The 60948-nt window shown below is 41.7% G+C and overlaps 2 protein-coding genes and 1 pseudogene across 5 annotated transcripts; all 3 read right to left on the bottom strand.

Moving 5' to 3' along the window:
• Window positions 1-2596: 2596 nt before the first annotated feature.
• Window positions 2597-30736, bottom strand: LOC145532429 (tyrosine-protein phosphatase non-receptor type substrate 1-like). 2 transcript variants are annotated; one of them, XM_081557318.1, is made up of 6 exons: window positions 30603-30736; window positions 19205-19561; window positions 11011-11331; window positions 9967-10293; window positions 5540-5648; window positions 2597-4931 (listed from the first exon to the last, which is right to left on the bottom strand). In XM_081557318.1, the coding sequence occupies exons 1-5, from the start codon at window positions 30730-30732 to the stop codon at window positions 5548-5550; spliced, it is 1236 nt and encodes a 411-aa protein (XP_081413444.1). In that variant the 5' UTR covers window positions 30733-30736; the 3' UTR covers window positions 2597-4931; window positions 5540-5547. The 2 variants fall into 2 exon arrangements, with proteins under 2 accessions (XP_081413444.1, XP_081413446.1); XM_081557320.1 differs by lacking the exon at window positions 30603-30736 and adding an exon at window positions 29539-29820.
• Window positions 16840-17766, bottom strand: LOC145532432 (small integral membrane protein 20 pseudogene; annotated as a pseudogene). The gene has a single exon (XR_014073232.1). The product of XR_014073232.1 is annotated as a small integral membrane protein 20 pseudogene (transcript).
• Window positions 30737-50581: 19845 nt separating the features above from the next.
• Window positions 50582-57001, bottom strand: LOC145532428 (uncharacterized). Of its 2 annotated transcripts, XM_081557316.1 has the most exons (4): window positions 56915-56991; window positions 55743-56057; window positions 51142-51450; window positions 50582-50717 (listed from the first exon to the last, which is right to left on the bottom strand). In XM_081557316.1, exons 1-4 carry the CDS (start codon window positions 56988-56990, stop codon window positions 50656-50658), a joined length of 762 nt encoding a protein of 253 aa, XP_081413442.1. In that variant the 5' UTR covers window position 56991; the 3' UTR covers window positions 50582-50655. The 2 variants fall into 2 exon arrangements, with proteins under 2 accessions (XP_081413442.1, XP_081413443.1); XM_081557317.1 differs by lacking the exon at window positions 50582-50717 and having other exon boundaries at window positions 50993-51450; window positions 56915-57001.
• Between the last annotated feature and the right edge of the window lie 3947 nt (window positions 57002-60948).

The raw sequence follows: 60948 nt of genomic DNA, 5'->3' as shown, positions 1-60948 counted from the left end.
TCTCAGGTTGGTTTACCTGGAACTCTTTATCTGAAGTTCTTGGAAGAAATGTCATATCATTGCTCATGTTCCTTGTCTTGCCCAAGATGTTCTGAGGTTCTGGTGTAGATCAAGGTGAGATTTCATTCCACATTCTTTCAGCCACATATATCGGCACCAAAGTATAAAAATTATAAATGTGGTTGCCACCTGGGTTAGAAGAAGGGAACATGCACAGAAAGGAAGATGGCACCTCTCTTCTACATTAGGATAGAAGGATGGCCTGGAGCATAACAGGCACTTAAATAAACATACTTGCAATGAGGACAAATACATTTCTAATAAACAAGAAATGTCATAGAATCTGTGTCAGACTCTTCTTTATGTTTTGGGATCAGAGACAAGGCCCTAGGCTAAGGACAACATGATCTTAACAAAGAGTATTCAGAGAGTTGCCTGGAGAAAAAGCCACCTCCCATTTTCCACGAGTTCTTTTATGGTGCAAAAGTCAACTTATCCCAATTCACCAAAATAAATGTTAATAGTTGTTTTTCTCCGTGAAATTGATATTTTTCCTAATGGGTGAAAACTGATTCTTGAGACTGTGAAAATTCTTAACTATCAAAGTGTTTCATGTTAATCAGTGCTCAGCCCTAGCCAACAAAATGTTATTCCTTAGTAGTTAATTGTTCTTAGTATGTGTGCTTGGGTGGTACATAAGCAGCATTGTCATGAAGTTCATGGAAGATACACAGAGTGCTTGCAAGATGAGTTCTATGAAACTATGGAGGACTTCCTCTTGATGGATTTTTCAGTTTCACTGTATATGTTTTTGAAACTATGGAGGACTTCCTCTTGAAGAATTTTTCAGTTTCAGTGCATATGTTTTCTATTGCTTAATGACATGTTACTGCAAACATAGTAGCTTAAAAAATACAAGTCTATTATTTCATACTTGTGTGAATCAGGAGTTCAGGCACAGTATAGCTATCATTCACAGAAAGAAGATGTCATGAGACAGATGGAGCATGCCATCTACAATCCAAGGGATATTTGAGGTATCAGGAGAGAGCCCTGGAAAATATTCTCCTTGAAGTTCATAGCAGCTTTATTCATACTTGAAAAAACTTGAAAATCACCTAGATGCGTTGGTAAAGAAATTGGTGAATCCAGATAATCAAATATTATTCTTGACCAAAATGAAATCAACTCTCAATCCTTCAACAGATGTGGAGGAATCTTAAATTGTTTTTAATAACTGAAAGCAAAAATCTACATGCTGAATGTTCCAAATATATGATATTCTGGGAAAGGGCTCCACCCTCAAGACTTAATTCCTTCACAAAGACCCACCTCCAAATACCATCACATCAGGGATTAAACTTGAAGAAATGAATTTTGGAGGGACACAAACATTTGGGCCATAACAGACTTCCTTAAATTTTTCATAAAGTCCTTGGCTTTTCAATGATCCTGTGTAGGATACCACACACATTTACTTGTCATGTTTCTCCTTAGGCTCCTCTCAGCTGTGATATGTTTCCTGATTTTCCTCGTTTTTGATGATTTTGAGAGATCTGATAAATACTTCTCAAATTTATTGTAGGATGTCCCTCTACTACAACTTTTCTGATGCCTTTCTCATAATTAAACTATGGTTACAGGTTTTGGGGGAAGAAAGTCCCAGAGGAAAAGTGCCATTTTCATCAGATCGACGTGATTTATGCCTATTGATATTGATTTTGATTGGTGAAGAACATTTAATGACCTGGATAATTTGTATTTGTCACATTTCCCCACCGTAAAGTTACCCATTTTCTTCCTTCCATTCTGTCTTCTTTGGAAATGAGTCACCACATGCAGTCCCTACCTCAGGAGAGGTAAACTGGGTTTCTCTTTTTTAGAGTGAAGTATCTACATAAATTATTTAGGATTTTTCTGCACAGAAGATTTTTAAAAATTCTGCTCCATTCATTAATATATTCAATGATTTATTTACATCAATATGGACTCACAGATATTTATTTGATATTTGAAGTTGTAATCCACACTTGTTTTGGCTGCTATAACAAAATATCACAGACTGAGTGACAGAAAACAGAAATTTATTGCTCACAGTTCTGGAGGCTCAAATTCTACTATCATAGTGGCAGCATGATCAAAATCCCTCTTTTGGATTGCAGATTTCTCACTGCATCCTCACATGACAGAAGGAACTAGGAAGACCTTGTGGGTCTCTTTTCGAAGGTACTAATCCCATTCATGACAGAGGATCCCTTGTGAACTAGTTGTGCTCCAAATGCAACAACTGGAAGCATGGTACATTGGGCATTAACATTTTAAAGATGAATTTTGAGGTGACAAAAACATTACATCCAATACTTAATATATTTGTTGCTCAAATTGTTGCAGCTTTGTCCATTGGGGCCTCCTTTGGTTGTTTCCTGAGCCCCTTTGACAAACTCTAGTAAATGTCAGTTTTTGCGTTTTATTTTGGTTTTCTTTTGGCTTTTCAATTCCTTATATTCTGAAGGATACTGAATTTTTGATAGGACTTCTAAACACAAAGATGAGAGTTTAGCCTTTGATGAAAGGACTTTACAACACAAGAGCCAGGTGACTGAATTAGATAACTTTTATTTTGAAATTCAACATTTAGTAAAAACTAATTCATTCATTTATTAAACATTAATGGCCTGGTATATGGCAGTCAATGTTCTGGCAACTGAGGATTCAGTCTAGTCTCATAGAACTGACATCTTGTTTGAGGACGAGACAACACATACATCAGAGTTCATGTTGCATGGTGCATTAGTTTCAGTTTAGTTGAATAACATCAACCCCCAACACATGGTTCAGATTTCAGTTATCACAGGAAATTTACTGTGAACAATTGCATGAAGTACAACTTTACTGCTAACTCTACATCAGTCCACAGATCACTGTGTACTAACAGATGCTCATCATGATCAATAGGCAATCCTGTTAATTCTTCAAATGTCTGCAAGATTGGTCACTGTGACTCTGTTACTCTGTTTCAGCACAGACAGAAAAACAAGTAGTTGTATTGTCGCCTTTCTCCCAGTGATGAACTTACATGTCATTTACAAAGTGAATAATTGTAAAAGGAAATTGGCAACAAATAAAAGTGCAATGGAGAGACAAAAAGTGATGATGCCAAAAGTTATATTCAAATTGAATGCAAATGGATTACAGAAAAATAGTTGACCATGGGAGTAGTAACTTAATACTGTAAGAAAGATTCCAGATACGCAGTCAGAAGAACTTAGTGGAGGCCAACTTACCACATAAATGAGGAAACTGGTGGTGAGGAAAGGCTGAAAACGTCCCAGAGGATGTGACATCAGCAAATATTTCAAATTAAGAGAAGTTTTGTAAAGATGTCACAACTTTGAGAGTACAAACATAAACTGTCGGAAATTGATCCAAACTTACCAAGGAGCATAATTCACCAAGTTATAAAAAAGATGCTCTTAGATTGTAAATTATACAAGAAGAAGAAAGCAGGCACTGTTCAAACACTTTAGATAAGTTTTTTAAAGAAATTAATTGATTTAACACTCAATGTTTCTACTTCGTCAAACTATATATTGTTAGTAGCTGACAGAGAGTTTCTAATGCTTTAAAAACAAAATTTAAAAGTCACAAAACAATCATTATTCATCCCAACATTACTGAGATCAGATTCCATGATTCCATTTACATGGTAATTTGTATAGTCCTTCTCTACCATTCAAAGTGAGAGCTGCCTATGCTTTATATGTCAGTGCTCAGGAAACAAACTAACCAGGTTAAGAGCTCATGGAATGCCATGGTGAGAGCGGAACTGATACTTTACACAGTGTGGTATATGGAAGGTGCCTTGGTAAAGTGACATTTGAGCAGAGACTGCAAGGAAGGAAAAGAGTGAGCCAAGCAGACATGTTGGAGGAAGAAGCTGAGGAGAGATAGGATTTGACTGACATTCCGAGAATCACTGTGCCTGAAACAGGAAAGCCAGTTACAGACCATAGCAGTGGTGCAGGAAGGGATGATGGTGTCTGGGACCAGGGAGTGGTGATGGGCGTGAGAGTGTGCAGGTTATGGAAAGAGTACAGTGGTGAGCTGTGAGAGGCTTGGAATGGCTCAAGAGAGGCAACATTCACATTTTCAGGAATTTTTAAAGCTAGTTGTTAAATGGTTGTGAACTTGAAATTGACCACATTGAAAGCATTTTACACTAAGAATTTGACATGTACTACCAATTAGGCTTATTTTTTCTTTTTAACAGTCAGTTGTTAAAGATTTACCATCACACTACTGGACATAATCACTTTAAAGACAGGACTGAATATGTGATATAAAAGAAAGAGAAATCAAGGATGACTCCAGGCTTCTGGACATAGTGTATTTACCATGAGCAACAGGGTTGGGAAGGATGCAAAATGATAGAAAGACTAGTCTTCCCATCACAGAGAGAGGAGGGAACACTACTCTTTGGGTTTGAAAAATAGGATATTGAGACAATGAGGAAGGAGAATAATTTTTCTTAAAACCAAGATAAGGCATCATTTATACTCAAAGGGTAAGGAGTCCAGTGAACAGAAGACAGAATAACTTCTCTACAGAGGACATTAGCGTGAGCCAAGTCCAAGGTGACAAATGAGATATAACCTGATTTGTGTTGATCTTATTTATTTCTCACACTCCAGGGATATGTCATGAGTCAGTCCCCAGAACTACTTCCCTTGATCCCCGCTCAGGACCAAGTATGAAGACACAGCTCTGGGGGCTTCAGAAACATGTGAGCAGGCAGGTCTCCGTGGAAGGGAGGCATTTGGAGCAAAGTTGTGGGAGCTTCTAGCTGGGTCCTTCTCCAAGGCTGGGCCCTTCAGGGAGGGAAGGAGGCAGCAGAGACAGAGGGTGGCACCAAGCAGGCGGGAAGGATGGAGCTGTGGGAAAAGGTCATAGTTATGTGCTCATCACTCAAGAAACATTTCATGAACCCCTCCGATGTACCCAGGTGTTCTCCTCCTAGGATGCCTGTTCTTAGAGGATGGGCACCTCCTGAGATAGGACTTTGCCCACTCAGCCTCCTTCCCTCCTCCCCAGATTCTACACCCCTGATGCCCCATCCTAAGCCTTTCTACTCTGTTACACAGAGGATCAGAGCAAGACACCCCTCAGAAGAGCTGATCCAAACTTCTCAACATTGTCCTAAAATGTGGATTTCTTTTGCCCCAAGAAGTCCCAGCTTTTAAGAGAACCACCTGCTCAGGTGTTCCTCATTCAGCACCCTCTGCCCGCTTCCTCTACAGAACCCCTAAGACTCTTTGGACACCCTTTGAAAACCCCTGATCCAGCCCATCTCCTCCAGGACCTCACACACCTCCTGAGAACTGGGTAACGCTGACAGGGAAGCAGGGTCTCCTGAGCGGATTGAGGGAGCTACTTCACCTTCTCTTAAATCCACATGGGCCCTGACCTTGTGTGGTCTATGAGTAGCCTCCTTAAGCTCTAGGATAGAACTTGTCCTGCCCTCCATCCCACCCCAACTTACATTTATGCTCAAAACTTCTTGCGGATTAAGATGATGGAGACACCAACCAATAGCAGCACCTTGGGGCCTAGGAGGAAAACTACCAGGAGAGGTGGCGACTGTTCTGGGCCTGGAAATCAGGCAATAAGAGGACTGATTAGAAGGATCACAGAGGAACCATTCCCAGGGCCTCCACTCACTGCATCTGAGGCCACCTGGGCCCACCAACACTCTGTGGCTTTGACCTGCCTCCTGGCCTCAAGCTTGAGGCAGACATTAGGGTACAGGAATCCCTCATCTCACACTCTCTTTTCTCAGGCTGCAAGGGTCCTATTACTTGAAGACAAAATTCCAGAAGTGAAAATAACTGTGAGACAAGAGAAAATTCAGCAAGTCTTAGTGCACAATCTCTCACTAGGCTGCAATCCCATCCTCAGTCAGCCATTAGGAAAATTTCAGGAAAAATAGTCAAGTCTGATAAGGTCAGTAATCTAGATATTTGAAAATAACATCACCAATATTAAATTTGCCTAAACTTTGAAAATATTTTTAAAAAGTGTCTTGCAGAACAGTGCATAGATCACGGGAAGCAGTTTCAACCTATTCTTGATTTAATATGGTTGGCACACATTCCCCCAAATCTGTGCTTAGATTACCATATGTGTCAAAAGAGGTGATCAGTAGTGATTAAGTTAAAGATCTTGAGATGGCACATTATCTTGGATTTTCTGAGTGGAGCCCATGTGATCACAGAGATTCTTACAAGTAAAAGATGGAGGCAGGAGAGTCAGAGAAGGAGGTGCGATGTCAGAAGCAGAGGTCAGCCTGATGTGCGGCCCTTTGCTAAGGAGTGTGGGCACCTCTGGGAGCTGGAAAGGGCAAGGAAATGGATTCTCCTCTAGAGCCTTTGGAGGGAACACAGTCCAGCCACCATCGTAGACATCTGACCTCTACAACTATATTAAGCATATTTGTGTGTGTGTGTATATATGTATATATATATATTTGTATTAATATACTTGTATTAAATCACTAAACATGGTAACTACTTACAGTGACTATAGGAACCTAATTCAAGGAGAGATGTGAATAAACGGATGGCACAATTTAAAATGCTTAACTTCTGCATGTGCATGCATGCATGCTCAGTTGCTTCCGTCATGTCCAACTCTTTGTGCCCCCATGGACACGTGTGACCCCTGCCAGCCTCCTCTGACCATGAGATTTTCCAGGCAAGAATACTGGAGTGGATTGCCATGCCCTACTCCAGCAGATCTTCCTGACCCAGGGATCTAACTGTGACACCTATGACTCCTGCGTTGCAGGCAGATTCTTTACCCACTGAGATACCTGGGAAGCCCCAGCTTCTGGGTGAAAAGAAGGAAAAAGTACTGTTTGGCTACTGAGTGGTGAAGGGAAAATGGGAAAATGGAAAAAAGTAGTGGAAGGGATTTCAGGATTTTTGTTCCTGAAAGACGAAAGAGAACCAAAGAAGAGAGGACTCACAACCTTTCTCCCTCTATGAAAACCAACTAACCAAAAACTCCTTTAAATGTTAGATTGTGCTGTACTGAGAGAAGAGGGGCTAGAAATATTGTAAGACATCTCAATAACGTAAGAACAAACAATAAGATATGCATCCTCACACCAGACCCACTGGACCCAGGAGTGCAATGCCTGGAGCCCTCAGATGCTTAGGGTAGGCTTTGGGTCTGGGTGGAAGGGTCACATCGGCATTTTACACATCTCTTCAGCCTGCCAACCTAAATGTTTAAAATAAAATGCTTCCAGCCTTATTAGACTAGCAACCCTGATGGAAGAGCCCAGAAGTACTAACCCTGGTTGAGTCCAAGCAGGAGACAGAAGATTAGAAAGCATTTCCAAGCCACTATAGACAAGATTGCATGAACTCTTCTCTCCTACACTCCCTGTTAAGTACAACTTGAACCCTAGAAATAACACAGAGGATAAGCATAGGAGAACTCTAGGTGGAAGAAGAGGTGAACAGGCTGGAGACCTGAGGACTGGAGGAAGAACACAGCAGTCAGCCACCCAGGTCCACTCTCCTAATTCCCTAGCACAAAAAGAGACCCAGATGTGGCACTAGAAAAAAAAAAAGTCTAAACCAATAATCTAAATTTCTGCTTCAAGAAATTAGAAAATGAGGAGCAAGATAACCTAAAACAAATTGGAGAGACAAAAGAATACAGAAATAAGAAAAATAAATGAAATAAAAAACAGAAGAGAAAAATCAATGAAACTTAAAACAAAAACAATAGAGAAAATAACTGAAACAAAGACTGTGTTCTTTCAAAACACCATTAAAATGAAATGCTTCTAGTACAATTGACAAATAAAAAAGAATGACATATTTCCAATAACAGGAATGGGAACAGAAGACATTAGTATAGACTCTGCAGACATCAGTGGATAATAAGAGAATTTTATAAACAACTGTACAGAGAGCAATTTTAAAACTCAGAGACAATGGAACAAATAACTCAAAAAGCACACCCTACCACAGCTCACACAATGTGAAATGAATGTTCTGAATAGTCTTAAACAATTGAAATTTTATTTCAAATTAAAAAAAAAAAGATTCTCATGACCCACATGGTGTCATGGGGAAATTTTGCCAAAAACTTACAGATGAATTAAAAACAATTTTGGCCATTAAAAAAAATACATTTGAATCGGTTCTACTGAGATGGATGAAACTGGAGCCCATTATACAGAGTGAAGTAAGCCAGAAAGAAAAACAACAATACAGTATACTAATGCATATATATGGAATTTGAAAGATGGTAACGATAACCCTATATGCGAGACAGAATAAGAGACACAGATGCATGGAACAATTTTATGGACTCTGAGGGAGAAGGTGAGGGTGGGACGTTCTGGGAGAATAGCATTGAAACATGTATATTATCATATGTGAAACAGAACACCATTCCATGTTCGATGCATGAGACAAGGGCTCAGGGCCGGGGCAATGGGATGATCCAGAAGGATGGGATGGGGAGGGAGGTGGGTGGGGGGTCCAGGAGGGGGAACACATGTAAACCCATGGCAGATTCATGTTAATGTATGGCAAAAACTATTGCAATGTTGTGAAGTGATTGGCCCCCAACTAAAATAAATAAATTTATAAAAATAAATAAATAAATAAATAAAAAATAAAATAAAAACAATTTTGGTGAACAAAAAATAATAATAAAAGATATTTTGAAAATTTTGAATTTATATTCCACTTTAAATGATATTGGGAATTAGTACTGATTATATTAAGTGTGCACTGGTATTAGTTTTTATAGAAAATCAATGTCCCTAACCAAAAGACCACACAATTGCAGACACCATTGACACACGTAAGTTGTGGACACAATTATGCAACTTCTCTATATCACTTGTTTAAAGGAAGTTGTTTGTTCTCCCTTTCCTCTCTTAATTCTTCCAGAAGGCAGGGACATGGACATTCAGTGACCCAGCATTAATCCAGTAGATGAGGACAATACCATAGGGCATGTTTGAAGAAATGTGGGCCTTTGAAGGGTCTTTTGGAGAAAGATTCCTGGAAACCTGCCTTGACCCTCTCTTGATGTTACATGACAGTCTACAAGATGTTTTATTTTTATAAAGGGGGGGGTACAGCCATTGGAACAAGTCTGAGCTGTGGGAGAACAAGTCTGTAATTAGCATGTATCTCTTGTGCAGGCTTGGGATTCCTGTCTCAGGAACTCATTCACCTTGATTACTTTAGCCCAACGACCTGGACTAAAGACAACAAATCTTCGACAACACAACACCCACACCCACCCCCACTGCTCCCTGAGTCCCTTCTGTAAACTCAAAGCCCTCTGGGTGGCTGAAGCAGGAAAGGAGATGAACTGACAGTTGCATTTAGTTAATGTGCGGTGAGCAATTGTGATCATTTCTGGTCCACTGTCACAAATCAAAGGACAAAGGAGCCCATGCGGTGACCACTCATGGTCACCTGGGTGCCTGGTGCAACTCTAACTTCATGTCCTCAGGGCTCCCCTTCCACAATTTCACAGAGTAGTAAGTGCAGACATCTACTGGTGTGATGTTCCTGATATGGATGGAAAAGTCTAGGCTGAAGAGAGACCAGGCAGAGGTTAGAAAGAACAGGCAGGTGGCAAGTGGGCAGACATGGAATGGTGAACACAGAAACAGTTATTTGAAGAAAGAAAGAGGCAGGACACTGTGAACAGGATGATATTCCTCTTTCCTCACTTTCTTAATGTCATGGATATTTATGTCAAAGGATCTATAAAGAATATACCCTACTCTTACCAGTGGCCGGGAGGGAATTCACTTTAAAGTTCTATTTTATATCTATTGACTTCTAGATTGTTCCATAGAAAGCATGAAGGACTACCTTCATTATAGAAAACAAAGAATTGGGTCAGTTGGAGTGGAGTCCTCACCAGGGAGTTTGTGGGTGCCCAGGTCCTTCTGATGAGCAGAGACCTCCAGGGTATGGTTTTTGGTGACCACCAGGTGCCTATCATGCTTCACCCGGCAGGTGAGCACAGCCTCCCTGTGGGCAGAGGAGTTCACCAGAAGCCAGCTCGTCCTGTTAAACGTTCCATCCTTGTTTTCTATGAGGGTCAAGGCCACTTCTGTTCGGAATTTGATTCCGTTCTCCAACCAGGTCAGCTGCAGGTCTCTGGGGTAGAACTTGTTCACCTGGCAGATAATGACATTCACCTGGTTCCCCATGGGGTGCTGTGTAAGCTCCAAGGTGGGTAAAACTGAAAGAGCACAGGAAAGAAGCTCTGACAGTATGGGACAGGTCACAGCACTCAGGTCAGAGCCAGGCAGGCAGCAAGGGCTCAAACACTGAGGGTCTCTCTGCATAGGAGTGAAATCACTAAGCACAGTGCAGGGTACACAAACACTGAGAGTTCCTATTAGGGTTATAATGTTTGCAATCAGCAAGATCAGCCCCTATTCAAACACTGAGAGTTCAAACACTGAGAGTTCCTATTAGGGTTATAATGTTTGCAATCAGCAAGATCAGCCCCTATTGTACAGTAGGAACATAATAACTGCAGCAAAATAAATGAAATCCCTAGGCACATGAGGGCCTGGTTTACAGTGTTGCCTGGTCACTCAGTCGTGTCCAACTCCTTGTGACCCAATGGACTGCAGTCCTCGAGACTTCTCAGTCTATGGGACTCTCCAGGCAAGAACACTGGAGCAGGTTGCCATTTCCTTCTCCATGGTTTATAGCAGGTGCTCAGTAATTGGAAAAGCCATTGATAAAGTAAAGAAAACTATTTAGCATTGTGTTTGGCACAGATATCCATAGTAGTGAGTGCCTAGCTCAACTAGGAGCCTGGTGTTGGGCAGGACTGTCAGGAAGTAGATTCCAGGCAATTCAAGGCATGGAGCAAAAAGCAGGCAGGAGGAGCTAGCTGGGGCCTTGGGGGCAGGGGTGGGCTTGAGCTGACATCATGGGCATCTACCTTGGATAATCTCAGACAAGTTGGCAGTCCCACGGAGAGGAGGGCCCCCCTTCAGGGTGACGTGGGTCACCTCGCAGATGACCTGGGAGTGAACGTCCCCTGGGGCCAGCAGCACTTTAGTTGTGCTGTTGATGCTGTAGGAACCGTTGTCTTCCTCTGGGTACACGTTGATCTGGGAGGCTGAGAGCTCATTGCCATTTTTGAACCATTTCAGGGAGATGTTTCTGGGGGAGAAGCCGTGGGATGTGCAGGTGAAGCTCACTGTCTGCTCAGGTGTAGCCCTCACTGTAGGGCCGGATACCAGGGGCGGAGAGGGCTTGGCTACAAAAGGAACATTTATAAATGAAGAACATGATTGTGATTATCATCACTAATAAAAAAACTTGTGACAATGTTAAGAAATTGCAAATATAATTATTTTTAAAGTCTTCAAATAGTTCTGGGAGAGCAGTGTTACCATCGTCATCTTAAGGGGAGACATACAGGTTCCCAGGGGTGACTTTGAATCAGGGTCAGGGCTGACTGCAGTTCCAGACCTGAGTTCAGAGACCACCTTCTTTCCTCTGCCAGGTGATTTCCCACCAAAAGTACTTTTTGGGCTCACTCTTTTATTAACTATTCCTAACTGGGCTCACCTGGAAAACTTAACTAACTTCAGAAAATGCATTTACAGAAGGAAATGCAGGGAAGCAGGAGCATAGCAGGACCACACAGAAGCTAAAACAGGGTGGCCAGTGGATGAGAGGTGTGGTTGTGGCACCTTCTAGCTCCTCATCTATGAAAGAAGGCAGCTGGCATTATCCTGCCCAGTCTTCAGTGAGAGTTAAATCAGGTGCTGGAAGTGTTTTTGCTGGGTGTAAAACAAGATGCTTCACAAAACTAAACAAATAAATATCTCTCTTTAACCTGGACTCTATTTATATTCAGAACTGTCTTTCAGGTAGTTATTCTTCCCACAAAAATGCCAGTAGGACTAATATATCAATCCCTGAATTTCAAAGGAAGGGTGCAAACGGGTATCTCTCTGAGTCGGGTTTTTCTCTTGGGTTAGTTTTGGGTTGAAAAGAAAGATCACTGAGTGCTGAGAAACCACAGGTGCTTAGCTTCTTAATTGTTATTAAATCCATAGAGACACAGACATAGGCCTACAAAAAACCCAGATTCACACAAATCAGCAAATCAAATGTGAGGGTCCCTGTAGAGGGGTCCTGTAGGGTGTCTCTCAATTGTTCATTATTACTCAATACCTCCTATAAGTCTGTAGACAGCAAATATTACAGATATTTGCATTTCTAAATATTTAACTTGCTTTCTAAAACTCATCAAACATTTGAGGATAGCTATATGTACCTCATACTAGCTACCTTAGTATGTCAAATTGTATAAACACCAGCATCCTGGACATCCCTAAAGGGACGAGTTACTGTGATCAGTTACTACTTGTCTGGAGTTTCCTCAGAGCCTAAAGATGGCCTGATCTCTTGATCACCCTCAGCTCTCTAATCCCAACCCCCAGCTCTGAGAGGAAGGCCTGAGTGTGGCCCCATATATAAGTCGAGATTCAGGGAGGGTGAAGCTGTCCAAGGACACCCAGCAAGTAAGGTCAGAGCTCACCTCACTGCACACAGGACTGATTGATTTTAGTGTCGCAGTTCTTTACCCTTGAGCCTCACTGTTTCTGGACAAAGTGGATACAAGCACTGCCTGGTAAGATGAGGATGTATATATAAAACACAGAGCTTGGCATACAGTAGGTGTTTAATCAATAACACCATGATCTTATCATAAAAGAAAAGTGACAGTGTTAGTTGCTCAGCCGTGTCCGATTCTTTGCAACCCCACGGACTGTAGCGTTCCAGGCTCCTCTGTCTATGGGATTCTCCAGACAAGAACACTGGAGTGATTTGCCAATTCCTTCTCCAGGGGATCTTCCCAACCCAGGGATTGAACCCAGGTCTCCAGCATTGCAGGCACATTCTTTACCATCTAAGCCACCAGATATGCCCTTGTTATCATAAGATCTGGTCATTCTAGTTCTGAAACTACCTATTTATTTTTTAGGCAGTAAGAAGCCAAAACAAAAACACAACTGAGGCACCAAGGAGAGTCATATTCTGCCCCAAACAGTTGCCATGAAAAAATCGACATTAAAAAAAAAGTAGAAATGCCAAATTATGAATCTGCCCCCAATTATAAAAATAATTCCATCAGAAATAAATTTGGGGAATTAGCTTTCAAAACACACAAGAGACCACAAGCATTTTCCTGCAGATTAGCTCTTTATAGAAGCTGGAAGCATTCTGAAAGGAGGGGGGACAGATTTCATCAGTGTCACTGTGGTTGTTGAGGCCGGAGGGCTCCAGGCTGAGAAGGGAGTGTTTACAGGAATTCCAATGCCTGTTTAGACACACAGATGTTTAAAGATGGGAAGGTTTCCCCAGTGATGAAGCTCTGGTCTGAACAGGATGGTCTGAGTGAGTAGGAAGGCCCTCAACCCAGGTGCGCTCTGTTGGGGTGTGGGTCTCCTTGCCACTCCACTCAGGCTGAGTTTCTTGGGCCTCCTTAGATCTGTCACCGTCACAGGTTATTTTGAAGCGCTCACACCTGGGAGAGCTGTTCTTATAACCCAGACACAACAGGGGACCGGCCTCTATCAGGGAAAAACCACAGCCTTCCCTCTCGGTGACCTCAAAGAACACACAGCTCAGGCTCCTCTGCCCTGGCTGGGCACGAGCATCCTCTGCAGGAGTTAAGACACTCAGCTGCCCAGGCCATGTCTGTGCACTTAAATCAGAATTTCTAGGGTGCAGCCAGGGTCCTGGGATCTTGTCACTATCTCCCAGGTGATTCCAATGAGCAGCTGAGGTTGAAAGGCACCCAGCTCCACAGAACTCAGTTGTACTCAGTCCTGGAGGGAAAGTGACCCTGTCTGAGATCTTCTGGCTCCAACACATCAGGGCTCATGTTAGTGGAACACATATCACCTGCCAGGGTCTGCTCTAAGCTCTTGACATGTGTTCCTCATTCAGTCCTTGCAGCTGCCCTGTGAGGACGGGGCTGTCACTGAGGGATGAGGACACTTAGGCCCAGAGTGGGGAGAGATTTGGCAGAGGTCCCAGCGCTGGGACGGGGTGGAGTTGGGATGGGTTCCCAGGTAGGGGTTCAGCCCAGGCTCTCCACTGCACTGAGCTCAGGAACACCCTAACCCTCCCAATCCAGAGCTTCCTAGGCCCTCTCCAGTCAATCACAGACCCCTGAAAGTTGTGTGATCACCATCATTTAGTAGATGGGAAACTGAGGGCTAGAGGGAGCTGAGACGTGCCCAGGACCCCACAGCCTGGGAGGTCAGCACCATCGCTCCCCGAGGGGCTGTCCTTTCACCAGTTCGTTCTGCCCTCAGGACACCCTGCAAAGGCTGTGTGATCATCCTCTTTCTACAGGTGAGGAAGGGGGGCCCAGCAAAGGGAATTGGGTCTCAATCTTGAAATAACACCTTTTGTTAGGAGTCCTTACTTTGTGCTGGTGATTTGGACAGAGCTCCTTAAATCCTTCTAATTCTCCTGAAAGACATGATGACCACCATCATACAGATGAGAAAACTGAGGCTGAGAGAAATGAAGGGACTGTCTCTTCTCACCCCCTGACTGTGTCCTGATATTTCCTGTCAAGTCCAAGCTTTCATGTCCATCAGCAGAGCAAGTGCCCACCACCTTCAGGAGCCCCCACACTGACTACCACCCCCTCTTTTGCCTCCGATTCTTGACTACAACAACTACAGGGAGGAGTAGCCTCTGAGGGCCCAGCCCTGGGGACCCCGGAACAACAAGGGAAGACATGGGCTCCTGACACCTGAGTCTAGAATAGGAACTCTTGCTCACACGGGCCCTCATTACCCTCTAGGGAACACCTCCCCCTCCTCACCCTCAGTCCAGAAAATCAGGAATGGGAGTGCCTGGTGCTGCTGGGATCGCAGTGGCCCCTCCGGGCTCTGTCCATACCACCCTTCGCAGACCTGCTTCACACGGGTCTGGTGAAGGGACAACATCACAATGATGGGAAAAATCTCCTGATGCTTTTGAGAGTGTTGACGCCTGTCATTGGAGAACTTTTCAGGACATCGTATGACACTGAATGATCTGTCTCATCTGGGTTGTAAAACTGGACTTGCCTCCCTTATAGGGCCTTTTAAAATGTTTATCTCTAAAGAAAAGAATGAAACAAGATTTTAAGAGGACAGGGCTGGAGTCTTCTCCACACTTTGACAAGCACAGTGGGGTATGCAGAGAACAGGGCTGTGAGACTGTGAGTGCCTGGGATTTGATCTTCGCTCCCCTACCTGTTCACAAATCAGATTCCCTCTCTGAGCCTCAGAGTCCTCATCTGTAAAAATGGAAAACAGACAACCTTTCCTTCTGAACGCTGTTTATAATGAGTAAATGCCTAAGGAGGATTCAACATCTGACAGGCTGCGGCTCCCCTCCCTGACTTTCTCAACCAAGGAATCATCTGGGCAGGCAGCCTGGGGAAGACAGCCCTGGGAGACAGCAGATCTGAGAGATGGTGGAGCCACTTACTAGCTGTATTGAGACTGAGCAGGGGACCCCACCATCTGGGAAGTTTAGTAATATCTGAGAAATCAGGGAAAACATCTTCCCTGCTGATGTCTAGACGTTTGGGGAGGTTATTTGCTACCAAGACTAGGAAGGAAATTAGGCAATATCATCACACAAATTAAACTCCACATATTGTCTGAACTAGCAATGCCTCTTCCAGTGGGTGTTTCCCCTCTGAGCAGAGTAACACTTGGAAAGCTTATCCACCTTAGCACTGTTTCAGTAGCCCAAGGTTAGGAACAACTTAGTCTCCATCAACAGGAGACTGTGAGATAAATGATGCCATCTCCATATGCTGAGTGTTAAGTAGTTGTTGAAAAACAGGGCAGCTCTAGGTGCTGATATGGAATGAGGGATTTGGGATCATGCGGGTGAAAGTAGGGAGAGTTTTCCAGTCACCTCAGGCTCAGGGTCTGAATGTGAGGGACCTTCTGAACCTTTGGGGAAGCAATGAAAAGAGCCTATTCCAAGGTTAATTCAAGGAGATTTTGGGTGGTGGTGGTTTAGTCACTAAGTCATGCCCGACTCTTGTGACTCGATGGACTGTAGCCTGCTGGACTTCTCCGTCCGTGGATTCTCCAGGCAAGAATATTGGAGTGGGTTGCCATTTCCTTCTCCAGGGGATCTTCCTGACCCAGGAATTGAACCCGGGTCTCCTGCACTGCAGGCAGATTCTTTATTGACTGAGCTATGAGGGAAGCCCAAGGAGCTTTTATTCTGCAATTTCTATGTGCCAGGCCCTTCCAGAAAACTAGTTCCAATGCCAGTGAAGGAAGGAGCCTTGCCTGGAATCAGCTTTTTATTTAATGGAAAAGAAAAAAGTATATAAACATAGTGAGACATATTAACATTTCTCTGAGAATATTTTATCAAGTGCAGAAAAAATAAGAATAGGAATATCTTAATGTTATTAGTAATTTAAATATAATTGATTTATATTCAATTAGTTTATATTAATCATATCCTACACAATATACTTAAAATTTTGTATCTCATACATTGTTGTTAGATGTCCATAGGACATTTAAAAAAGCTGGCAAAAAGATAAACAGTACTAAATCTCAAAAAGTAGAATTCTTTTGCATGTGTGTGATTCAGTTATACATATATACATATGTTATTTTTGAAATTATTTTCCATTATAAGTTATTACAAGATATTGACTATAGTTCCCTGTTCTATACAGTGAACCTTTGTTGCTTATTGCATATCTATATTTTTTTTTTTGAAGTAAGAGAAATCATTTTAATATATACATTTTCACTTCAACAGTGATTTCTAATAGGCATGTATACCCATTTAGTTTGCTTCAAATTTATTAATTTCTCAACATGCAGCAACCCTCCTAATGAGATAGTTGAGTTGAACTATTTATTCTTAAAGAGTACAATGTACCTTGTCCTCAAAGAGTTTTATCAACTTTTAACATTTTCAAAGAGCCCTATGAGGCTGCTCAATATGGTCGTTTTCCCCGGAAATTTCCTATTTGGAGGATGGCAAAACAGTCTAGGATCTTCCCCAGTCTAATGGTTGCTTGTATTCATATCACAGCTTGGCTGGCTAAGAGGTAGAGACTGAATAACATGTAGATAGCCTTCAAGCCCAGATGAGTAAGACAGCTTCATTTTTAGAAAGGAAACCAAGTCATAAAAACCTTCCTAATAGTATGATTTGTTTCAGGGTTTTTTTAAGAAGGATGTAATCCTCATGCACAGGACTCTTTATGGCCTTCTAGAGTTTTCTGTTCCAGCCAGCGTTCTCTAGCCAGGTGACTTATTGCACTTGCTGCAGAACTGAAAGCATGAAGTCTCAGTCTACTTTCATAATTAGAGGTGGTGTTAGTCTTCTTATTTCCGGCCAAATGGATCCGACCACACTTTCAACCCTGGTGGCTGCTCGTCTTCTTGAACAATACCAGCTCGATTTATGGCTTGTTCCTTCTTGTACTCCTCCAGCCGCATTAAGGGCCGGAAGTAGATGGGGTAGAAGGCGGCGCCGATCAGGGAGATGAAGCCGCCGAAAATGAGAGCAGTGCGCAGGTTCCGGGACATGGCTTCAGCCGGGGCTACCCGGATTCTCCGAGTGCCCGGGACTCGTCAAACCCGGCTCCCGCCGGCTGGGCCGTGACCCCGCTCGGAAGAGCGCATATCTATATTTTTAAACTAGGTATCTAGCATTCTATTAATACTAAGTCAAACAAGTAGAATCAAAATATCATAAATTTTTTAGTTAGGTAAAAATTCATAGGTTTTCTAAAATATATATATTATACATAATTTATATATATGTATACAAAAGCTTTTCTACTACACTTGATAAAGGTTTGAGAAATGAACATCAACAAAAAGAAGAGATGGAGAAACTGGAAAACATAAATTAAATGAAATGGGAGCACTGAATATGGAATAGAAAAAGTGAAACAGACTAGATAAAAGTAAAAGATCCTCATACAGTACGGTTTTTTTTAAACATGGCTGCTCATTAGAAACATATAGGAACTCTGGCCAAAAAAAGAAATCAATACCCTGACATTTGTGTTTGTATTCTGCAACTTCTATGTGCTAGGCTCTTCCATGAAACAAGTTCCAATACTGGTGCAGGTAGGAGATTGGCCTTGAATTTGGGTTCTTGACGGATCCTTTCACTGACTATGTGACTGTGGTCTGGGCCCCTGTCACCTCTTGGCCTCAGAGCCCCCTCTGTACATGGGAGGTTGGGAGGATGATGCCTAAGGCCCATCCTGTGCTGAGAGTCAAGGATTCAGGGCCTCTGTCAGAAAAATCTAAATGAGCACCTTTGCTGCCTCAGTGGCACTGCTCCTAAGTCACCCACATGGAGAACTGCTTCCCTGAGGAGGGACATTCTGAGATGAACCAGCTCTGCTGGGAGCCTTTAGTGACTGTGTGAGTCAATCCCTGAATGACAGAAGGAAACACCCAACCTCTTGGCATTGCTCCAAGCAGGGCCATCAGAATTAACACTGAAACTGCATCTCTTGGAATTTCTTCCCAGTTTAGGAAATTCTGAATAGGATATAAAGAATAACACATCTCCCCTCGCTGCCCTGGATGGATTTCTCCTCTTCAGAAGGGAGGAGAACATAGGCTTCATGGGAGAAGAGCCCTTGTCTGCTTTGTTCACTGCTGCTTCCACAGCATCCAGAGCAGGGCCTGGCACACAGAAGGTGCTCAATAAGTGCTGAATAAAGAGAAGACTCAGCCACACTGAGGGTGCACTCTCCAGAGATAAGAAGTGAGGCCTGGCCTGTCAAGCAGCAAGTCACTCAGACTTTCATTTCCCTTATCCCTGGAATCAAAGGACTGAATGTGATGGAAAAGACAAGGACTGTGGAACCAGATAGACGGGGGATCCAGACTTTTCCCATGTTTACCAGCTGTGGGGCCTTGAGCAAATAGCACAACTGTCATGGCCTCAAATACTCTGATTTGTAGAAGGGAGTAAAATCAGGTCGTGTCCAGATCACTGTTGTACCGGATTCCTTTTTTTTGCTCAAAGAGTGGAGGGCATTCTTGTTGACTTGTCAGAGACCAGGGAATGAAGGAGACCCAGGCCATACTCACCACTCACAGTGAGATGAGTGCCTGGTCCAGACTTAAACTCCATGTCACCACGTTCTCCTCTCTGGAACTTCACACAGTAGTAGACACCAGTGTCTGCTGGGGTGATGTTACTGATGCGGATGGAAAAGTCCATGTTGTTTCTCTTTGTGGGGTCTGAAATAAGTGTTATTCTGCGTGATGAGTCTTCTTTTTGACTGTAGATTAACTCCCGACCTGGTCCAGTTCCCCTGAACCACTTGATGGGCCCCACGGGTCTCAGGGAGGTCACAGTGCAGTGCAGAGTGGCCATCTCTCCTGCTGCAACAGACACTGACCTCTCAGGCTGAATCACCTGCAGCTCCCCGTCACCTGCCACTCCTGTAGGAAAACACAAAGCAGTTATTTATTCATCCTCATGTGATCCTGTAGGTTTTCTCAAATGTTTATCAACAATCAACAACAGCTTTCATTGTCTGACTGCACCATGAATGGGCCTTAAACTCAGCACACTGCATGTACATTGCATGTAGCTTACACAATGAGCCTGTAATGTAAGACACTAATACAAGAGAGGAACCGAGGCACAGAGGTCAGTGATGTGGCAAAGACTGGGACTGAGTACCTGAGCCCTCTCTGGAAGTGTCATGATCCACCAATATTCCTGGGTGTTCACTGTGTGTCCTCAGGGAGTGCTACACTTCTGTCCTTTGCATTAGGTGGGACCACATGACCTCTTAGATCACTGAGTTATGAGGAGAAGTGATGCATGTATTTTGTATTTTATTCATTAAACTGCAAATACCTTTATGGACCAACTTCACACCTCCCCAGGGATCCACATAGTCATGATGCAATTTGCTCCAACAACCTGTGTACTTGAGTGACAGTGATATTCAGAGCTCCTAGCACACAATGAACATTTAGTTATGAAGAAAGTAAAACATTGTTTCAACTCCCTGGGATTTTTTTCCAAAGGCACAATGACACAGTTATATTATAACTGTGTCACAATGACATATGTTATATTAGTTACCTAAGGCTGCTGTAATAAATTAACAAAAATTTAGTGACTTAATGATAGTTTTATTATCTTATAATTCTGGATGTGAAAGGACCAAAAACAGTATTACTGGACTAAAATCAAGGAGTCAATTGGGCCACATTTCTCTAGAGGCTCTTATCATTGCTTCTGCAAGTTCTTGACACTGTCTACATTCTTCTTCTCAAGGTTTCTATCTTCTTATGACTCCAATTGTGCTTCCATTGTCACCTGTACTCTAACTTTGGATTTCCTGCCTCTTCCTATAAGATTATATTTGGCTCCCATTTATAAACAAGGATATTCTCCGCATAGCAAGAGCCTTAATCACTTTTGCAAATTTTTTTTTCCATGTAAAGTAAAACATTCACTAGTGAGTGTTAGGACATGGATCTCTTTGGGGGGCTATGTTTTGTTTACTTGATTTATAACTGTTTTAATTGAAGTGTATTGATTTACCATGCTGTATTAATTTTGCAGTGCAAAATGTGACTCAGTTATACATATACATTTTTTAATATATTCTTTTCTGTTATTGTTTATCACAGGATACTGAATACAGTTCTCTGTGCTCTACAGTAGGGCCTTGTTCTTTATCTTTTCTATATATAATAGCTTACCTAACCCCTACCCCATTTACCTTGACAACTGCAACTCTGTTCTCTATGTCCTTGAGTCTGCTTGTTTCATAGGTAGGTACATTTGTCTCTCTCTCTCTTTTTATTTTTTTAGGCCACATTGTGTACCTTGAGGTTCTTCAGTCCCCTACCAGGAATCAATCCCAGGCCCCTGCAGTGGAATTATGAAATCCTAACCATTGGACCACCAGGGAATTCCCTGGGTCATCTTTTGGATTCCACATATAAGCGATATCATATGGTATTTGTCTTTCTCGTTCTGACTTACTTCACTTAGTATGATAATCATTGGTTTATCTATGCTGTTGCAAATGGCATTATTTCTTCATTTTTTTTACAGCTGAGTAGTATTCCATTGTGTATATGTTCCATATCTTTTCATCCATTCATCTATTGATGGGCATGTACTTTGTTTCCTTGTCTTAGCTATTGTGAATAGTACTGCTATGAACATAAGGATGTATGTATCTTTTTGGAGAAGTTTTGTCTGGATATATGCCCTGGGGTGGGATTGCTGGATCATATGGTAATTCTATTTTTAGTTTTATGAGGAACTTCCATACTATTTTCCATAGCGGTCACATTCCCACCAACAGTATAGGAGGGCTCCCCTTTTCGCCACATCCTCACTAGCATTTGTTATTTGTACAACTTAAAAAAAATTTTATTTTAATTGGAGGATAATTGCTTTACAATATTGTGATGGTTTTGCTATACATCAATATGAATTGTACAAATTTTAATGATAGCCATTCTGACCAGTACAAAGTGGTGCCTCATTGGAGTTTTAATTTGCATTTCTCTAATAATTAGTAATGTCAAGCATCTTTTCATGTGCTTCAGTGGTTTGTATTGTATCTACTTAGGTCTTCTGCCCATTTTTCAATTGGGAGGAAGCACAAGCTGAAATCAAGATTGCCGGGAGAAATATCAATAACCTCAGATATGCAGATGACACCTCCCTTATGGCAGAAAGTGAAGAAGAAATAAAGAGCCTCTTGATGAAAGTGAAAGAGGAAAGTGAAAAAGTTGGCTTAAAGCTCAACATTCAGAAAACTAAGATAATGGCATCCAGTCCCATCACTTCATGGCAAATAGATGGGGAAACAGTGGAAACAGTGGCTGACTTTATTTTTGAGGGCTCCAAAATCACTGCAGATGGTGATTGCAGCCATGAAATTAAAAGATGCTTGCTCCTTGGAAGGAAAGTTATGACCAACCTAGACAGCATATTGAAAAGCAGAGATATTACTTTGTCAACAAAGGTCCATTTAGTCAAGGCTATGGTTTTTCCAGCAGTCATATATGGATGTGAGAGTTGGACTATAAAGAAAGCTGAGTGCTGAAGAATTAATGCTTTTGAACTGTGGTGTTGGAGAAGACTCTTCTTGAAAGTCCCTTGGACTGCAAGGAGATCCAACCAGTCCATCCTAAATGAGATCAGTCCTGAGTATTCATTGGAAGGACTGATGTTGAAGCTGAAACTCCAATACTTTGGCCACCTGATGCGAAGAGCTGACTCTTTTGAAAAGACCCTGATGCTGGGAAAGATTGAGGGCAGGAGGAGAAGGGGACAACAGAGGATGAGATGGTTGGATGGCATCACCAACTCAGTGGACATAGGTTTGGGTGGACTCCGGGAGTTGGTGATGGACAGGGAGGCCTGGCGTGCTGTGGTTCATGGAGTCACAAAGAGTCAGACACAACTGAGCGACTGAACTGAACTGAACTGCATTTCAGACTCTTGTTGACTGTGAGGGATACTCCATTTCTTCTAAGTGAGAGATATAATGGTCATCTGAATTAAATTTGCCCATTCCCATCCATTTTAGTTCACTGATTCCTAAGATGTTGATGTTCACTGTTGCCATCTCCTGCTTGACCATATCCAGTTTACCTTGATTCGTGGACCTAATATTCCAGGTTTCTATGCAATAGTATTCTTTACAGCATCGAACTTTACTTTCACCACCAGCTGCTGCTGCTTAGTCACTTCAGTCATGTCCGATCCTTTGCGATCCTGTGGACTGTAGCCTGCTAGGATCCACTGTCCATGGGATTCTCCAGGCAAGAACACTGGAGTGGGTTGCCATGCCCTCCTCCAGGGGATCTTCCTGACCCAGGGATCAAAAACATGTCTCCTGTGGCTCCTGCACTGCAGCCAAATTCTTTACCGCTGAGCCACTGGGAAAGCCCTTCACCATCAGACACATTCACAACCAAGCATCATTTTCGCTTTGACCCAGTTGCTTCATTTTTTCTGGAACTATTAGTAATTGCCTTCTGCTCTTTCCCAGTAGGATATTGAACACCTTCCAATCTGGGAGGGTTCATCCTCACCTCCTTACTCAGGTTTATTTCCAAGTATTTTATTTTAGGGGTTGTAATTTTTTAAAGGTATTGTCTTTTTTTTTTTTTAACATTCCCTTTCTGATATTTTGTTGTTAGTATAAAGAAATGCAACCAATTTCTCTGTACTAATCTTCTATCCTGCTAAATTGCAGAATTTGTTGATCAGTCCTAGTATGTTTTGTGTGGAATCTTTAAGATTTTCTATATATGGTATCATGTCATCTGCATGTGTTGACGTTTCACCTCTTCTTTTCCAATTTGGATACCTTTTATTTCGCTTGATTTCTGTGGCTGGGACTTCCAATAGTATGCTGAATGGAAGAGGTGAGAGTGAGCATCCTTGTCTTGTTCTTGATTTTAGTGGAAAACCTTTCAGGTTTTCACCATTGAATGTTATATTAGCTGTGGGTTTGTCATAAATAGCTTTTATTATATTGAGATATATTCCCTGTATATCCACTTTGGTAAGTTTTTATCATGAACAGATGTTGAATTTTGTGAAATGCTTTTTCTGCATCTATTGAAGTGATCATGTAGTTTTGTCTATTATTTTGTTTATGAAGTATATCACATTGATTGGTTTGCATATGTTGAACTACACTTGTGAACTTGACATGAATCCAACTTGGTTGTTGTGTATGATCTTGTTTATGTGTTAGATTTGGTTTGATAGTATTTTGCTGGGAATTTTTACAACTATTTTCATCAAAAAATTGGGCTGTAATTTTCTTTTTGGTGATATCTGTGTGGTTTTGGTATCAGAGTGACAGTGGCCTCATAGAATGCCCTTAGGAGTACTCTTTCCTCTTTAATTTTTTGGAAGAGTTTGAGAAGAATTAGTGTAAGTTCTTCTACATATATTTGGTAGAATTTGCCTGTGAAGCCATCTGGTTACGGACTTTTGTTTATAAGGACTTTTTTTTTTTTTTAATTACAGATTGTACATCACCTCTAGTAACAGGTCTGTCCAAATTGTCAATTTCTTCTTGATTCATTATTAGTGTGTATATGTTTCTAGAAACTTGTCTGTTTCTTTTAGGTTGTTAAATTTTTTGGCATATAATTGTTCATAGTATTCTCTTATGGGTTTTTGCATTTCTAAGGTATTGGATATTATGTCTCCATTTTCATTTCTTATTTTGTTTATTTGAGTTCTCTCTCTTTTCTTCGTGGTGATCCTGGTCAGAGGTTTATCAATCTTGTTTACCCTTTCAAAGAACCAGTTCTTGGTTTTATTGATTTTTTTCTACTTTTTTTAAATCTGTATTTTATTTATTTCCTCTCTGATCTTTATTACGTGTTCCCTTTAGGTTTTGTTTGTTCTTCTTTTTCCGATTCTTTCAAGTGGTGGGTCAGGTTGTTTATTTGAGATTTTTCTCTTTTTTTCTTTTGATGAAACACTGTATTGCTATGGACTTCCCTCTCAGGACGGCTTTTGCTGCATCCCACAGATTTTGTGTGGTTGTGTTCTCATTGTCATTTGTCTCAAGGTGTTTTTTGATTTACTCTTTGATTTCATCACTTACCCAATTGGTTTGTTAGTAGCAAGTAGTTTGTTCTCCATGTAATTGTTCTCATTTCTTTTTCTGTGGTTCATTTCTAGTTTGATGCTGTTGTAGTCAGAAAAGATGCAGGAAATGCTTCCTATACTTTTAAATTTGTTGAGACCTGTTTCGTGTCCCAGTATGTGATCAGTCCAAGAGAATGTTTCATATACACTTGAAACAAATGTTTTCTGGTTTTTTTAATTTTTTTTTATAACGTCCTGAAAATATCAGTGAAGTCTAACTGTTCTATTATATTATTTAGGATCTCTGCTGCATTATTGATTTTCTGTCCAGATCTGTCCATTGATGTGAGTGGGGTGCTAATGTAGCCTATGATTATGTTATTCCTATCAATTTCTCCCTTTATTTCTGTTAGTATGTGTTTTGTGTATTTCAGTACTCCTATATTAGGTGCATATATTTTGATGAGTATTCAAACCTATTCTTATACTGATTCTTTTATCAACATATAGTGGCCTTGTTATTTATCTTTATGGCCTTTGTTTTAAAGTCTGTTTTGACTGATACGAGTAATTGTGACCTCTGCTTTCTTGCCATTTCTGTTTGCATGAAATATCTTTTTCCATCCCCTTAGTCTCAGTCTATGTGTGTCCTTTGCCCTAAAGTGAATCTCCTGAAGGCAGCATACTGTAGGCTCTTACTTTTTTAAATCCAGTATTCCACTCTGTGTCTTTTGATTGGAGCATTCATTCCATCGATCTTTAAATTAATTATTGATAAATGTGTATTTATTATCACTTTATGCCTTGTTTTCCCATCAATTTTATATTTCTATATTGTCCCTTTCTTCTTCCTTTTGTGGTTTGATGATTTGCTTTTATATTATACTCATGTTTCTGGTTTTTGTGAATCTATTGTATGTTTTTGATTTGTGGTTACAATGTTTCTGAAGTATGTTAACCCCATCATATATCTGCTTGCCTTAGACTGGTAGTCATATAGGTTCAAACACTTTCTAGGAAATTTTTTAAAGGTACATATTCCTACTCTCCTTCCCTACATTTCATTAATACGATTCTGATGTCCTCTTTTACATCTTCATATTAATCCTTTTGCTGTTCACTGTGGTTATCATCACTTTCACAGAATTTTTATTTTATTTTTTAAATATGTGTATTAGTTTATTTAGGTGATTTGTTTTCAATTGTGATTTTCTCTTTCCTATATGTTCTTACTCCTTTTCTAGGTAGTGAAGACTTTTCAATGTTTCTTGTAGAATGGACTTAGTATTGATGTTTTCTTTTAGCTTTGCTTGTCTGAAGAATTCTTTATCACTCCTTCTACTCTAAATGAATATCTTTCTGGGTAGAGAATCCTAGGTTGCAGATTTTTCCCTTTTAGGACTTTGAATCAATGTCTTGCCACTCCCTCTGGCCTGCAACCTTTCTGTAGAGAAATCTGCTGATAGCTTTTTGAGGGTTCCCTTGTAATTAACTCTTTGTTTATCCCTTGCTACCTTTTAGAATTCTCTCTTTAATTTTTGCCATTTTTTATTTTAATATGCCTTGGTATAGATCTGTTTGAGTTTATGGTATTTGGGAACCTTTGAGCTTCCTGTTCCTGAATACCAGTTTCCTTCTGTAGATTTGGGAAGTTTCTAGCCATAATTTCTTCAAATTTTTGATCCCCTTTTCTCTTTCTTTCCTTTCTGGCATCCTTATTATGTGTAGGTATTCAAGCTTTTTGTTATCCCATAAGTCTCTTATATATTTTTTATTGCTTTTATTGCTTTGGTTTCCTTTTGCTTGAATGTCTGTCTGCTTTCCTGACTCAGTGATTTTCATTATTCTATCTTCCAGATCACTTTTTTGTTCTTCTGCATTATTTTTTTCTGCTATTCATTGCCTTTAGTTCACTTTTCATCTCAGCAAATGATTTTTCTAGTTCCTTTTTACAATATTCTGCATTTCTGTTGATCACCTGCTTAATTCCTTTAGTATTTTCATTATTTCCTTTTTGAAGTCAGTGTCTATTAGTCTAAAGAAGTCTGTGTCATTGTTTGTTCTTTCAGGGGAATTCTCTTGATCTTTTAACTGGAATTGATTCCTCTGCTTCTTCATTTTACCTGTACTTTTCCTATGCTGTGAGTTTAGAAGAAAAGATATCTACTGTGGTGTTGGAGGACTATTTATTGTGGGGGCATCCCTGTGTAGTTTGTGTGGGTTTAATATTTTTGGTGCTGAGGCTATTTTTAGTGTGGATGCCTGCCACCTCTTCCCTCAGTGTATGTTCACCATTATCCCCTTGATGAGAGTGTGCAGATGTGGTGGCTGGTGCCTAGTTCTTGGGTTCGCAGTAGTGGTGGTCACTCACACATGCCTTTGGAGGTCATTATGGGAGTGGACATAGCTCTCGACCATTCCTGTAGCCCCAGGGCACAACTGTGCCCTCTTGAGTGCAACTGCTCCTCAAGACGGCTCCTAAACAAGGGGTTGGCAGGAGTGACTGGTGATACCTCCTGGAGCTTTTGTAGGCAATATCTTGCCACCTGAGAGAAGAAAAAAAGGCTGCAATGGTGGGTCCTACCCCTCCCCTTGCACACCCTCCAAACAATACACCCTCAGGTGAGGTCATATCAAGTTCTGGAAATGTATACTGGTGAGGCCTTCACAACACTGTGAAGATACTTACTGCCACTTTTTGTCCTTAAAAATAGTGAAACTGGTAAATTTTGTGTTATGTATATCTTACTGCAATAAAAAAAAAAGCAAACTGAAACGAGGTGACCATCCCACGTAGAACTTTTGAATTAAACTCCATGACTCAAGGAAAAATAAAATGTGTGGTTCTAACTGTTAACACATTTGAGGAACCTATAGATGAACTGGGAGAGAGAACTATAGGGGCAAGAAAGCAAGGAAACAATAAACTCCAAAATAGTGTTTTGAAAAGAACTGTGGGTGGTTTTAATACATTTGAACAGTGAGTTATGAGTTGAAGGGACGTGAGTCACCATTGGGTCAATTATTTAACTGCAGGTACAAATTTTCCAGGTTAATTTCATTGCCTCACTGACTATCTAGTTTCAGGAGATACAGAGAAGTACAAGCACATTCTTTCTTATCTGAAATATCCTATTAAACAGGCATGGGTCTAATTGCTGGGATGTAAATCAAAAGAGCAAGTTGTTTTGATGCCACGAACAAATCCTGTATTTTTTTCTATTTCTTCCCTACTCCTTAGGGAGAAAATGTGTGGTTCACCTGTGCAGAGTGTGAGCTGATAAATCCACCCACTAAGCACTATTTGGGGCTTCCCTCATAGCTCAACTGGTAAAGAATCTGCCTGCAATGCAGGAGACCTGGGTTGGAAAGATTCCCTGGAGAAGGGAAAGGCTACCCACTCCAGTGTTCTGACCTGGAGAACTCCATGGACCGTATCAAGTCCATGGGGTCGAAAAGAGTCAGACACAACTGAATGACTTTCACTTAAGCACTATTTGTAATCAATTATGCCTCCTAACAAGGGTGCATCCTATTACAGGGAAGCTCCTAAGATGTGCCAACATCATCAAATGGTTTAGGTTTTTAAGTCTGAAAAAGAAGATTGGGGTTGGGGAAGTTGAACTGCTAAGACAAAAATGGGAAGAAACATGAAAAAAAGTTGGAGAGAGAAATGAAGGGAGTAGAGAAGAGGGATCAGAGAACCAAGGAATAGGAAAAAAAATCTCTGCAATGTGAATCAATAATTTTTCTATTTACATCTCTTTCCTCTTAACTTGCTTGTCCAACTCTCCACTCATCATGTTCTTTGGATAGAAATAGATATCTCACAGTTGACAACATCTGAAACCAAATTGAATCTCCCCTCCCACCCTCTGTATCTCAGCTGAGCCACCTTACTTCTTCCAGATGCACAAGTCTCAAAGCCATAGTCTTTCCTCCCACCACAAATCCTATGCATCAGAAAATCCTCTTCAGCATGCACCCAGAATCCGAATTTTTTCCTCTTATCTCTACTAGCTACTGTCCAGGTGAAAGCCATTTTTACATCTTTTTTTGCATGTATATCATAACCTCAAATGTTCTAGTTGCTTGTATGTCCTCAGTAGTCTATTGTCAATCAAATGTCAGAATAAATATATGACTTGGGGAAAAACAAAAGGAACTTGTACGTATGCAAGAAGCAGAAGAGCCCAGAAGAAGAAACCACAACCCTCTTCCCCACACTCCCATCTCTGCATACCTATTGATAAAAGTGGCTGAAATCTCATGATCATGAGATAGAAGCAGGGCCACAGCTTCAAGAAGACCAAAGGTTAAACTCATGAGCTCTAGTATCAGATTGCTTGAATTTAAATCATACCTCTATCATTTACCATTGAGTGACCTTGAACTTCTCCTTTCTCTGTTTTCTTATCTGTAAGGTAGGGGTGACCAGAGGCTCTAGCTTGGACATGATGTCACATAAGTAAACAACTGTGAGCATTTCCAACGGTGTCTGGCACATGATGAATGTGCAAAAAAATGAATAGTTATTACTCAATAGATTTCCTGAAGCATGGAGGCTTCAACCAGCATTAGATGATATAGATTCTTATAAATATGGATATAAATATAATGGATATGAGTATATAGATCATATAGGCAAGAGTCTCTGTGTCTTTAATCCCCTCCTTTCTTCCTCTCCCCTATCCAGCATGAAAGAGGGGACTCCAAGATAGTAATGCACAAAATTCTACCCATTTACCAAGAACCAAGTTTTCTTAAGAGTTTGAGGAAGGGTAAGCCCTGGTGGCTCAGACGGTAAAGAACCTACCTGGAATGAAGGAGACCTGGGTTCGATCCCTGGGTTGGGAAGATCCCCTGGAGAAGGGCATGGCTACCCATTCCAGTGTTCTTGCCTGGAGAATTCCATGGACAGAGGAGCCTGGGGGGCTACAATCCATAGTGTCGCAGAGAGTCAGACCCTACTGAAAAACTAACACTTTCACTTTTCCAAGGGATAAATATATAGAGAAGTTAGAAGGAGGGCTGTTGCTGAAAGACAGCAGAAACTAATTATCTGTCTATGTCATTTCATGTAGTGTGAAAAATGATTCATGGGAAAAATAAGGAAGTCTTTTTGAAATCTCATTTCTGAGAACACTTCCTCATATCCACTCATTCACATACATAAACATGCACATACATAAATACATGCATCAACAAACATGTATTAAACTAGCCTAGCATGGTAGTGTGCAGGTTGTTTTGAGGATCAAACAACATTATAAAAGATGTTTAAAGCTCAGTAAAAAAAAAAATTAGCAGATAGGAACCATCTAACACATCACTGACTAAGTTTGGGAGTATACAATGCAAGATTTTTAAATGAGTAGCATGATATATGATAACTTACCTATTATTTACTTCTGTTTTCTGATTTTTCTGCAATTAGGCTCCTCTGAGAAGCTGAGCAGCACAACATGGCTCAAAGAATCAATTCTGCAGCTAGACATCCTGGATTTGAATCCTGTGCTCTACTGCCTTAGTTGACCTTGTGACATTGGTCAAGTTACTCTCTGCCTCGATTTCCCCATCTGCAGTTCACTGTTAATAATTATCACACTGGGACATTGTGAGAATTAGATAATATGCACAAATCTGTCATGGTTGGTGTTTGAAGTATCTGTTTGGAAGCCTCTGGTAACAGGCTGCAGGTGATGGATCCACAGAGAAAACACTCAGATCCTTGATTTCATGCTCTCAGATAATGTCCACCTCTTGGACTTCTGTAGCATGGATTGAACGCTCATATTTACATGGAGACCCTAAAAGTGCAAGGGCAGTGTAAGGTCCAGAGGGCAGGAAAAAGGAGATTCTACCCAAAGGAATGCTTACCTGTGAGTCCCAGCAGCAGAGTCAGCAGCAGGCAAAGAGGAGGAGGGTGGACCCAGAAGGCAGGGATGGGCATCATAGAGGCCTGAGGAGCCTGTTCTGTCCAAATGTGTCCTAGGGAAAACCTGAACATCTGTGCTCGGTGGAGAGGAGAGAAGCCCCACCTCCCGTGATATAAGAGGAAGTGCCTACGATCATGTGAAATGTTTGTGAAATTGTAATCTGCTTCTACATTCTAGACAGTTTCTGCTTCAGATGGTGAAATAGAATTCAGACAGAGAAGGCTGATGGAGAGTGAGGAGTTACTCATCTTACGTTTTCAGAGAGATTGAACGTGCCTAATAGAAATAAATTTGCTCCCCATTTGGCTAGAACTTGGTGCCACTGTTCTCTCCGTTGGGCCCCTGATCCCATTCATGGTGAACCTCAATTTGGAAGCCCTAGGCGAACTCACAGACCCCAGGAAGAATCTGCGGCTCTGAGCTTGTCCCAAAGTACCGATTCCAGGACCCTAGGGGTGTGGCTGGCTTGTAGTCTCATTCTACATCTGCCTCAACCAAAAGAAGTTTCTCCAGGGCCTCTCAACCCTGTGGGATGGAAGCAGGTCTGCTCCTGTAATGATTTCCTACTCCAAACCCTTTAATGATGTAACTAATAAAACTTAGCCAATTTCACAGTGCAATGTGGACCTCAGTACTTGTATGACCTGTCTCCAAATAAGGAATCATTTCTTACTTCCTTCACAAAAGGAAGTGCATTATATGACCCAGAAATTATGCTCCCAGACATTTATTCAGAAAAATGAAAACTACATCCACACAAAACCTGTGCATAAATGTTATAGTAAATTTTTCTGTAAAGCAAAAAATTTGAAAAAAATAAAAATATCTACCAATAAATATGTGTACAGCTTAACAAACTGTGGTGCATCCATAACAGGAAATACTATTCAACAGCACAAAGGATGAGTTTTATATATGTGTGTGTGGAACAACTGTAAGTTTCTTGAAGGTATTAGTTGAGTGCACAAAGCCAATCTCAAAATATGAATTCCACTGATATAGCAAACTTGAAATTATATGGAAAGAAAATACAGTGGCATTTGCCAGAGGTTTGGTTTGGTGGGGATGTATGCCATTTTAAAGGGCTATCACATGAGAGACTTTGTGGTCATGTGATGTTGTATATCCTGATCATGGTGGTGGTTATACAAACACACAGATGAGAGGATCGACATAAGCCAAAACCAGGAATATTACAAAGTCAGCTATAAATAGCAACCTCACAGTCATAATAACATAACATAGACACTACTAAGTTATTCAAAATTATATTCAGTTCAGTCGCTCAGTCATGTCCAACTCTCTGTGACCCAACGGACTGAAGCACGCCAGGCTTCCCTGTCCATCACCAACTCCCGGAGCTTACCCAAACTCAGGTCCATCGAGTTGGTGATGCCATCCAACCATCTCATCCTCTGTCGTTCCCCTTCTCCTCCTGCCTTCAATCTTTCCCAGCATCAGAGTCTTTCCCAATGAGTCAGTTCTTTGCATCAGGTGGCCAAAGTATTGGAGTTTCAGCTTCAGCATCAGTGCTTCCAATGAATATTCAGTACTGATTTCCTTTAAGATGGACTGGTTGGATCTCCTTTCAGTCCAAGTGACTCTCAAGAGTCTTCTCCAACACCACAATTCAAAAGCATCATTCTTTGGTATTAAGCTTTCTTTATAAAGAAACTCTCTCATACATACATGACTACTGGAAAAACCATAATTTTGACTAGATGGACCTTTTCTGGCAAAGAAATGTCTCTGCTTTTTAATATTCTGTCTAGATTGGTCATAGCTTTTCTTCCAAGTAGCAAGCGTCTTTTAATTTCATGGCTGCAATCACCATCTGCAGTGATTTTGGAGCCCCCAAAATAAAGTCAGCCACTGTTTCCATTGTTTCCCCATCTATTTGCCATAAAGTGATGGGACCAGACACCATGATCTTAGTTTTCTGAATGTTGAGTTTTAAGCCAACTTTTTCACTCTCCTCTTTCACTTTCATCAAGAGGTTCTTTAGTTCTTCTTCACTTTCTGCCATAAGGGTGGTGTCATCTGCATATCTGAGGCTCTTGATATTTCTCCTGGCAATCTTGATTCCAGCTTGTGCTTCATCCAGCCTGGCATTTGCATGGTGTACTCTGCATATAAGTTAAATAAGCAGGGTGACAATATATAGCCTTGACGTACTCCTTGCCCAGTTTGGAACCAGTCTGTTGTTCCATGTCCAGTTCTAACTGTTGCTTCTTGACTTTCATACAGCTTTGTGATGAAGAATCAGATGCACCTGTGTGGCATGAGGTCAGGAGCCACAAAACATTACATACTCATCTTCCATAGAGTCATGTCCATAAATAATGCCTAAGGGTGAGAAAACAAGAAGTTGCTATAGAAGCATGCTATATGACATGTGCATGCATCCTCAGTCACTTCAGTGGTGTTAGACTCTCTGCGACCTTATGGACTGAGACTGTCAGGCTCCTCTGTCCACAGGGATTCTCCAGGCAAGAATACTGGAGTGGGTTGCTGTGCCCTCCTCCAGGGGATCTTCACAACCCAGGGACCAAACCCGTATCTCTTATGTCACCTGCATTAGCAGGCAGATTCTTACCACTAGTACCACCTGAGAAACCCATGCTATATAACATTTGGCACTAAAATCTAATAATCAGTTAAAAGAATTGAAGGTGGTTTTCTCTCAGAGGTGGAAATTGGCAGGAGGTAAGGGAGACTCTAGTACTCATATGGAGAACTTAGAAATGTTTGACACATAAAAAATTTGCATATGAATCATTATGCAAGATAAAACTAATTTGGATGATTGGACTAATGTTAACAGAGTTACACATTTTTAAAAAACAAATGCCTTTACTGTTAGCCAGGCTGTATGAATCACAAGCTGGAATCAAGATTGCTGGGAGAAATATCAACAATTTCAGATATGCAGAAGATAGCACCCTAAGGGCAGAAAGCAAGAAACTGAAGAGCATCTTGATGAAGTTGAAAGAGGAAAGTGAAAAACCTGGCTTAAAACTCAACATTCAAAAAAACCAAGATCATGGCATCCTATTACATCGCTTCATGGCAAATAGATGGGGAAAAGATGGAAACAGTAGCAGACTTTATTTTTAGGGGCTCCAAAATCACTGCAGACAGTGACCACAGCCATGAAATTTAAAGATGCTTGCTCCTTGGAAGAAAAGCTATGACAAACCTAGACAGTGTATTAAAAGTTCAGAGACATCACTTTACTGACAAAGGTCTTTCTAGTCAAAGCTATGGTTTTTCCTGTGGTCACATATGAATGTGAGAGTTGGACCATAAGAAAGCTGAGCACTGAAGAATTGATGCTTTTGAACTGTGATGCTAGAGAAGACTTTCGAGAATTCCTTTGACTGCAAGGAGATCAAATCAGTCAATCCTAAAGGAAATCAACCCTGAATATTCATTGGAAAGACTGATGCTGAAGCTGAAGCTCCAGTCCTTTGGCCATCTGATGCAAAGAGTCAACACTGGGAAAGACAGAGGGCAGGAGGAAAAAGGGGCAACAGAGGATGAGATGGTTGGATGGCATCAATGACTCAATGGACATGAGTTTGAGCCAACTGTGGGAGACAGTGAAGAACAGAGAATCCTGATGTGCTGCAGTCCATGGAGTCACAAAGTGTTGGACATGACTCAGCAACTGAACAACAACAACTCTTAGCAATGGTAAGATTTTTGTAGCTTGCTGGAGTAACATTTATGATATACCTCAATTACAATCAGTAGAAAAAACTATTGAAAGCAGTATTAGTAATATTTAAAGATTCCATGAACAAGACTTTCTGGTCTTACATTTAGGTCTTAAACCCATTATGAGTTTATTTTTGTGAATGGTGTTAGAAAGTGTTCTAGTTTTCATTCTTTTACACGTAGTTGACCAGTTTTCCCAGCACCACTTGTTAAAGAGATTGTTTTTTCTCCATTTTATATTTTTGCCTCCTTTGTCAAAGATAAGATGTCCATAGGTAGGTAGATTTATCTCTGGACTTTCTATTTTGTTCCACTGATCTATATTTCTGTCTCTGTGACAGTATTATATATACAGTCTTGATGACTGTAGTTTTGTAGTATAGTCTGAAGTCAGGCAGGTTGATTCCTTCAGTTCCATTCTTCTTTCTCAGGTTGCTTTGGCTATTCAGGGTCTTTTGTGTTTCCATACATATTGTGAAATTATTTATTTTAGTTTCTGTGAAAAATACGTTTGGTAGTTTGATAGGGATTGCACTGAATCTATAGATTGCTTTGAGTAGTACAGTCACTTTCACTATATTGATTCTTCCAATCCAAGAACATGGTATATTTCTCCATCTATTTGTGCCATCTTTGATTTCTTTCATCATGTTTTAAAGTTCTCTATATACAGGTCTTTTGTTTCTTCATGTAAATTTATTCCTAAGTATTTTATTGTTTTTGTTGCAATGGTGAATGGGATTGTTTCCTTAATTTCTCTGATTTCCAACCCTTAAAGGAAAACATAGAACACTCTCCAACATATATCACAGCAAGATCCTCTATGATCCACCTCCCAGAGTAATGGAAATAAAAGCAAAAATAAACAAATGGGATCTAATTAAACTTAAAAGCTTTTGCACAATGAAGGAAACTATGAGCAGGGTGAAAAGACTGCCCTTAGAATGACAGAAAATAACAGCAAATGAAACAACTGACAAAGAATTAATCTCCAAAATATTCATGCAGTTAAATACCAGAAAAATGAACAACCCAACCAAAAAGTGGGCAAAAGACCTTTCATCAAAGAAGATGTACAGATGGCTAATAAACACATGAAAAGATGCTCACCTCACTCATTATTAGAGAAATGCAAATAAAAACCATAATGAGGTATCATCTCACATGGGTCAGACTGGCCAACATCAATAAGTCTACAAACAATAAATGCTGGACAGTGTGTGGAGAAAAGGAAACCTTCTTACACTGTTGATGGGAATGCAAACTGATACAGCCACTATGGAGAACAATGTGGAGGTTCCTTAAAAACTAGGAATATAATAACTCCGTCCCCAAATAGCATGACACTGGGGATTAGGCTTCAACCTGTAAATCTGATGAAAGGCTAAAGCATGGGGGTTGGAGAGGACACAAACATTCAGTCCATAACAAGAAAGGAGGCAATACTTCAAAAAACAATTTTATACAGCTTGCCAAACAGGATTCCAGAAAGGTGATACCCCTTTATATTCCTAGCTAGTTTCTTTTTTAAAGATCTTTTTTATGTGGACCATTTTTAAAGTCTTTATTAAATTTGTTACAATGTTGTTTCTGTTTTATGTTTTGGTTTTCAGGCTCCCGAGGCATGGGGGATCTTAGCTTTCCAACCAGGGGTCATACTTGCGTCCCCTTGCTCTGGAAGGGGAAGTCATAACCACTAGACGACCAGGAAAGTCCCTGTTGTTTGTTCTTTAAGTTCTTGCCCTGAATATCTCTTTTCATTGCAAAGCTCTATGTTTATTTTCATTATTTTCTTCACAAAAGCATCAGCTGAGAAAAATGACATGATATTAAAAGAGCAAATATGAAAACACATTTCTCTGTCTCCTACTTTCGGGTCTCTCTTGAGACGTGACAGGGAATTAGATGTTTGGTAGGCTCTGTGTCCACAGCCCGCCTTCCAGGTTTCCAGGGTCAGTTTTTGGTGATCCATTCACGTTCCTGTGAATGCAGAGAACAAACCCAAAGCCGTTTCTCCTCCCTGTGGTTTCCCATGGAGCTTCCTCCCACAGGTCAAAACTGCAGTTCTTCCAAGTTACCACTAAGTGTCAGGCAAAGAATAGTCAATCGCACATGTTTCAATGACTTTTTTTTTCTTTTTTCAGACTTGCAGCCTCAATATTCAGTGAGAAAATACTTAAAAAAGCACGCAGTGAACTTTTTGATCCACTCCTCTTTCGATCCTGAGAAGAAAACAATAATCTGGTGCTTTTCTCTTGAATTTTTTTTTTAAATTAGTTTATTTATCTATTTTTTAACTTTACAATATTGTATTGGTTTTGCCATACATTGACATGAATCCACCATGGGTGTACATGTGTTCCCCTTCCAGAACCCCCCTCCCACCTCTCTCCCCATCCCATCCCTCCGGGTCATCCCGGTGCATCAGCCCCGAGCACCCTGTCTCATGCATCGAACCTGGGCTGGCGATTCGTTTCACATATGATAATTTTCATGCTTCAGTGCCATTCTCCCATATCCTCCCGCCCTCACCCTCTCCCATCAGAGTCCATAATACTGTTCTGTATATCTGTGTCTCTTTTGATGTCTCGCATACAGGGTTATCTTTACCGATTTACTAAATTCCATATATATGTGTTAGTATATTGTATTGGTGTTTTTCTTTCTGGCTTACTTCACTCTGTATAATAGGCTCCAGTTTCATCCACCTCATTAGAACTGATTCGAATGTATTCTTTTTAATGGCTGAGCAATATTCCATTGTGTATATGTACCACAGCTTCCTTATCCATTCGTCTGCTGATGGACATCTAGGCTGCTTCCATGTCCTGGCTATTATAAACAGTGCTGCGATGAACATTGGGGTTGCTGCTGCTGCTGCTAAGTCGCTTCAGTCGTGTCCGACTCTGTGCGACCCCATAGACAGCAGCCCACCAGGCTCCGCCGTCCCTGGGATTCTCCAGGCAAGAATACTGGAGTGGGTTGCCATTTCCTTCTCCAATGCATGAAAGGGAAAAGTGAAAGTGAAGTCGCTCAGTCGTGTCCGACTCTTAGCGACCCCATGGACTGTAGCCTACCAGGCTCCTCCGTCCATAGGATTTTCCAGGCAAGAGTACTGGAGTGGGGTGCCATTGCCTTCTCCGAACATTGGGGTACACGTGTCTCTTTCAGTTCTGCTTTCCTCAGTGTGTATGCCCAGCAGTGGGATTGCTGGGTCATATGGCAGTTCTATTTCCAGTTTTTTGAGGAATCTCCACACTGTTCTCCATAGTGGCTGTACTAGTTTGCATTCTCACCAACAGTGTAAGAGGGTTGCCTTTTCTCCACACCCTCTCCAGCATTTATTGCTTGTAGTCTTTTGGATAGCAGCCATTCTGACGGGCGTGAAATGGTACCTCATTGTGGCCATTTTTTGATTCACACACACACACACAAACCCTGGAAATAGAACTGCCATATGACCCAGCAATCCCACTGATGGGTGTATACCCTGAGGAAACCAGAATTCTTGGGATCTATTTCACCGCATGGTGATTATAGTTGATGGTATTGTACCGTGTACCTGAAAGTTGCTAAGAAGTGAAGTGCAAGTCACTCAGTCATGTCCGACTCTTTGTGATCCCATGGACTATAGTCCATGGAATTCTCCAGGCCAGAATACTGGAGTGGGTAGCTTTTCCTTTCTCCAGGGGATCTTCCTGACCCAGGAATCAAACCAGGGTCTCCTGTATTGCAGGCGGATTCTTTACCAATTGAGCTATCAGGGAAGTTGCTAAGAGGATAGAGGATAGATCAAATGTTCTGACCAGAAAAAGAAATGATAATTATGTGACATGATGGAGGTGTCAGCTAACACTACAATAGTAATAATTTTGCAAAATATAAATCTGTCAAATCAACATTTTGTATATCTTAAATTTATACAGTGTTATATACCAATTATATTTCAGTAAAGCTGGAAAAAATTAAAAAAGTAAGAGACACATGTACCCCAATGTTCATTGCAGTACTATTTACAATAGCTAGGACATGGACGTAAATGTCCATTGGCAGATGAATGGATAAGGAAGTTGTGGTACCTATACACACTGGAATATTACTCTGCTATAAAAAGGGATGCATTTGAGTTAGTTCTAATGAGGTGGATGAATCTGGAGTCTATTATACAGAGTGAAGTAAGTCAGAAAGAAAAAGACAAGCACTGTATATTAATGCATTTATATGGAATTTAGAAAGATGGTACCAATGATCCTACATGCAGGGCAGCAAAGGAGACACAGATGTAAAGAACAGACTTTTGGACTTAGTGAGAGAAGGTGAGGGTGGGATGATTTGAGAGAATAGCATTGAAACATGTACATTACCATATGTAAAACAGATGACCAGTGCAAGTTCGATGCATGAAGCAGGGCACTCAAAGCTGGTGCTCTGGCACAACCTAGAGGGATAGGGTGGGGAGGAGATGGGAGGGTGGTTCAGGATGGGAGGACATGTGTATACATATGGCCAATTCATGTTGATATATAGCAAAAACCATCACAATTTTGTAAAGTAATTATCCTCCAATTAAAATTAAATTTAAAAAAATTTGAAAAAATTATATTATGCAATGAAAAAAGTCAATGGATCAATAAAGATATCAAAGAGGAAATTGAAAGACTTCATGAGACAAATGAAAACAAAAACACAATTTTTCAAAATCTATGGGATGTAGCTAAAGTAGTTTGAAGAGGGAAGTTTATAGTGATACAGGCCTACATCAAGAAGCAAGAAAAATCTCAAATAAACAACCTCACCTACCATTTAAAGGAATTAAGAATAGGAGAACAAAGGCAAAATTCAGCAGGATGAAAAAAGTAATAAAGATCAGAGAGAATATAAAGAAAATAGAGACAGAAAACAATAGAAAAGATAAAAGAAAACTACAGTTGATGTTTTGAAAAGACAAACTAAACTGATAAACCCTGAGCCAGGCTCAAAAGTAGAAAAGACAGTGAACTGAAATAAAATAAGAAATGATGAAAAAGATTTCCAAAACACCTAAAGCCTGATAAATTCATGTACATCTTGTATTTTAATACTATTTGTAATAAAAACAAAAGGAAAAAAACTTAAAGGAGCAGAAAAAAGAAAGAAAGGATGAAAGAGAAATAACAACTGATATCACAGAGATACAAAATATCATGGGAATGTTATGAACAATTATATGCCAACAAACTAGACAACCTAGAAGAAAGTGACAAATTTCTAGAGGCATACAACCTTCCAAGACTGAATTGGGAAGAAATAGATAATCCGAGCACTGATCATGGGTGGTGAAATTGGTTTTGTAATTTTATAACTCACAGCATGCCTAAAGTCTAAGACCAGATAACTCACATGGGAATTCCACCAAAAATATAAAGAAGAGCTAATGCTATCCTTCTCAAACTATTCCAAAGATTAAAGAGGATGGAATACTTTTAAATTCATTCTATGTGGCACAATAACCTTGACACTAAAATCCAACAAACACAGTACAAAAAAGAAAATTATAGTCCCATATCCATGATAAATATAGAGACAAAAATATTCAACAAAATATTAGCAAATGATTCAACAATATATTAGAAAGATCATATACCATTATCAAGTTGTATTTATGCCAGGGATATAAGGATAGCTTAATATTCACAAGTCTATCAATGCAATATACCACATAACAAAAGGAAGAATAAAAATCCCATGATCATCTCAACAGACAGAGAAAAAGCCTTTGACAAAATTTAACATCCATTCATGATAAAAGCTCTTATCAAAGTTGGCATAGAGGTAATATATCTCAACAAAATAAAGGCCATTTATGACAAACTCACAGCTAACATCACACTTAATGGTGAAAAGCTGAAAGTCTTCCCACTAAATTCAGAAACAAGACAAGGATTCCCATTCTTACCAGTTCTATTTAACATCATATTGGAAGTCCTAGCCACAGCAATTGGAGGAGAAAAAGAAATGAAAGGCATTAAAATGAGAAGGAGAAAAAGAAAAATTGTCATTATTTTCAGATGACATAATACTATATAGACAAAACCCTAAAGTCTCCACAAAGAAACTATTAGAACTAAAAAAGGTATCAGTAAAGTTTCAACATACAGGATTAACATGCAGAAATCTTTTTGCTTTTCTAGACACCAACAATGAACTATCAGAAAGAGAAAAGAAGAAAACAATCTCATTTAAAATATCATCAAAAAGAATGTAATACCTAGGAATAAACTTATACAAGGAGATGAAATATCTTCACTCTGAAATCTGTAAAACTCTGAGGAAGGAAATTGAAGAAGATGCAAAGAAATGGAGATATCCCATGTTCTTATATTGTAAGAATTAATATTGTTAAAATGTCCATACTACCCAATGTAATCTACAGATTTAATACAGTCCTTATCAAAATATCTATGATATTTTTCACAGACATAGAAAAATTATCCTAAAATTTATATGGAACCAGATAGACCCTGAATTTCCAAAGCTATCTTGAGACAAAAGAACAAAGCTGGAGGTATCATGCTTTCTTACTTCAGACTATACTGCAAATTGACAATAATCAAAGCAGCATGGTAATAGCACAAAGCAAACACATAGATCAATGGAACGGAATAGAGAGACTAGAGATAAAACTATGCACTTATGGTCAATTAATATATGACAAAGAATGCAAGAATATACAATAGAGAAAAGACAGTCTCTTCAATAGGTGGTACTGGGAAAATTGGATAGCTACATATGAAAGAATGAAATTAGAACGTTCCTTCATACCACATACACAAATAAACTCAAAATGGATTAAAGAACTAAATGTAAAACCTGAAATCATAAAATTCCTAGAGGAGAATATAGTACACTCTTTGACATAAATGTAAGCAATATCTTTTGGATCTGTCTCCTTAAGGAAAAGAAACAAAAGCAAAAATTAAAAAAAATTGAGTCATAAATAAAATTAAAAGCTTTTGCATAGCAAAGGAAATCACTGACAAAACAAAAGGATAGCTTATTAAATGGAGGAAAATATTTGCAAATAATATGACGAATAAGGAGTTTTTAATCTGTATTTGCCGCTGCTGCTGCTGCTAAGTTGCTTCAGTCGTTTCCGACTCTGTGCAACCCCATAGATGGAAGCCCACCAGGCTCCCCTGTCCCTGGGATTCTCCAGGCAAGAATACTGGAGTGCGTTGCCATTTCCTTCTCCAATGCATGAAAGTGAAAAGTGAAAGTGAAGTTGCTCAGTCGTGTCCAACTCCTAGCGACCCCATGGACTGCAGCCTACCAGGCTCCTCCATCCATGGGATTTTCCAGGCAAGAGTACTGGAATGGGGTGCCATTGCCTTCTCCAATCTGTATTTAATACATAGCTAATATCCAAAAAATGGGCTTTCCTGGTGGCTCAGCTGGTAAGGAATCCACCTGCAATGTGGGAAACCTGGGTTCGATTCCTGGGTTGGAAAGATCCCCTGGAGAAGGGAAAGGCTACCTACTCCGGTATTCTGGTCTGGAGAATTCCATGAATAGAGGAGCTTGGCAGGCTACAGTCCATGGGGTTGCAAAAAGTAGGACACGACTGAGTGACTAACACACGAACAATATCCAAAATATGAAATCATACAGCTCAATATAAAAAAACAAACAACCTAATTAAAAAATGGACAGAAGATCCAAGCAGACATTTTTCCAAAGAAGACATACAGATGGCCAACAGGTACATGAAAAGATGCTCAACTTTGCTAATCACCAGAGAAATGCAAATTCAAAACTACAAATGCCTACTTATACCTGTCAAAAAGTCCATCACCAAAAATTCTACAAATAACAAATGCTAGTAAGGAAGTGGAGAAAAGGAAACCATAGTACACTGTTGGTAGGATTGTAAATTGATACAACCATTATGAAAAACAGTATGAAGATTCCTCAAAAAACTAAAAATAGAACTACCATATAACCCAGCACTTCCACTCTATCTGAAGGGAAAAAAGTACTAATTGGGAAAGATACATACACCCTCGATGTTCATAGCAGCATTATTTATACTATCTGATATCAACAGAAGAATGGATAAGAAAGATGTGGTATATATATACATATATATATATATATACAATGGAATATATGCACTATACATATATGCGGAATATTCCTGGAATGGAATATTTCCAAGCCATTTAAAAAAAATGAAATTCTGCCATTTGCAACAATGTGGGTGGACCTGCAGGGTATTATGCTTAGTGAAGTAAGTCAGACAGAAAAGGACAAATGCTCACACGTGGAGTCTAAAAAATAAAACAAATGAGTGTATATGACAGAATAGAAACAGACTCATAGATATAGAGAACAAATAGTAATTACAAGTGGGGGGGGGGATGAAGAGTTGCAAACTACTATGTATAAGACGGAGAAGGCAATGGCACCCCACTCCAGTACTCTTGCCTGGAAAATCCCATGGACGGAGAAGCCTGGTAGGCTACAGTCCATGGGGTCGCTAAGAGTCGGACACGACTGAGCGACTTCACTTTCACTTTTCCCTTTCATGCACTGGAGAAGGAAATGGCAACCCACTCCAGTATTCTTGCCTGGAGAATCCCAGGGACGACGGAGCCTGGTGGGCTGCCGTCTATGTGGTCGCACAGAGTCGGACACGACTGAAGCGACTTAGCAGTAGCAGCAGCATGTATAAGATTAAAAAGTAAGAAGGATATATTGCACAGCATGAGAAAATATAGCCATTTTTGTAATTTTAAATGGAATACAATCTACAAAAATCTTGAATCACTATGTTGTAGACTTAAAACTAACATAATATTTTAAATCAACTATACTTCAATCTCTAAAAAGCAGAAAATAAAGTAAAATAAAATGTGTTTGGGCCAGAAATAGCCATGACAGTTTTGAATAACAAGAAAAGGTGGGAAGGTACTTCCCTGGTGGTCCACTGGTTAAGAACCTGCTTGCAATATAGGGGATGTAGGTTCAATCTCTGGTCAGAGAATTAAGATCCCACATGTCACAGGGCAACTAAGGTCTCATGCCACAACTACTGAGCCTGTCCACTCTGGAGCCCATGCTTTACAAGTAGAGAAAGCCTACATGCCTCAGTGAAGACCCCATGTGCCACAGCTAAGGCCCAGTGCAGCCAAAGAAAGAAAGAAAGAAAAGAAAAGGTGGGAAGATGTGCCCAGCCAAGGCATTAAAACTTATGAAGCTATTCTAAGATAAGGTAGTTTGGTCAGAGAAATAGACAAGTAGCACAATGGAACAAAATAAAATCACTATAAGAACCAGAAATTTATGGGAACTTGATACATGGAAAAGGGGCAGTGCAGATCCAAAATATATATATAAGATCTGAGTAATATCCCCACCTGAAATAGACACACACACATACACACACACACACAAAATGAGATCAAAGGCATAAATAGAAAGAGCAAAACTTGATCAGGATTTGAAAATCTTTTTTTTTTTTTTTTTTATAAATTTATTTATTTTAGTTGGGGGCCAATCACTTCACAACATTGCAATAGTTTTTGCCATACATTGACATGAATCAGCCATGGGTTTACATGTGTTCCCCCTCCTGGACCCCCCACCCACCTCCCTCCCCATCCCATCCTTCTGGATCATCCCATTGCCCCGGCCCTGAGCCCTTGTCTCATGCATCGAACATGGAATGGTGTTCTGTTTCACATATGATAATATACATGTTTCAATGCTATTCTCCCAGAACGTCCCACCCTCACCTTCTCCCTCAGAGTCCATAAAATTGTTCCATGCATCTGTGTCTCTTATTCTGTCTCGCATATAGGGTTATCGTTACCATCTTTCAAATTCCATATATATGCATTAGTATACTGTATTGTTGTTTTTCTTTCTGGCTTACTTCACTCTGTATAATGGGCTCCAGTTTCATCCATCTCAGTAGAACCGATTCAAATGTATTTTTTTTAATGGCTGAGTAATATTCCATTGTGTATATGTACCACAGCTTCCTTATCCATTCGTCTGCTGATGGACTGAAAATCTTTTTTTTAATGTATAACAAAAGCTCTTAATGATACCAACAGTCCACTTTATGGACACACCAGATGAAGAGGAACTCTCCCATTGTGCCCAAGAAACAAAGATAAAAATATTTGTGCAAAATTATACTAGTAAGACATTACATAAATATTTAATATCCATCACAAGATAAATCAATACATTGTGGCATACTCTCACAGTAGAACTTATACAGCAGTGGAAATTAATAAAATGAAGCTACATAAATGAATGTATAAATTCATTTATGAATTTATGAATAAAGAAAAAAAACTGTGTTGAGTATAAAAAATAAAATTTCCAGCAGGCTGTATACAGTATAATAACATTTATATAAAAGTTAAAACATGCAAGTAATGTTATATATTGCTTAAGGATTTATACATATGTTGTAGAAGTATAAAATCGTGATTGAGATTATGAATACCAAATCTAGTACAGTAATGTTCAAAGGAACAACAGATCACAATAGCAAAATGTTAACAGTTGGCAAACATAGCATGGTAGGTAGTTATGTGTATAGTTTTATATTATAAATTTCAGAATAGAAAAATCCTACTCAACTTAGTGATTTAAAATACATGGGTGTTAAAATGAAATCACACTTGCAAAAGCTCTGGATAAAAGTAAAAAGTGCTCTGAAAATTCAGTGTTCATGAGCAGGGGCACAGTGGAAACCTGTTTTCTTGATCTACTTGATTCTCTTTGGGGTGGAGGCAGGGCCAATTTGAAGCTCAGTGCATCAGGGTCCAGACATTCTGGATCAACATGACCATTGTCCATCCTTGACTCAATTCCAAAGGTCAGAGAGAAGGAACACAGGAGGGTGTATGGAAGGGAGTATGTTCATGTTGGAGGTGGGGAAAGCAGAGTGAAGGGCAGGGGATCTTGAGTCATCTCCAGGCCTTATAGCTTCTTTCCACTTGAGCCCCTTGCACAGGGAGGGAGGCAGTGTATCACAGAGTATGCAGGACCTGTAGAGAAAAACACTCATTCATTGATTCCACAAGTGTTTTTGAGCACATACGGTATGGGAGGCACTTTGCTTGGCCTGGGTTCATGGTGCTGACCAGAAATGAAGCTCCAAACACCTCTTTCTGAGTTCTGAACTCTCTCCCATACCCACATCCATCTGTATGCACATCCAAGTCCCCAAGATAGGTTCCATAAGTTGATTTTAGTAATAGTTTCCTTATTCATTCCAAGGATACACCATGTGATAACTGAATATACAACAGCCTATGGAAGGGCTCTTTGGAGTTTGGGTCTCAAAACTTTTTTGACTGTGGACCCTCACCTCCAGGGTCCTGCATACCTACGACCCTCACCTGCAGGGTCCCAACTAACTTAATTGTAGAAACTTCAAATTCCAGGGCACAAAATAATGAGAGTTGGAAGCCTCGGAAATTTCAAGACACATTTGGAGAAAATAAGTCTGTTCCCTTTTCTCCCTTAAAGCTGGATTGCTGTTATGATTTTTGAGCTTGCCCTGACTCCTCTTGCTACCCCATGAAGGTGGCTCTAATCTCCCTCCCTAAAGAATAAGACTGCCACCACCTCACCTGCTACAGGTTCCACCACCTGTGGAAATAGGTGGCTATGAAACTGATCACCAGCACCACTTTGAAGCCCAGGAGGAAAGCCATTAAGATAAGGGCAGGCATCTCTGGACCTAAGTGACAAGGGGCAGAGGAGATATCAAATGGGACTCTGTGAGTTAATACCTCACTCCACTTGGAGACAGAGGTCACCCAGTCGCTCACAGGTGTAGAGGTAAGCTTACCTGTGCTCCCAATGAATTTGTGTGTGTCCTGCACTGCTGTGAACAGTATGAGGCTGGCCTGGATGGGAGGCTGGGTATCATGCTGCACTTTACAGGTAAGTACACGTTCAAACTCTGGCACTGAGGCATTCACCAAATGCAAGCTTTCCAAGGTGTAGGTACCATCACTATTCTGCTTGGACGAGGGTTGCATAGCTCCCTTGTATGTATGGCAGTTCTCCAACCAGCTGAGATGCACATTCTGTGGATAGAATCTCTGCACGTGGCAGGTAACTGCCACCACATCCAAGGAGTGTGAAGACTGGGACACAGTTACTGTAGGGGGGACTGTCACAGCCCAGAGAAAGCAGACAATTACTATAGGAAGTTCACCATGGGAACTGGCAAGCTCCCTAAAGATAGGGGTCCTCTGCCCAGGGCCTGCCACAGGGGAGTTAGGTATTGGTTAACAAATACATGCATAAGTAAGTGCATGAGTGAATGCATGCTTGGATGGAAGCATGGAATGATGACGCCATCTTAATCTTTCCTTTCTTTTCCACTATGGACATTCAATAGGAAAAAGTGAACCTGTGCTTCATTTAAGAACCTATGAATCAGTTGACTTACTCTATGACTTGAATGAAGATTCCCAGCCTCTAATCTTCATGACTGCAGGATACTAATACTTGACATAGAAAGGAACTTACTTTTGGAGAACCTAAGTATTTACACAAGGTCACAAGTGGCAAAGCAGGGGTTCCACCAGAGACAGTATGTTTTACCATTTGCTATTATGACACCCAAACTATAAGGCTAGAAGCATTTATTATGATTGCAGGATCCTGGGAATTATGACCTAACAACTTCTAGAATTTTTTCAACCAGACTTTTCAGCTGTGAAGAAAATGTATGCATACAAAAGAAAATTGGAGAAATTCAAAAATACTAAAAAACATTAAGGGTTTCAGTAGAATTCATAGGAACACACAGCGCTAAAGTAAGGGATGTGAGCATCAGATTCTGGTCCTTGCACTGACACCACCGCCAAATGCAAGACATTGTGCTTGTCACCTTCTCTTTGTTTCCCATATTCTTATTTGAAATTGTTTAAGCTTGATCAGTTCTCAGGGGTCTAGTTATACAGACTTCGGCTCTTGGTCTAGGGTAGAGAGAATAACTTCTCATGTAGTACGATTTGAAAGAACTAAGAGTATGTTTGTTTCCCAAATATTATTTCTTTTATACTCAATTCACCTCGACCTATATGCTTGCATCTATGATGCTGCTCATGGGTGGGACAGCCAAGCAAGACACCATCCCCAGAATGTCCCTATCTCTTGTCAGTCTTTCAGCCCACAGGCAGGGATTCCTACCAAGCAAAGAGCAGAATCTTGAGAAGGGATTGTGATGGCCTGGTAACTAGGCAGTGTCTGTGGAGGACACGCCAGAACAAGGTACCACCAAGCAAGTGCCATGGGGCTAACAAGGACCAATAAGAGCAAGGAGAGTCTCAGATAGACCATTCTAGTCACCAGTGAGTTCTCCAGGCTGCAAGAGATTCAGGACAATGTTTGGAGGGCAGAGACCAAAGCCCAGCTGATGATATTTGCTCTCATGTACCAGTACTCTTGCCTGGAAAATCCCACGGACAGAGGAGCCTGGTAGGTTGCAGTCTATGGGGTCACCAAGGGTCCGACACGACTGAGCGACTTCACTTTCACTTTTCACTTTCATGCATTGGAGAAGGAACACTCCAGTGTTCTTGCCTGGAGAATCCCAGGGACGGCAGAGCCTGGTGGGCTGGCATCTATGGGGTTGCACAGAGTTGGACACGACTGAAGCAACTTAGCAGCAGCAATTGAGAACAGAGCTTGAGTCACTATATATGTGCTATTTATTCTTCACAACCGAATGGTATAAACACAAAGTGCTACTCGGTATCAGAAAAAATAACAAAAAGCCAATAGAAGGACCCTACACAACTCAGGCCTCTGTTTCAATGAAATTGTCAAAAAGGAATTGATTCAAACTTGAACTTGAAAAACATTTCAATTATACAAGTAATTTTATTTAATTTACCTTTTCATTAAACATAGAATATAATGACAACTGGGCTTCCCCGGTGGCTCAGTGATAAAGAATCTGCCTGCAATGCAGGAGACATAGGTTCAATTCCTGGGTTGGGACGATCCCCTGGAGGAGGGCATGGCAACCCACTCCAGTATTCTTGCCTGGAGAATTCCGTGGACAGAGGAGCCTGGCAGGTTGCAGTCCATGGAGTCGGACACAATTGAAGCAGCTGAGCACAGCAGCATATAAAGACAACTATGCACCAACTCTTAGAAGAAACAAGTGTTGGGAGTGTAAGGAAGTTGGCACAATATTTTCCTAAAAAACTTATGCCAATACCATCAAACCCTACATTTCAAATTTCACACTCAAGCACAAAAGGTAATTTTTAAAAATTATTTGAAATCCTCTGACTATTCTGTCAATTTTAAGGGGCATTTTTAAATTAAAATGTTATCTTTCAAAGTGCCCGCAGAATCATTAGGATCATAGAATTTTTTCCTTCTCTTTCATCTTTAAAGGCCAGAAGATTCACCTGAGACCCCAGCAGTTCTCAAACATAATTTATATCAATTACTGAAATACACTTTGCCAAATCTCTGATTTCACTTAGCAACAGTGAATTAGGGTTTTGCACAGTGTGGTCTAATGCTGGCCATACTTCAGTCACGGAAAGACCCTCCTCCTAAAGCAGAGGGTTTCTGGGCTCCACACCACTCTTGTAGCCACCTGATCTCAGCCCAGCAGTGCTGGGTGGTGCCATGTTCTATTTCAGATCCCTGCCGCTCTTTCTTAATGCTCTGCATTTGAATTTCTCCACAACCATGAACTGCCACCCAGCAGCCCGTGAAGGCACATTCCAGCCTCCCTCGTCTATGGATACTCCTGAGGAATAGTCTAGAGTTTCTCAGAGGGTCCCCAGTGGCAGTGAGCCTCAGTCATTCACAGGGGCCCCCAGGTCAATAACTCACCTTTTCTGGAGTGTCCCTTCTTCCTTGCATCACTCACTCCATCTCTTATCCCCGTCTCACTGAATCATCTCCCAACCACCTGCATCTAACACCTCGTTTCAGGCTTTGCCTCCAAGGAGATCCAAACAACAACACAAAATTATTTCTGTAATGGCAAGCCCAACCTGACTGATGCAGGCAGTGTTGAGCAGTGAGGATTTAAAGAGGAGGTTAATCTATTTTTCCATCTCCTCACTTTTAGTCTGCATGCGAGCTTAGGTCTGAAGTGGATCTCTTGCATACAGCATATATATGGGTCTTCTTTTTTATCCATCCAGTCAGTCTGTGTCTTTCAGTTGGAGCATTTAACCCATTTACATTTAAAGTAATTATTAATATATATATGTTCCTATTAGCATTTTATTAATTGTTTTAGGTTTGTTTTTATAGGTCTTTTCCTTCTCTTGTGTTTCCTGGCTAGAGAAGTTCCTTTAGCATTTGTTGTAAATCTGGTTTGGTGGTGCTGCATTCTCTTAACTTTTGCTTGTCTGAAAAGCTTTTGATTTCTCCACTGAAGCTGAAGGAGACCCTTGCTGTGTAGAGTAATCTTGGTTGTAGGTTTTTCTCTGTCATTACTTTAAATATATCCTGCCACTTCCTTCTGGCTTGCAGAGTTTCTGCAGAAAGATCAGCTGTTAACTTTATGGGGATTCTCCTGTATACTTCTTGTTGCTTTTTCCTTGCTGCTTTTAATATTTTTTTCTGTGTTTAATTTTTGTTAGTTTAATATAATTTATAAATAATCAATTTATGGTGAATATTCTTATTATCTATTTGCTTCTCTATACAATTATTATAACTCCAGGGAATTATATAAAATTTTTCAGATCAGGAAGAGTCCCTGCAATATCATTTTCCTATTTTACAGTCAGCAATCCCAACACTCAGAGAACTTAAACAACCAGCAGGAGGTCCCACAGCTGGTGAATAGCAGAGTCCGAAAAGCCTGGAATCACATCCAAGTTCTCTCACTCACCAGCTTCATATCTTCAGGCAACCTTTACTTCTTACAAACTCAGTTTCCTTCTATAAGACCATGAATGGGATAAGCAGTACATTGCAGTTGTTCACATTAAATAAGCCAGTCCACACAAGTATGTATATTGACAATGTGCTCTGCTTGTTTGAGTCATTAATATCAATATTTTATCCACGTAAAATGATGTATTTTCTTTCACAAGAATAGCATAAAATGAGGAAAATATTTTGTAAACTTTAAAGACCTATAAATATTTAAGAAATTAATTTTACTGCTGTGCATGCAACCTTGGACAACTCACTTACCGGGCTTTAGAATTGTTGCAAATAATGAGATGGTCACTAAGCTCCTATTCGGCATGATATGAAAGAATTTCATATCATGTGATTTGCAGACCAGTCAAGCCCTGATCCAGGCCAAGAAAATCAGAGTCAGCCTTCTCTAAAAAATGCAGATGAAAATTAGGCCTTTCTCTACATATGAGTAAAGATAAAAACAGTCATCATTCTACCTAAAATTTAGGAGTTCACAAAGGCCTTTAAATTCTCTTCATATAAAAATTATAAATATATATATAATTAATATAATAAAATTAAATTCCCAGAAGATATTTTGTCTCCATTTTACAGCTGAAGAAACTGAGTTCTGAGAGGTGATAGGAATAGTAAATGTGAATAACAACAATCGTCACTTCTCTGTGATTGATACGAGCAAGAGATATGTTAATTACTTTATGCTTCATTTTGCTGAATTCTTGCTACAACAAAGTGAGGGATGTCCCATGTATTAGTCAAGGAAACCAACACTCAGAAAACTTCCAGCCCAACTCTGCACTAAGCCATCTGGACAAAGAGAACATCCTTACCACGGAGGTACTGCTCCAGTCTGATGGTTTTCTGGGAAACCAGTATGGACATGTGCTTGACTTGGCAGTGGACAAAGGAATGCACGTCATCAGCATGCAAAAGGATGAGCACACTGCTGGTCACATGGTAGGTGTCTCCACGAGGGTGGACACTGGTCTGGGACTTTAACAGCTGGTGGGAGTTTTTAAGCCAGGTCACAGTAACCTGACCCGTGGAGAATCCAGAGGACGTGAAGGTCAGTGGGATGTTTGTGCCTAGCTCAGAGCGCTGAAGGGGGCCTTGCAGGGCAGAAGAGTAGCCGCTCATGCCTGTAGAGGAGACCCAGCCTGTGAGAAGATGCAGAGGAGCCCAAACCCAGTGAAAACAAAACCTCAGCATCTCCACTGACAAGCCTCACCGCCTCGTCTTCCACAGTGTTTGTAGGTTACATTCTGATAGGAGTTCAACTATGAAGCTGATATCAGAGGCCAGACAAAATGAAGCTACTGGGACAACAGCAGTTTGCAAAGAGGCCTGACTCCCACCCACACCTCACAACCCCGCTTACTAACTTTAAGACTTAACCCTAGTCCTCACTGCAAACCTAGGAGGAGGGAGCTGCTCCTACCCTCGTTTTGCTGATGAAGACACTGAGGTCCAGAGCCTAAGTACCTTGTCTAAGTTCCAAAACTGGCCAGTTGGGTTCTTAGCCAGAAAGTAAGGACTCAGGGTCTGTGTTCAGTGACCAGACTCAGCTCTGCCCTCAGTCCCTGGACAGGGAAGGGTGTATCACTGTTCTCAGGACAGGTCACATAAGGCAGGCAGCGCAGAGAATTTAATGGACATGAACTTGGGCAAACTCTGAGGGATGGTGAGGGACAGGGAGGCCTGGTGCACTGCAGTTCATGGGGTCGCAAAGATTTGGACACATCTTGGCGACTGAACAACAACAGCATAGAGAAGGGGTAGGAGCACAGGTTTTGGGGTCACACTCAGCCCAAGTGTGCATTCCCAGTCCCTCCACTGCATGACAACTTAACTCAGTTTCCTCATCTGTGACATGGGGATGATTCTTAATGCCCAGGGTTAGTTTAAAAATCATGTACAATAACTAGTAAAGCATATGAGATAATTGTAAATAATTATCATTTATAAACACTCTATAAACACAATTGTGTGAGTGTTAGTTGCTCAGTCATGTCTGACTCTTTGCAACCCTGTAGAGCTTGGCAGGCTCCTCTGTCCATGGGATTTTCCAGGCAAGGATGCTGGAGTGGGTTGCCATTTCATTCTCCAGGGGATCTTCCCAACCCAGGGATCGAACCTGGGTCTCCCGCATTGCAGGCAGATTCTTTACCGTTTGAGATGCCAGGGAAGTCCCAAATGATAATTATTATCATCAAATACTCATGACAGTCACCTAAAGAATTATTTTTAATCGTATTCCTAATGTTAAAGGGAAAAAGGCTGAGAAGGTTAGTAACACAGCCAAGGGCCTCACAGCAAACAGAACTCACATTCCGGTCACAGACTCCAAGTCAAGGGCTCTTTCTGTTACATCAAAGTTGCCTCTGTTTCTCCGTAGCTTCCCCATAATAATTAGTGAACTTCAGCATTTTCCTGCTTTCAACCCAGCATGGTCTGGGCATCAGAGAGACTGCCATCACGGTCATCATACAGCACCCTCTGTGCACCCCAATATCTAGATGCCAAGCATGGGTCAAAGGAAGGAGTTCCAGCTGGTTCCCACCTGGAGGGCATAACTGTTCTCGCTCAGAGGAAGAAATGGAGCTCAGGAAGGGCAGTGCTTTGCCTGAGGTCGCAGAATGCCCATGGCAACCCTGCCAGATGATACCGACCCATTTGACTCCAAAGTCCGGCCACTCCGAAAATAAGAGCCAGTGTCTGCTTCAGGGCTGAGAGGGTCTCAGCATGGAGGAGAGGCCTAAATGGACAGAACCCCAGTCAGGACTTGGAAGAGGTTCCATAGTTTCAGGACCAACTGTGAGAATGGAATGATGTGGACCGATATGACAGTTTAGAAGGAAATAAATATGATACAGAATATTTAAGAGGGAAATTTACAAAAGACTTGAGATAACACCAAGATTTGTATGCCTAGGCAGGATGAAGGGAAAAAAATACTGAAAACACACTAAACTGGTGAGCAGACAGCCCTGCCTTTGAATCCAAGTTCTACTATTTGAGACCTCTGAGACCTGCTCCTCTTCTGCTTGTCCCAACTGCATTATGTCAGACAACATATGTGAGGATGCCTGGCACACAATAAGTGCTCAACAGGGGTCAGTGAAAATGACCAGACACACAGACTGGGAGTGTGTAAGGGGTGGGAGCTGAAGAAGGGGTTTAGGGGTCAGGCTGAGGAGGTGTTGCGGCACAAGCACCTTAACACCAGAAGGGGGCCTGATGCCAGAAAAGGAAGCTGCTCTTTCCTCCGCAGACCAGAGGGCACATCAAACAGCTGCACAGAGGGGTGGTAGAATCAAAGTGATGTTCTCAGGGGGCTAGTCTTGCAGTAGTGGGTCAGATACACATATGCAGGTGAAGGAGAAAAATAAGACAGACAGAAAAGCCTCAGCATGAGTAAAAAACGAAATAATGTAACTTGCTTCTGATCAGAAAGGAGCAGTTTGGAGTTTTTCACATAGACCTGTATATCCCGCTGGGTGGACATTTTTCTTATTTCCTCTGGACAAGAAAAAAAAAGGCCATGGAGAAGTTGAAAGGTAATAGGCTCTTTGCCCCTGAGAATTCTTGGAGCTAGCAGAAAAGGCCAGTCCCTTCAAGGAGAGACCGAATGCAGGGTCAGTCAGTGTTCCTATTGTGCGGAGAAAGCAATGGCAACCCACTCCAGTACTCTTGCCTGGAGAATCCCAGGGACAGCGGAGCCTGGTGGGCTGCCGTCTATGGGATCGCACAGAGTCAGACACGACTGGAGCGACTTGGCAGCAGCAGCAGCAGCTTCTATTGTGAAGATGTGTGGTTTTGCAGCCCAGCAACCTGTCTGCCCTTTTGCTGATGCTGCAGATCAAGTAGCTCACACTTCCTGCAGGGAGTTATCTTATCCCACTTCCTGTTGTTCTGGAGAGCTGTCAGTGGATTCCGGTTCACCCTTAGCTGGTCCAGGTCTGGCCATTTCCATCATTCCTACCTCTCCTCCCCTCCCCAGCACAGCCCCTCTGGCCCAGTCACTCATTCTCCCAAGCTGATTCAAGCCAGGACCAGGGAAAGCTGATCCGGTCCGACGGTTTGAAGGGCTGGTGGGCAGCTCCCTCTAGTGGAGAATATCATCTAGCACACAAAAGGTACGTAGGAGAAGATAGATTCAGATTTAGAAGATAAGAGTCAGAAGTGGAGCTAGTGTTAAAGAGCCCGCCTGCCAATGCAGGTAGACATTAGAGATATGGGTTCAGTTCTTGGGTTGGGAAGATCCCCTGGAGAAGGACATAGCAACCCACTCCAGTATTCTTGCCTGGAGAATTCCCATGGACAGAGGACCTGGTGGGCAAAGTCTATAGGGTCTCAAAGAGTCAGACACAACTGAAGCGACTTAGCAAGCATACACAGAGAGAAAGGGGCTTCCCTTGTGGCCCAGTGATAAAGAATTCACCTGCCAATGCAGGAGACGCGGGTTCAATCCCTGGTGGGGAAGATTCTTTGGAGAAGGAGATGACAACCCACTCCAGTATGCTTGCCTGGGAAATCCCACGGACAGAGGAACCTGCAAGGCTATTGTCCATGTGATCGAAAAAGTGTCAGACATGACTTAGCAACTAAAACAACAACAAGGGAGAGAAAGAGGAAAAAGGGAAGAAGAAGAAAAATGAGGGACAGAGGAGGGGAGAAGAGAGAAAAAATAGCCTGAGACAGAAGTGACAGAGAGCAAACAAATGAGCAAAAGTGATAGCAAAAAAATAGTAGAGAGAATGAGAATCCTGCCCCTGCACCCTCCAGCTTTCCAGGTAATCCTGTCAAGAATTCTGGCCACTCTTTAAAATCGACTCCTAGAAACTGTCAGATGAACCAGTCTTGATTATCACCTTTCTGGAAGGGATTTTGATTTCTAGCTGTCCTTAGTATCTACTGTTTCCTGTACCTAAGTGTTAAGACAGAGAACTTTCAACCTGAAGAGTGCATGGAATTGAAGAAGGAAGTCCCACGCCTCCTTCTTAAAAAGGATGTAGGGGATGGAGGGCTTCCCTGCTGGCTCAGATGGTAAAGAATCTGCCTGGAATGCAGGAGACCCGGGGTTCACTCCCTGGGTAAGGCAGATCCCCTGGAGAAGGAAATGGCAACCCACTTCAGTTTTCTTGCCTGGGAAATCCTATGGACAGAGGAGCCTGGTGAGCTACAGTCCATAGTGTCACAAAGAGTTGGGCACGACTGAGAGACTAACAGGGGAAGGAGGAGCGGAGTTTGGGGATGAATTCTTGAGAGTTTTATCACAATCCCAGGGCATCTTCTCTTCCCTCACCTTCATCCCTTGCTGCCTTGAGTCCCTGACCCACTGCTGTCTGCACTCCAGGCAGATGGCAAGTGTTTTCACACCTGACTTTCCCAGCCAGGCTGCCCAGAGGGGCTGGCAAGAGACTGCACCCACCTTTCCCCAGTCTGGATGCCTGAGCCCGCAGGGTGATGTTGGCCTGGACTGGGGGCTGCTCATCCTGGACCACCCAGCAGGCAAACTCTCTCCCATCCAGCGTAGCCTCTACCTGCCAGGTGTGCTCCAGAGAGTAGGTCCCATCTGGGTTTCTGGTGACCTGGGGGGACTCCACGGTCTGTACCTTGTTCTCCATCCAGGTGAGGTGCAGGCGGGAGGGATAGAAGTGGCTCACATGACATGTGAGATTCACTCTCTGATGCACACGGATTTGCATCCCAGAGGGTTTGGTGGTAATCTTCAGGGTGGGGACAACTAAACACAGAAACAGAAAGGAACATCTTCTGAAATTATCCCTGCCCCCCTGCCCTCTATGTCTTCCTCTCCCAGGAACCAACCTTAGAACTCTCATTCTTAAATCAGTTACCTTTTTTTAAAAAAAGAAATAAATTTTTCTTGTATGCTCAATGTAAGGCAAATAGAGCTAAGTGTTAACATTCACTAAATATGGGTAATAGTACGTGGCTGTTTGCTATGTTACTCCCTGTGCATTTGAAATATTTCATATCATGAAATATTTTAAGAATTATAAACTATGATTTTCATGAGAACCAGGACTTAATTTTATTCATTTCTATATCCCTACCACCTGGAACAGTGCCTGCCACACAGTAGATATTCATGGATGAATTAATTCATTTGTGTTGAATAAATAATACATATTTAAAATTTAAAGATAGCAATGGTATTAATAGAAGAAAGATATTTGGGGTGGAAGCTTAGTCCAGACAATAATAATAAAATCAAATATATATAAACAATTTTCCTTGTGACAAGCAGTGTTCTAAGTGCTTCACAAGAAATAGCTCATTTAATCCTCACATGAAACCTGAAAGGTAGGTGATAATTTATCCTCATTCTAAGGGGAAACTGAGGCACAAGGAGGCTCAGTAACCTCCAGAGGAGCACACAGATCATGAAGTGGTACAGTCAGGACTAAACCCAGATAGCTGGCCCCTGGGACCTGTGTCTTTAATAATGCTACCCCGGGATCTGACATTGTGAGGCGGAATTCCAATTTCCCAGCTGTGAAATGGGGGTTTGTGCAAAACACTCAGAAAGCCAGTGCTGCCAGGAAAGCCATGCCCCCACCCAGCCTCCCGCCCTCACACCTTGGAGCACCCGGGAGAGGCTCATGCTCCTCCGCAGGGGCTGGGCCAGGGCCCGGTGCGTGACTTTGCAGGTCATCTCCGACAAGATATCTTGGCGGGACAGGGTCACCCACACCTTACTGGTGACGGAGTAATTGCCTTTGTTGTCGGTCACTAGGCGCTGAGCCGAGGCTGGATGCTCATCTCTGTCCTTCATCCAGGTGACACTGAAGTCTGTGGAGCTGAAGGGACCAGCGGTACAGTTGAAAGGCACTGGATTCTCAGGGGTTGTCCTGCGAGTCGGGCCCACCAGAGAGATGGAGAGCTGGCCACCTAGGAAAGAGATGGCTGTGACTGCATGCTGAGATCCAGCGCATCCCACTGCTGCCATGGTGTGGGTGGCTGTGGGGATTAACTATGTGTCCTGTCTGGTTTCAGCCTCAGGGAACGTACAAACAGATGCTAAAAAAGTAAACAAGCAAATGTGGAATTACAACTGGGCCTCAGTGATTTCAGGGAAACCCAAAGAGTGCTGACATAGAAAAATGCCTGGAGGACTTCTTCTGGAAAGGTGGTCAGAAAAGGATTCCTGGAGGAGGTGACATCTTAAGTTGAAACTGAGGAATAGATAGGAACCAGCCATGGGAAGGGGCAGGGGAAGAACATTCTAGAAAGTGGGAACAGCAGATGAGAAGCATCCCAGGCAGGCAGAGCTTGGTGGGCTTGAGAAACTGAGACATATGTAGGACTTGAGCATCGGGTGCAGAGAGGTCCAGATCGAGAAGAGCCTTGTGGGACATGGCTCTTGATTCCATTCTGAGTGTGAAGGGAAGCCATCAGAGATTCCTAATATAGGGACAACTGGTCCATTGGCATATTTTAGAAGGTAATTGGGGCTGCTGTGTGGAGAATGGGAAGGGAGGCCAAAGAGGATGCTGGCACAGAGTTCCAGGTGCGAGGTGATGGTGCCTGGACCAGGGTAGCAAGAAAGGGAGGGAAGATACAGCCTACAGACTCATGATGGACTGGAGGGGAGATGAGGGACAGAATGAACTTTGAATAAATGATACCCAAGTTTTAGTTTTGAGCATCTCTGGGTGGATAGTGTTTCTAGGTTTTGAAATGGGACTAAAAGGACCAAGTTGGGCTGGGAGAAGTTTGGTGAAGAATCAAGATTTCCACTTTGGACATAACCGAGAAGCCAAGAATCACTGCAAGCAGGCATGGCTGGCTCTCCTCCTCGGGTCCTTCCCATTAACACCCCCTAAGCCTCCATCCTCTGCTTGTTCACCTCCAGGGACAGGGGGACTCTCTCTGCTGGAGACAGCTTCATCCATCCTCACAAGGTAGGAGGATGACAGAGTACTCCTGCTCCTCAGCCAGGATCTATCTCCTGGAGTCATCCTGACAACTGCAGGACTAGACTCTTCCCTGCCCATCAGGACAGCCTATAGAGATCTGAGTACAAGGACCTCTCGGAGTCTTTGCTACATTTCCTGAGTCTCTACTTTGAGTGAGGATGTGACTTGGATGCTGAGGGGACACAGAGATGTGTCAGACAGGACTCGTGCCCTGGAGGAACATCTGGGCAGATATGTGTTGGAGGGCAGGGCAAATATATGGGCAAATAAACCAGCAGTGACAGCACAGGGGATGGAGGGCGGCTCAGGAGGCTGTGGGAGCCTGTCCCCTCGGCACTCAGCTCTGCATCATGCTCTCCTCTGAGTAGATCCTACTGATAATCATCTTCCCTCCTGCACACTGCACCCTGTGGATTATAAAACATTTCCAGGGCCGTGTGCTCATTTTCAACTGCATCACAGCTGTGGGAGGCTGGTATTACTAGCCCCACTTTCCAGAAGAAGAAACAGATTCAGAGAGGTCTAGTGAGTTGCACAAGGTCACACTGCCTGTGAATGACTAAGCAGGGATGTTAAGCATGTCCATCTGACTCCGGGTCCAGCACTCTCTTCATGATGCCAGAGGCTCCATAATTCGGGGGCTCTCTGTCCCTCCGTCTTTGCACCCCCACACCCTCTCTGAGCTAGATGCGATAGCCGCTCAGACCAGTTGACATCAGGGATACTGGGTAGTCTGGGGCTTCTCTTTCATCCCCTGACTTTCTCCCAGGCCCCTCCCCTACCTTCACATCTTTCTCTTCCTGACCCCCAAAGCTCCCCTCACCTCCATTACCCACAAGGTCCACACTAAGGAAAAGACAGGAAAGAGTACCCTGGTAGGCAGGCAAACGGCTCAGCTAAGCCTCCCCCACAGCGGAGTGGCTGGGTTGGGTAATCCCCGCCTGTTCTGAGGGTAGTGGGCAGTGCTCAGGCTCACCTGTGAGTCCCAGCAGGAGGGTGAGCAGGAGGGTATTCAGCGCCTGCCCAGGGGTAGCAGTCATGGCAGGAGGTGCCCAGTGTCCCTAGAATGTGCTGGCTCCAAGTGCTGGATGTGGTTCCGAGCCCTGGATCAGCCTGGTCTCCCAACAGCCTGGGGTGGGCCTCGCAGTTCCTGACAACCTGCCCACCCCCAGGCTTGGAGCAGTGGTTTGAGCCACAGTGAGAGAAGTGGTCACTGTGGCCCACATCCCCTTCCAAACCCCAAACCCTCAGGGAAGCTTGAGGTCTCCAGTGGGAGGTGTGTGCTATCTCTGGCCTGGGCGCTGACTGTCTCATGCACGCACACAGGACCCACCAAAGAAGCTACACCTTGGACCCCATTCAGAGCTAGGAGGAGGAAGAAAACACCTCTTCGCTGCACCCCTTCCAGATGGCTCGGCAGGGACTAGGGGCAGCACCATCCATGGTGAGTGTGGTGTTGATAGTACACTGATTGGAAGGCTGGCATTTGGAAGCGGCCTCTTTTGAACTGGGCTTTCTACAGGGTCTGACACAATAACTTTTTCCTAAAAGTGTCATGAAGTTATTCATCCCTCGTCATTCATTCATTCAACAATTACAGAGCAAGTGTCCAGAAACAGAGAGCTCTGCCAAAGAGACAGAGGGAGACAGGCAGAAGAAATGTGACCGAGCCGATGTGAGAGCAGCCCTCAGACATAAATAAAACCAGTTCAGGGTGACACTCATGCATAGTTCAGACAGTTCAGTGAAGTGGTCACACCAGCCCCTGGGCCTCGGTCAAACCTGGGCCTCTGTTTCCTAACTTATAGCAGGAGGCGCTGAGTCTACCTGGCACTGAGTAATGCATATAAGGTCTAAAATGCTAGACATGTAATAGGAGCTCAATGTGAATTTCCATCCTAAGAAATGTGATCCCCTCATCTCCACACTCTTCACGCTTGTTCTGCCCTTTGCACCTCCACATGCCTTTCTGCTCTCAGCTCAGTTCTGTCCCCAGAAACACTGTGTGAGCCAGGTAGGGAGCTTTAGACTTTCTAGTCTTCACATTCAAAAAGTAAAAAGAAACAGGTGAAATTAATTTTAACAAATACATTTTATTTAACTCAATATTTATAATTGTACCATTTCAACATGTAATAATATAAAAATACTGTGGTATTATTACCTTGTTTTTTCCTTTAGTCTTTGAAATTTTTGTTAGTTATAGTAGTCCTTCCTCCAAGCTTCCCTAGTGGCTGAGACAGTAAAGAATCTGCCTGCAATGCAGGACGCCCGGTTCAATTTCTGGGTTGGAAAGATTCCCTGAAAACAGGAATGACAACCCACTCCAGTATTCTTATCTGGAGAATTCCATGGATAAAAGAGTCTGGCAGTCTACAGTCCATAGGATTGCAGAGTCGAACACCACTGAGCAACTAACACACACACACACACACACACACACACACACCCCAAGTCCTTTCTAAACAATAAAGTTGTGGTTAACAAAAGCCATATGTATTATACTGTTTCTGTTTTTAAACTTAAAATAATTAACAATAAATACAATTAAAACTTCAGTTTCTTCTGGCACTGGCTGGGCTCAGTTGTCACATTGGACAGCATAGTCTTGGGTAAAATGTTCTTTCCTCTGGAAAGCCCTCCTACCCTGAAGCTGAGGTACTTCTCTGGCATATCATTTATCACAGCTCTGAT

Source organism: Giraffa tippelskirchi, chromosome 13 (genome assembly GCF_054371585.1).
Source record: "Giraffa tippelskirchi isolate mGirTip1 chromosome 13, T2T-mGirTip1v1.2.pri, whole genome shotgun sequence".
NCBI classification, from domain to species: domain Eukaryota; kingdom Metazoa; phylum Chordata; class Mammalia; order Artiodactyla; family Giraffidae; genus Giraffa; species Giraffa tippelskirchi.
Note: the sequence above shows the minus strand (reverse complement) of the source record. Positions and strands in the feature narration are given on the sequence as shown.

Bases quoted from the DNA above. Each gene is read 5' to 3' on its own strand.
- LOC145532428 (XM_081557316.1), bottom strand. From the start codon at position 56,990: ATGACCTGCAAAGTCACGCACCGGGCCCTGGCCCAGCCCCTGCGGAGG. The intron at 56,058-56,914 runs GTGTGAGGGCGG...TTCTGTGTTTAG, and splicing joins CCTCTCCCGGGTGCTCCAAG to TTGTCCCCACCCTGAAGATT. The intron at 51,451-55,742 runs GTGGGTGCAGTC...TCTCCTCTACAG, and splicing joins GGCATCCAGACTGGGGAAAG to GCATGAGCGGCTACTCTTCT.
- LOC145532429 (XM_081557318.1), bottom strand. From the start codon at position 30,732: ATGTTCAGGTTTTCCCTAGGACACATTTGGACAGAACAGGCTCCTCAG. The intron at 19,562-30,602 runs GTAAGCATTCCT...GTTTTCCTACAG, and splicing joins TCTGCTGCTGGGACTCACAG to GAGTGGCAGGTGACGGGGAG. The intron at 10,294-11,010 runs GTAGATGCCCAT...GTGCTCTTTCAG, and splicing joins CTTGTCTGAGATTATCCAAG to TTTTACCCACCTTGGAGCTT.